Source organism: Megalops cyprinoides, chromosome 3 (assembly GCF_013368585.1).
Source record: "Megalops cyprinoides isolate fMegCyp1 chromosome 3, fMegCyp1.pri, whole genome shotgun sequence".
Taxonomy (NCBI): domain Eukaryota; kingdom Metazoa; phylum Chordata; class Actinopteri; order Elopiformes; family Megalopidae; genus Megalops; species Megalops cyprinoides.
The window spans coordinates 21,020,427-21,090,904 of NC_050585.1; the positions used below are offsets into that span (position 1 = coordinate 21,020,427).

At 45.0% G+C, this 70,478-nt stretch overlaps 6 protein-coding genes across 6 annotated transcripts; 2 read left to right on the plus strand and 4 right to left on the minus strand.

Annotated features, from left to right (window-relative positions):
• Window positions 1–529: 529 nt before the first annotated feature.
• Window positions 530–18,735, minus strand: LOC118775734 (transmembrane protein 151A). The gene is made up of 2 exons (XM_036525791.1): window positions 17,984–18,735; window positions 530–5,001 (listed from the first exon to the last, which is right to left on the minus strand). The coding sequence occupies exons 1-2, from the start codon at window positions 18,041–18,043 to the stop codon at window positions 3,268–3,270; spliced, it is 1,794 nt and encodes a 597-aa protein (XP_036381684.1). The 5' UTR covers window positions 18,044–18,735; the 3' UTR covers window positions 530–3,267.
• Window positions 18,736–21,821: 3,086 nt separating this feature from the next.
• On the minus strand, window positions 21,822–29,012 carry ovol1b (ovo-like zinc finger 1b). Its single transcript, XM_036523119.1, has 4 exons — window positions 28,350–29,012; window positions 23,809–24,035; window positions 23,233–23,491; window positions 21,822–22,579 (listed from the first exon to the last, which is right to left on the minus strand). The coding sequence occupies exons 1-4, from the start codon at window positions 28,447–28,449 to the stop codon at window positions 22,236–22,238; spliced, it is 930 nt and encodes a 309-aa protein (XP_036379012.1). The 5' UTR covers window positions 28,450–29,012; the 3' UTR covers window positions 21,822–22,235.
• Window positions 29,013–37,515: 8,503 nt separating this feature from the next.
• On the minus strand, window positions 37,516–45,900 carry LOC118775202 (cofilin-2-like). Its single transcript, XM_036524978.1, has 4 exons — window positions 45,804–45,900; window positions 39,719–40,029; window positions 39,134–39,210; window positions 37,516–38,551 (listed from the first exon to the last, which is right to left on the minus strand). Exons 1-4 carry the CDS (start codon window positions 45,804–45,806, stop codon window positions 38,439–38,441), a joined length of 504 nt encoding a protein of 167 aa, XP_036380871.1. The 5' UTR covers window positions 45,807–45,900; the 3' UTR covers window positions 37,516–38,438.
• A 6,272-nt stretch (window positions 45,901–52,172) lies between these two features.
• tmem223 (transmembrane protein 223) lies at window positions 52,173–54,266 on the plus strand. The gene is made up of 3 exons (XM_036524633.1): window positions 52,173–53,006; window positions 53,240–54,064; window positions 54,142–54,266. Exons 1-2 carry the CDS (start codon window positions 52,517–52,519, stop codon window positions 53,536–53,538), a joined length of 789 nt encoding a protein of 262 aa, XP_036380526.1. The 5' UTR covers window positions 52,173–52,516; the 3' UTR covers window positions 53,539–54,064; window positions 54,142–54,266.
• Window positions 54,267–54,384: 118 nt separating this feature from the next.
• LOC118774979 (protein YIF1A-like) lies at window positions 54,385–60,566 on the minus strand. Its single transcript, XM_036524632.1, has 8 exons — window positions 60,399–60,566; window positions 58,880–59,103; window positions 58,578–58,682; window positions 57,224–57,302; window positions 56,752–56,809; window positions 56,049–56,204; window positions 55,266–55,359; window positions 54,385–54,767 (listed from the first exon to the last, which is right to left on the minus strand). Exons 1-8 carry the CDS (start codon window positions 60,427–60,429, stop codon window positions 54,609–54,611), a joined length of 906 nt encoding a protein of 301 aa, XP_036380525.1. The 5' UTR covers window positions 60,430–60,566; the 3' UTR covers window positions 54,385–54,608.
• Window positions 60,567–64,075: 3,509 nt separating this feature from the next.
• Window positions 64,076–68,992, plus strand: fosl1b (FOS like 1, AP-1 transcription factor subunit b). The gene is made up of 4 exons (XM_036525356.1): window positions 64,076–64,224; window positions 65,592–65,921; window positions 67,808–67,915; window positions 68,418–68,992. The coding sequence occupies exons 1-4, from the start codon at window positions 64,099–64,101 to the stop codon at window positions 68,985–68,987; spliced, it is 1,134 nt and encodes a 377-aa protein (XP_036381249.1). The 5' UTR covers window positions 64,076–64,098; the 3' UTR covers window positions 68,988–68,992.
• Window positions 68,993–70,478: the final 1,486 nt, after the last annotated feature.

Here is a 70,478-nt window from a genome sequence, read left to right on the forward strand (position 1 = left end):
GCTGATTACAGTGGAGCAGGTCAGTTATGCGTGACCAGGAGCAAAGTGGGCAAAGTGAGAGGACACTTCCATGGTGTCGATATAACATTTCACACCTGATATTTACAGAAGCAGGCAAATTAAGTACCTTGAACAGAGGTTAAAATAGCAGTAGCCTGTCTGTGTATAAGGCTGGCAACCTCTGGGCGACTAGTCCTTATCATTACTGCTACAGCATAGTCCCGCCCATCATGACCAAGACCAATGAGATGGAAGCGATCCCTTTCAGGTTGTGTGTGCTGCTGCCTCTCTGCCCACCTCACACTGCAGAAACTTGGCAGAGCTCCAATCACGGCTCACACCTTGCTCCCAACCCCCGCCACAAGCAGACCTTCCTCTCTGCAACTTGCTAAACATTCAGCATCACATAAAACCCACATAAAGACACTTGCTGTTATATCAAGCAGTTTGAGTTTATTAGTATATTCATTATCATCATTCACATTTAAAGTAGTAGAAGGACTAGTAGTAGTAGTAGTAATAGCATTAGTAATTGTTTCAGTAACTGGTGTAGTTTTGAGCGTGTTGCTGAGCTTTCTTGAGTTTACCCAACCTGCCCCCCCTCCCTGACACACACACACACACACACACACACACACACACACACTCCTAACACACTCACCATAAGACGCACCACTGTGCTGTGCTAGTACATTCATTCAGTGCATTTACAGGTCTGTACACTTTAAGTATCACATTCACAGACTTCCCTGCTCTGCTTGCTTCTCTGTGTATTTGTGCTCAACCATGTGTCCATGTACACGTGTGTGTGCCCCTCTTATTTGCTTGAGGTTGAGCTTTTGTAGATGTGTGTGTGGGTGTGTTTGTGTATGTGTTTGCCTACTGTTATGTCTGCTCACGTCAGAATGTGTGCGTGATATGTTCAGCTTTGCTGGGATATGTGCTGGTACTTGTGTGTATGTATATGTGCCCGTATGTGTGTGTGTGTGTGGCTGTGTGTGTGCACACGCGCATGCGACTGTGCCCAAGTGCGTGCATGCGAGTGTGCGTGTACTGTATGTGTTCGCTTGTGTACATTGTGCATTAAACGTGTAAATGTGCTTTGTATGGGGGGCTCTGTGTCTCTAGAATGGACACACATGTGAAAGTAACATTCCCATAGAGGCAGCCACTCTGACAATAACAACAACCCACAGATATGCCAGAGATCAAAAAAGTATATACGACGATGCTGAACTGCATCTGAGAGCTAGAACCATCTCCCTCTCACTCACCAAAACACCATTGCTCTTACAAAAGGAGAACATTCCACAATTGATACACGTCGTGCCAACAACATCTGAATGCATTCAGCAGAGAGGTGTTTTTCTCATATGGTGTTTTGACCATTCAGATCCTACTGAATGTTTAATGTTTGTTATTGACTGGTTTTTGACCATTTCCTGCTTATTTTGGCTGGAACTGGAGGAAGCAGCAGTAGAACTGACTGCATCTCTGACTAAGTCCCATTCATTTCCACAGGCACTGATTAACTAATCATAAACTGATTCACTAACTGAGTCTCTGATTCACTTACTCATACAGCATTGTCCTTCTATGAATAAGGTGTAAATGAGTGAATGGGCATCTGCATTGTATGAGTGTGCACATGTTTGTGTGTGTGTGTGTGTGTGTGTGTGTGTGTGTGTACATATTTGGTGTACTTGATTGCACGTGTGGTTATGTGAGTTTGTGTGTGATTGTATGCGTGTGTATATGTGTGTTCTAGATTGCATATATGTGTATATGTATCTGTGTGCATGCATTTGATGTATTTGTGTGTGCATGTTGCCTGTGTACAGTACGTTATTGGTGAACACGATTATAACCTTTCCCCATAACGCAACATTCAGCAGTAAAGCAAGTGAAGAAACATAACCAGATACAAGACTACAAGATGGTGAGGCAAAGGAGAAACTAAAGCAGAAAGATGGAGAGATCGCTCAGCAGAAAGAGCAAGTGGTGACAGCTGATGTGCCAGACCAAACAGTCAGGGAGGGCCATCGTTCACCCCTCCTTTCCTTAACCCCCTCTTCTCCCAAACAGTCAAACAGGCTTTTTTTCCCTCCTCCTCTTTTTAGCAGACACCCTGGAGAGGGGACTTGCCCCTCTGTACAGATTCCTGTCCTGTCTCAGGGAGGCAGGGCCAGGACGGTTCATCTCTCATACAATCACACCCAACCCTGTCCGTCGCACAACCAAGAATCCAGAAAGGGACCGGCGCCATTTTCCCTTCCTGCAGAGCAGAGTGCACCATGGGTATTTTTATTTGTTTCAAATATATTTTCATATCAAATGTCCAAGTTGCCTTAGAGGGAGACATAAATGCTTGTATTTCCTGCCGATCGAATATAAGGGAGAGGTGGAGGAGAGACCCAATGTGGATCTCCGATTTGAAAAGGCCGTTTTTAAGGAGGTCCGGTCCGATCAGCAGCAGAGAGGTCCAGCACGCTCTGTAAAGCCCATCATCCTCAGCACTAAGCACTGAGATACAGACCTGGAGGATCCTAACTGCACCTCCTTCAATTCAAAATGTCTGCTATCTTATTAACTACATGGTTATATAATGAAGGACACATAGAACTCAAAGGCTGATGTTCTTCAGTTGTTATGTTGTAGTTGTGACTAAATGAAATCCAGCATATCATGAGCTTGAGGAGCTGCTGGTAGATCACATCCTTTTTTATTTTATAGATTGGACTTGATCTTTTGCTGTGACTCAGAATCAGAATCGTGAGTCGTGACTGAGATTTGTCCAGAGCAGACTGCTGGGACAGACAGCAGATCCCATTGGGAGAGAGGCAGAGTACATTCCAGTCCTGCGCCTGTGAACTGCTTAGATGATTATTTTTAACTGTGTCACTGTTCTCCAGGCAATATAGGTTACTCTCTGTTCCAGTGCTAAGAGATCTCTGGCTCCCAGATTCAAATGATTTTTCTACCTTCATGAGCAAGTGTAGAGTCTTTCTTATGCGTTGTTTGCTTGTTTTTCTTGCGTGGGGAGACATTTTTCAGTTTTTCCTGATGAGGGAAGGACACACAGAGAACAACCACTCCACTGCTTCTCTCTTCTCCTCCCATTTTAGGGAGACCAGTTACTTCCTGTACTTCCTGTGCCTCCTCCCTCTCACCTTTCTTTTCCATCCTCACACAGATCTCTGGGTTCCTTCTCTATTTTTTCCACCTCACTCTCTCTCTCTTTCCTCCCCCCTTTCTTTCGCTCTGTTCTCATCCGTCTCTCTCTGCACTGACTCCTCCCAGCCTCATGGGGGCGTCCTCTCCATGACAGCTCTCATCCCCATGTACGATCAGCACGGGGAAGAAGAGTGCGTCATGGTAGGCTGGAGGTCTGTCCCTCTCTCCATCCCTGTCCGCCCCCAGCCCCACCTCAAGGTCCTGCTCTGGCCCTCTCCTCCCTTCCTCTTCCTCATCATCATCATCCTCATCCCCCTGTCCCTCCAGCACGCCCCTGCTCTCCTCGTCCTGACGAGACCCCAAACCCAGGAACCCCCCAACGCCCCCGCCCCCACCCCCACCGCCACCCCCCTCATCCCACCTCCCACCGAGGGCTCCACCCACGCTCCAGGAGTGGAAGAGGCTGGCGTGCCTCCCCGTGTGCAGGCGGCCCAGCGAGAAGCCGCTGCGGCTCGGTGCCAGCCTGGCCCCGCCCCCGGCCACTGTCCCGCTGGGCAGGGCGCTGGCGCCCATCGCCACGTTGCCCCGCACCCGGCAGGGGAGCGAGGAGCTGCTGGTGGATCGGCGGCAACGCGGGCAGCTCTGCAGGAAGTAGCCTGAGTTGTGCATGGCGGCCGCCCCCGCCATGGCGGCCACGGTGCTCGCCACGGTGCCCCCCATGCCCCCTGCGGCGTGCGCAGACACCCCCGCCGAGCCCACGTCCATCAACAGGGCCTCCGAGTAGCTGGGCACCATCTGCTGGTTGCAGCGGATGTGCCACTCAAGCTCCGTCATGTCCACCGTGTTGACGCGCGAGATGAGCCGGAGACCCGGCCCGCCGTTCTCCGCCGGCCGGTAACCCCCTGCCGCCTCGCCGCCGTCGTTGTCCTCGCTGTCCTCGCTCTCGCCGAACAGCTTCTCCACGTGGTAGTGGACGTAGGCAGTGCGGTACTCGGACACCACGCGCAGTGGCCAGGACAGCAGCAGGGCGGACGCCAACCAGAAGACACGGCGGCGCGAGAACCAGGGCGGCCGGGCGGGGTCCGGGAAGGCCAGCATGTGCTCGCGGAAGTCCACATTCTTCAGGTGCATGCCCTCCCGCGCCTCCATGTAGTCGTCCAGGCCCTCGTTGTCGCTGAAGAAGCGGGCGCGCTGTGTGAGGTAGGCGGCCTCGGCGCGGGCGCTGGCAAAGCTGAAGCACTTGGTGAAGCGCAGACGGGTGGCCGGGTGCTCCAGCAGGCCCAGCAGCTCCTTGGAGACGTCCTTGACGCCGTGCCGCGTGTAGTCGAACTCGGAGCTGGACGCGTGCGTGTTGACGCGTTCGTGGTACACCTGCGTGGTGGTGTAGGCGTCGCCGTTGCGGTAGCGCGTCACCTGCCGCGTCCGCCGCACGTAGTGGTAGCTGATGGCCTTCCACCAGATGCAGGGCGTGGCCTGCTGGAGGCGCTGCACGCGCTCGTACACCTCGCTGATCTCCACGCGCGCCAGCGAGGCCGTCTTGGAGTAGCAGTGCCAGCACTCCACCAGGTAGACCACGTAGAGCATGGCCAGGAATGCCAGCGGGATGTAGACGTAGCCGCTGGAGCAGGGGCTGTCGTGGTAGAGCCGGGCGCGGTCGCCGTAGTACAGGGCGGGGCCGTGGTCGTCGGAGGCCATGACGGTGATGCGGCAGAGGGAGCACCAGGCCAGCGTGGCGAAGCAGCCCAGCATCAGCAGGGTCAGCAGCAGGCACTTCCAGTGCGAGTCCCTGCAGAGGGAGCCACTCAGAGACTGCTTCAGGGGCCGCTGCTGCGGGGCGGGGGGGAGGGGGAGGGAGAGGCGAGGAGGGGGAGGTGGGGGGTATGAGTGTGTGTACATGTGTTGGGGGGGAAGATGTGAATTGGGGGCGTGGGGTGAGAGTGAGGGGTGTGAGTGCGTGTGTGGGGGGAGGTAGGATGTAAGTTGGGGAGTGGGGGTGTGAGTGTGTGTGGTGGGGTAAGGATGTGTGTGGGGGAGGGTAGTATGAGTGTGTGCGTGCGTATGTGTGTGGGGTAGGATGTGGGGGGTCAGGGATGTCAGAGGGTGGAGATGGGGTACAGCGGTTGGGGAGGTGAAGGTGAAGGAGTGGTGGGGGCAGTGCGGGGGGGGTTGGAGAGTGGGGGCAGAGGTTGGTGGGAGGGGAATTGGAGAAGAGAAAGGTAGGATGGTGCGTAGGGAGGACGAGAGGAGAGAGTAGAAAGCAAGCAAGAGAGAGTGAGATGGATCAAGGGAGGAAAGTGTGTGTAATGGGTATGTGAATATGAGTGTGTGTGTGTGTGTGCCGGTCGATATGGGGCAGGAGGAGAGGAATGGAGAGGGACAGAGGGAGAAGCAGAGGAGACAAAGAGAGGGAAGGCGTTAACCTTGGACTGCTCTGCGGAACGAAAACTACAGCACCAGATCTCACGCACAATGCCACAATGACAAAAGAACACAATCACAGCCATCTAAATCACTGACGTACAGCGCACCGTATAGAACCCTGTAATCAAAAATGCAATCGAATCAAATCCTTCTGAGGTCATGAGAGGCGCCCCCTTCGTTTGTAACGCAGTAGGCTGTTCCCTGCTTGTCTCAAGGGGAAGGCAGTCATTTCCTGGTTGCGTGTAACCCAAACCGCGCCACTCCCCCCTCACTGAAAGGCACAGTTATAGCAGGGCAGGAGAAGATGCATCTCAGATCAGCCAGTGCTTTTTGCTCTCTGCTGCCTCCCCTCCTCTGGTGGCAGTTAGTGGTATTGCGGCCATATGGCATCTCTCTGAACTGATGCCAACCGACACCCAGAGAAAAGGCTTTCTCACACGGAGAGCAGCAGGATACTCACAGAAGCAGTGACAGAAAGAGTGAGAGCAGCATCTCTCTGCATCACACGCACGAAAGCAGTCACATGGCCTCTACCGCACACTTTCACACGCACACACACACACACACACACCTCGACACACACACACACACACACATACAGACACACACTAACACACACATACACACACATACACACAAATACACACTAACACACACACACACACACCTCGACACAAACACACACACCTCTACACAAACACACACTTTCACACACAGACACACACAGTCACACATGAACAGATCTCCACACACACAAATAGTCACACACACACACACTCACACATGAACAGATCTCCCCACGCACACACACACACCTCACAGCCAGGTCGTTGGCCTCAATGTGAGTGTTTGCATCAGTGAAAGGCAGATTTGCCCGAAATGTGCCAGGCTGAAGGCATGGAGGCAGAACCCCTCCTGGCGGGGGAGTGAGGGCGTAATCGCTCCTGAATGGGAAACATAGAGTGTACCTGGGGGGGGGCACATGGCCTGGCAGGGAGACGGGAAGTTAATTAGAGCCATTTCTCAATGCAACAGTTGCAGGCGTCTGTGTGTGCTTATCGTAATGAGCCAATGCTGGACTTCTACTTCCAATTAGCGATCAGACATTTCTGCACTTACACAGGAAATAGTGCAGAGAGGAGGAGGGCGGGTCTGACTGTAGCAATGTATTTTATACCTCACTTTATATACCTACTTATTTATGTTCAACTTGCATATACACATGCACATGCGTTTGTATGAATATATCTGTGTTTTGCATTGTACTACAGTTATACATAATTGGCTGCTTACATTTCATATTTCGCGTAACCGTGAAGCACCTTTGAACTGAACTGATGAAGTGAGCGAGAGAGACAGAGGATGGAGAGAAGAGAGGAGAAAAAAAGGGGGCGTAGGGAAAGAGGGAGTGAAGAAGAGAGAGAGGGAGGGAGAGACGGAAGGCATAATATGGAGCTGACTAGCAGGTAAAGAAATACTTTTCACAAGCTCTAATTCCATTGTTGCAATTCCACACAAACATTGCTTTCTAGAAGACACATGCATGTTTCTGTGGACAAACATGATTTGGATATGTAAAAGCAGTCTTCCATTTTGGATTCTGTGTTCTGAAATGCAGTCATGATTGCAATGTTCGGTGTAATAAAGTTGCTTTATTCAATATAAATCTGTTTAAAGTCAGTGCCCCTCCCACCCCCTCCACTTCATCAAAATGGGTTACATTATCACTGATCAATTATTCATCAAAAAGGCATTTGAAAAATGGCACCATGAAAACATCAAAGGGAGACAGAGAGAGAGAAAGTGTAGAGGGGAAATGAGAGAATGAGAAAAGGAGGGAGGGTGATGGAGAGCTGGAGGAAAGGAGACAGAGAGAGGAAGTGGAGAGGGAGAAAGGGAGAGACACAGGGAAGGAAGGAAAAAGAGAGCTGGAGAGAAAGAAAAGGAGGGAGAGTGATGAGAGAAGGGGAGGAAAGGAGACAGAGAGACAGTCCAGAGGGAGAAAGAGTGGAAAGGAGGAGAGAAGGACAAAAAGAGAAAGAAGAGAGAGAGGGAGAGAGAGAGAGGAAAAGCAGGTGGTGAGCGATAGGGAGAGTAAAGGAGACAGAGGGACTGTGGAAAGGGAGAGAGAGAGGAAAGGAGGGGGAGGGATTGGGGGGGGTGAAAAAGAGAGCGACTGGGTGTGTGTGTGGGGAACAGAGCCGGGAGAATAAACTCTGCTCAAAGGCACTGCCAGTGATGGATATCTCTTTTGTGAAAAACTCACTTTAGTATCTTCACGAGGATGCTCCTCTCAGACTTAAAAAAGCCTCTCTCCTCCTCCCTTCTGAAAGCTTCCTCTGGGAGAAGCAGACCCGCTGAAGCCACTGGCCTATTTGGGCAGGATGGGCCTGTCTGTAAATAGGTGCAGTGTGCAGTGCACGTCTGACATAAGCAGTGCTCTGCACATGTGTGGAGGAGCACATGAGAGCACGCAGCACCGTGCACATGAATAACAAATGCGTCTAAATATAAAGCACCTGCAGCCCTTCGGTGGCACTCACATAAAATCAATTATTTAGTTTCCTTCAGAGGAGGCGCTCTCAGACTGAGAGCATCCTGTGAGCTGGACTGTGAATGTGAGCTTGTATTGCCACAAACGTGCACGTGTGTGTGTGTATGTGTGTGTGTGTGTGTGTGTGTGTGTGTGTGTGTGTGTGTCTGCCCGTGTATGCGACTGTGAGTGTGTATGTCAGTGTGAGTATGAGTGCATGCATGTGCAAACGTGTGTGCGTGTGAGCACACGGGTGTCAGGGAGACAACCTGCATGTCTCATGAGGTTTGTACCAGCAAGCTAGCTACTCTCAAGAGAGACAGAGAGTGAGAGCAAATGATGGAGAGAGAGAGAGAGAGAGAGAGAGGGAGAGGCAGAGAGAGAGAGAGAGACGAGAGGAGAGAAAGAACAAGATGGTGAAAAAGAGACAAACTACCAAAAAAACACAGGGAAAACAGGCACAATTTCCATTCCATTCCATTCCATTCCAAAAATTCAAATCTTTGCAGTTCCAGGGAAATCTGGGCAGAGGAGAAATGATGGTCATAACTGGTGGCTCGACACATGGCCATCTCCACAACCTGATGCAACTCCCACACCAAAGCTGGCCTGCAAACATTCATTAATGACAGCCCACTCTGCTGCATGAGAACCACAGCGCTTAACAGGTCTCAGGGCAGATCCGTACCATAGCACAAAAGCACTGAACGGACTTCTATTCTGCCACAGCACAGAGAAGGAGAATTTGCATGAAGAAACGCTTCAGGAAATAAAATGAGGGAAAACAGACAAACCGCTCTTCTGTCTAATGGAAGAGCAAGAGTGATTCACGCAAGAGGCCGTTTGCAAGAGTTGTGTGTCTGTTTTCTCAGACAGTGTGGACATCACCAAGGGAACTGACAGATATCAAAGCCAGCTGAGCCATCAGATAGTACTGAATGCAGCGACAGCAACAAGACAACATCAGCCGCCATGGAGCGCGACTGCATGCTACTTTATTTCAGGGAATCATCATTCTAGAACCTTCTGTGTCCTTTCTTAAGTGTTCACAAACTTTATCTTTTCACACAACGAAATAATGAATTATTATATCATTATTATTACAATTATTGTATATTTTATTTCAGCCTAGGTTGAGGTCTTCTTGATGCTTTTTTTCTTTGGTTGTTGAAAATACATACTTTGTATTATCATGCAAATAAAGAATTGAACTGGGAAAGACAGAGACAAGTGAATGCAGACATGCTTAATTTGAGATCCTACAAAAATGGACAGATTTGTTTGCTAGATAAAGGAAAATGTCTCTATAAACTGCCTCTATCAAGACAGGAACAGTGACAGGAAAAACTTCAAGGAAGTCAATGTTTCAAGGAAAAGCAAGCTGAGAGGAATTAAAATAAACACAAAAAACAAGAAGCACTGGAGATAATTAAAAATAGATCAATGACTCAAAGTCATAGATAAAAAAAGGAAACAAAACCCTCAAGCAGGTACGCCAAGTCTTTAAAACCTAAGACTAGAAACTGAACATTGAAAACAGCTATTAAAATACCGTAAAGCTCCATTATATTCCTCTTTAGGCAAGTGACAATTAGCTTGACAGTTAAGAACTGATACATTGATCAATCTGAAAGGATAATCCCCACCCCCAAGAATGTAAAGAGGGCATTGAAACCCAACCTGCTGAGGGAAAACACAAGGACTCAGATTGCAGACCTTTCCAAAATAGGAGACGGGTGTGTCACCACAAACGTAATGCTCTAAACAAACCATACCAAAGCCTAGTATGCAACGCTATATAAAACTATACACACATTATGTATTAAAATGAGAGGAATCTGTTATGGGACACAGACAGTAATCAATAAAGAGGAGTTCAAACCAAATCTCTACTTGAAATGTGTACCACAATAGAATTATCACGTTTCAAATGAGAAAATCCAGTCTCAGTTCTGTCATTAAGACACAAAACATGAAGGATGGTTCGGCAAAGATGAAGAAAAACAGTTATCCACTTAAAAACATAGAAATCAACATGATTTATGTCTAAATTATGCAGAATCACTTGAGTCACACAACCACATGCTCAGAATGAAAAGAGAATGATTTTCACAAAAGACGACTGACACAAACATTGGAGTCTGTAGGTTCAAACAAATGAAAACTGGAATATTCTAAACAAACAACACCAAGAACAAACACACATCCGACATGGAGATATATGGAAAGACCATTTAGAAAGTCTTTATGAACAAATTTCACCAAAGAAACCAAGCTCATATTTGTGAAAACTAAACAGTTGAGCATTAACTATTCTGTCTGGCCTGCAGAATCCACACGAGTCTGCTATTTCTGGGCTGGAGCTAAAAGCAAGACTGTGAGGAACTCAATCCCAGGAAAGCCGGGGGGCCACACAGAATCCACAATGAGATGCACAAACACTGCAGCCATAAGCTACAGGAGGAGCTACATCTCCAATAAAATGCTTAAACTGAACAGTCAGTCATCAGCTTCATATTACCTTCTCAGATAAAAACCCCTTGAAGCTGGTGCAGGGGGGTAAAATATATGACATTCTAAAAACTTTATAAAAAAATAAAAGAAATAAGTGTTGAGTAAAATTTGGTGACAAAAGGATAAATTATTTCACTGAAGTGAGACAGGGCTGCAGTCCAGCATAACTCAACATTTATATAAATGAACTGGCAACAGTGTTGGAGCAATCTGCTGCACCAAGGCGCTCTCTGTTTGAGAAAGTAATTCTTGCCCCACACAGAGGACCTGGTTCTGCTGTCACCCAATGATCAAGGGCTTTAGCAGAGGTTGAATCTGCTCGAGGAGTACTGCTGGAACTGGGCCCTGTCAAAAACAAAAATTATGGTGTTTGAGTCGAGACTCAGACGTCAGGGGAACAAACACTGAATGAAATGGATGAGCTGAAAGAGAAAGCCCACAGGGAATTTTACGTCTCAGTCATTCAGCTGACTGCCCTCTGTGGCAGGGAGGTGTGGGGTCTGCTCACAGAGAAGGATTTTTCTGAATGGGAGAAACACCCGACAGAATCCCTGCATGCACAGCTCTGTAAAAATATCCCACAGGTTCTGAGGAAAATTATTTACAGTACACGTAGGACTGAATTAGTCCAATACCCACTTTTAACTGACATGAAATGTCAATCCCCATGTCTATCATTAATAAGACCAGAAATGCCAGTATTTGAGACTAGAACAGCGTCCCCTCGGCCGGCTGGCCCTGAGGCTCACTACACCAACATCTACTAACACCAAGCAGCCTCAGGACAGCACAATAACAAATACAATTTAAATCAAGCAAATTATAACGCACCAAAAAATAATTTATATCATTCATTGGAACACACAAATCAAAAAACAATGTAAATTACCATCCGATCCGAACATGGTAAAATCCACAAGCACAGGAAAACGCTGGTATAATACAGACTGAGTGAGTACAACCCGGCCATTGAGACACCAGCAGACATGACTATCCAGACAGGACAGGCTGTGCTTTGTTTCAAGAGGTGGAGACGTTGCACCTCCTGAGGAAATGAGGTAAGTACAGGGAGACAAGGATACTGTACCTCCCCAAAACAGGGGAGACCTGTCCTGAATCTGAGAAGCTCCCAGAGACTTCCCTTCATTTGTGGGGGGAGAGGGAATGTGTGGCCCCTGCTACAATCTGAGAGACAGTGGGTGATAAAAGAAATAAAATAAAGAGCTGTTAAACTCATGGCCCTTGGTTATTTTAATAAGATTTTATCCCTTTAAATCATTTATCTTTTTATTTCAATTTTATTAATATCTTATCATTCCGTTTGTTTGATGTTTTAGCCCATACTTTGGCAGCATAGGTATACACTTCTCATGGCAGTAAAGGCAAATGAATGTGAAATGGAAATTTAGGAAGAGACAGAGACAGAGAGAGAGGGAGAGGGAGAGAGAGAGAGAATGACATGGGTGTCCTCGCCAGTCTCTCCTGGTGCCCAGTCAGCATATCTCCTTCTCTGTGACACTGCGACAGTGATGAGTCCAGACACACTCTGACAGACCATGAACTAACTCATAACAATACACACACATCATGCACACACTCACTCATTCTAACCACATGCGCAAACATATTCACACACATATGTGTACACACACACGTACCACACAACACACATACTTACTCACAGATACACAACCACTCACTCTTGCTCACACACAAACATCATACACACACACACACACATATGCACACACACTTGCTAACCAGACTCACACACACGCATGTACACACACGCATGTGCACCTAAGCATGTACAAACACTCACTCTAACACATACATGCACACATACATATAAACACACACAAATACACATACACACATGCAAGCACCAGAAACTAATACACACATTCACAATCACTCTCTCTAACACACACACACATTTCAATAGTCCTGACAAGTGCTGAAGTCAGAGTGACAGAGGCTAAAAGACATGCAAGGCTTTGCACTTTGCAGAACAACAGGGAGAATGAAACATTAACTACAAGCAGCTCCTGCTGAAGGCACTGGTACCACAGAAAATACCTGAATACTACCATTACTAAAACTCAATAATGGAGTTCCTAAGCCTCTTTTTGACATCTCCCTATCTCTCTTGCTCTGTCTCTCTTTCTATTGATCAGACTGTAACAGAAGCTGTGAGATTAACAGGTAGGAATGACAGAGTGAATGAGAAGGAGAGTGTTTTTTAATCAAATGAAGAAATCCTGCATGATTGCTGATGAAAATTTTAATAATCAAATCTTGTAGTAATTTGCAACAACAGGTTTTCTCATTACATTCTACATGTTGATAAACTGAGATATGCCTTTTAATTTCTGCAGATGGTATAACTGTGGTTGTAAATGGGTAGCTTGTTTCAAAATACCTGCAAGAATGACTTCTACCCATGTGACATAAAAGGTGAGGCTGTTTCACGCCAGGTAAACTGTGCCCTTGTGCCAGGTAAACATGCAATCCCAACCAGTCTTACTTTATTTTAATGTGGGAGGGGGGAATGTGAACAAGGGATGGATACAAAGGCAGAAAAGAAACAGAGCAAGCAGAGAAAACAGAACACAGAGTGTGGGCAGAGAGAGAGAGAGAGAGAGAGAGAGAGAGAGAAGAAGGGGAGGGGGGATAAAAGTACCTCCCCAGGGATAGAATGCAGCTCGAAAACAACCGCCTCTCTTGCCCTCTCTCTTCCCGTCTTTCTCTCCTCCTCTCTTACATGGCTGCTTTCTGCATCTCTCCCTCTCTCTCCCTCTCTCCCCAGTTTTTCCTTTCCTCTCTCTCTCTCTCCCTCTTTCATCTGACAGACCGTGATCACTCCCTCTTTCATCCTCCTCTCTCAAGATCTTATTAAAGAATTGTCTGAAAAGCCCTAAAGGTAAACAAGACACAACTATAAAAGAAAGCACAACATTCAAATACTACAAGTTCTAGAAAAAATACATTGTTCTGCTACTCTTCTTCTGTTCTGATTTCACAGAAAGTCTTTCATCAGTCTTTTCCACGCTGTAGAGAGGCATGAATCTGTCCTTCTCTCTAAGGTTTGCTTTCACGGAGGCACTGCCAGGATGACATGTCAGATTCTGTTCCACTTTGCTGCAGAATCACTCATGATCTTCCACCTTTGGCTCACAACCCACCTGTTCAGACCAGGCCTATTTTCCCAGAACCAGTGCGCAACCGGCACCCTGTTAATGAGAGCACTGCAGCCCTTTTTCCCGGAGGGAGGTCTGACGCAGTGGAAGAGATCAGAGGGAGGCACTGTGTGCTGGTGTGATGTAAGGTTATATAGGTCTTATGGCTGCTGTTATGATTCCTTGTTAGACACGTCCTGTGCTACGTGATTAGGGATTACTTTATGAACACTTAAAACACTGTGATATGCTTGTATCAGATTAGCTGTGTGCTCATCCAAGAAGATCCTTTCTCACAATGTGTTACTTGCAATGTAGTACCCCTATAGTACTTATACAGTGCCTATGTCCTTGATCTTGCAGTACTTAGATGTCTTACCATGGTGGCCTTGAAAGTCACTCTGGATGACAGCCTCTGCCAAATGAGTGAATAAAAATGAATGAATTTGCTCAAAGCAGCCCTCTGCAGGGAAGAGGTGCTCCGGCCCTTTGAGGTAGTCAATATGGCTTTGCTTTACTCTCCTGCTCATGTTCCATGCTGGGCTGCAGCCCCTCTGACTCACAGCTCCAGCTTCAAAGCACTGGAGCAACCTGCCCTGAACCTGTGGGGCATCTGAAATAATCACATATATCTGCTGAATTCAGTGTGCCACCACCAGAAAATGCATGCACACACATATACACACACTCGTGCACACACACACACACACACACACACACAAAACCACACGCACACTGTCTCACACATGTGCGCACACGCACACACACAAACAGATGCACTCTCTCAAACATGCACAAAAACACACATAGCAAACATTCACATCAACCAAAAAGCCAATGAGTTGGCTTTTTGGATAAGCATTTTAGACTGTAACCCAAATATTTTCACGTAACATATTAATGTATGTGAATCCTACACTGTCCTTTTAATTGCTTGGCAGACATCCTACTCTAACAGGATTTACCAACCCTACATTTTAAATACTACACATCTGTACACAGCAGGACATTTACTGAAGAAGCTTAGGTCCTGGACCTTATGTTTATAAGGATCACTAAGGAATTAAAGGCACAACCTTTAGAGCTCAAAGCAATCTTCTTAATTGCGACTCCACACCATCAATTTTCATATTAACATTATTTTCCACTTACCCAGATAAGGGAATGCAATTTTCCTGTCCTTTTAAAGGCTGTATTTAATATAACTTACTCTCCAATTTGACTGAATCTGTACAATCCTACAATTTCACCTCTTCCCTTCAGAATCTGTAGGGAAAAACCCACAGCTAATTTTAGGGATGGATTCCCATGTATTGATTGAAGGAAAGCTGTTGATACAGCGATTCATTCCGTATGAAGGTGTCCATTTCCTCTGTGACAACGCAGATGAAGAAGGAAATATAATGTCTTCTGATAAAGCATATATATGTCCACAGCCAAAATATTTTCAGCTGATAGCTGCCACATGAGCAAAATGGATACAGTTTATTAGCAAAGGTAATTAACCGGTATGCCACCCTGCCTTGTGTCTTTGATGTCACTTGTCAAAACACCCCTGTCTGGGGAAGGTCTTTATTTAGCCCTCTACAACTTGCACATCTATTCAAAGTAAGGCATCTCATTGACTACCAGCCAAACGTTTTGACCCCATTGGGTTTTGAACTCATAAAGGTCACCCTATCAGAGGTCAGTAATGCCCTGAGGCAGAAACGTTGTGACACAGCAGGCCAAACTGAAAACAGGCAATCTGCTCCAGATTGAGAGGTAAATATCCTATTATAAATATCTGTCTGCTGGAGTCTGGTGTTGCCCGACTACTCGTAATTATAATAAAACATGGATGAGAAAAGCCAACATTAATGATAAAACATATAGATTTTTATGGGATTTTTAAAAATTGGCAGCTGTGCCTTACACATTTAGCTAACATGAGGTTTTCAAAACATCTTTTTACTGTTGTAAGGATTTAATTCTTCCATATAAAGCAACAGCTGATGGTCTTACAGCAACTTTCTGATATTAATCACTTAAAATAGTAACTAGAAAAAATGTTAAATACGTGGGCCAGTCCTGCTGTGGACGCTATAATAATGATGATGGGGGACGTTCTCTGGTTTTATTCAGGGTTTGGCCCAGCCATTGCCTCTGTGGTTCTCATTTGTAGGCAGACTCTTTCACTGTGATAATGGGTGACGTGAAAGGTGGATACTCTGTGATCAGTAAGCCATTCAGGGGAATTTAGCAAAAAGGCATTAAAATTGAAGGCATATGGATTGGCAAGGATTTACACAAGGATTTAATGAATAACATTCACTTAAACAGTTTGGTATTATTATGTTTTAGAAGGACTATCAGAAATGATAAATATTCAAAACTAAGTTCCTCTCAGCAAGGATGACATAAGGAAAGAACCAAAATCAGTCATTACAAGTTTAATTTAGATTTACAGGATAAACAAACATATTGTTAAATTAATTTCATATTTATTCAGCCATCTAAGTGATATGTTGGGTAGTTTCTGTACTGCGAAACAATTAAATGAAATGCATATAAAAATGTGAAAACAGCATGTTTGATTCAGAGTCAGAGCAGCAGAAAGGCTGGGAGTGCTAGCTGACCATAACATGGCTACTCCTATCAGAAGTGATGAACCATGAATATGAAATTACTCCATTTTATCACATACATATATAAGGACTGTTCAATGTCTACATTTGTATGATTTTTAATGTATGTCTAATGAAGTATGCATTTAATTAAGGGAAATGCGTTTAAGCCAGTTCTGAGAAGGACGTGAAGACCCACGCAAAGCTGAGAAAAAACTATGTTACTGCTCATAAATGACTATTAACATGACTGAATAAGCATGGGTTATCACATCTCTGGCATGTAATCATGTGCCGCGTGGTTTTGCAGGTGAGTGACCTGGGGCGATAGGAGAAGCCCTGCGCCAGCACGTGGACATGTTGTTGGGAGAATGAATGGGGGTTTGGTGACGTGCCTTCTTTGATCAGAGATCAAAACAGGGATTGGTTATTGGGAAAACCGGCCTTTGGGCTTTAATGTAATTACACTGAAGACATCGATTATCTGTAAAGCTTCCTTATCGATAGCATGATAAACGTCTGTTAACGGGTGTATCGAGATCCCGTTATTTTCCTTGTGTAGCCTAACATTCTATTACCCACAAGAGAATAGTTACAGAGTGGCAAGCACGTCAACAAAGCCCGGATAAACTAAACCGAAACAGGGGTATGCTTGGAGTGAAGGGCAGATGGTAGGACTCGGGGTGGGGGCATGGTGGAGAAGCGACTGAAAGAAGTCTTGTGCCAAAGACCAGAGGAGGGGGCGGATGAAAGATGGACGCAACTAAAAAAAAAAAAAAACTATCCGCGAGCCTGATCTTCGACTGCAATGCAGGCGCTTAAGGCTTCACGCACACAGTAGTAAAAAGAATGACAGAGGTAGAGATGAGAGCAAAGGTACTCCCAAAACAAAAAAGGTGACTCTGAACGAGCGATTCATTACACGAAACTGTTTGTAATCAATTATTCTCTGATTAGAACGGTAAGCTTTTGATACACACCGAGGACGGACTTGTTAACCGCGCTGTCGGATGTGCAGCACGTTTTCACCTGTCGCCCAGCACAGCTGCTCATCTTTAGTGTTAATTGCATCTTTTTAATTCGACAAACGTTCTTTCCTCGCGTCTTCGTCATGGCAACCAGGTTGGTCTCCTCTTTCTAGATTGATCGGCCCCTCCCCCTTTTTTCTCCTTTGTACGACCCTGATCTGTCAGAATCCTACAGAGATGGAAACTAAGCCAAAAAGGCGATTCCTTCGGGCGCACAAACGCATCCTGAAGGTCTGTGTACTACTCGTATAATACACCATTACACACTCACACGTGTCTTTTGCAAAATGCCTGGACATTTTGAGTACATACAGATATGCACTTATACTGTATTATACATTAACGTAGTAGCACGTGTAAACAGTGTCTCTCATAAGTTGTTATGAGGTGGGAATTGTGTAATAGCTCCCTGTTTATTTTTCGAACTCCAGTTTCCTTGCCCCCCCCCCCCCCCCCCCCCCCCCCAACACACACACACACACACACACACACATCTATCGCCTATTTACAAACACTCCGGAGTCTTACCTCTTCCCTCCCGCCCCCGCTCAGAGTTGGCGCCTCTCCGGTCACCGTCACCCCCTGCATTCTCTCTCTTGGCCCCCCCGGTCTGTCCGGATCACCCTCGTTAGCACCGCAGACCAGCCCAGAATGCACACAGCCCGGGGGCCCGGTGTCGGGACCTCCACGGGGTGTGTCTCAACCCATCCGCAACTGGTCCAGTTCTCCAACAGCAGCGGCGGTGACGAACAAGCATTATCCGAACCAAAATAACATCCGCCCTCTCTCCCCTCCTCCGCCGCCCTCAGAGTCCTTGTTCTTGTTCCCCGCGTTTCGCTTGGATCCCGCTTTCTTTTGTAAAACTGCCTTTAAGCCCCTGCTCTCGCACCTCGACGGTGATGTTTTCCAGATGCTTGCGGTGAAATGAAGCGCAGGTAGGGAGGACCGTGCGGACTAGCATCGATATACACACACTCTACAGCTAGGCAGAGCCGCGAGCAACGCGTTTGCGTGCGTGTGTGTGTGTGTGTGTGTGTGTAAGAGAGAGAGAGAGAGAGAGAGTGAGTGAGAGTCGCACTGGTTGATGATGGAGCGAGCGCGAGAGATGCGTTACGGTATATTAAGGTGGCGCTTTGATGTATTGCACACCCCCACAGCACAGCACTGGTTCTTTAGTGAAACCACAAAGAAGATTGTTTCGTCACTATGATTTTCCCCTCCACAGTAATCGGAGACGGTCCTCGCATTTTCCTCGCATCCTTCCCCTTCCCGTTCCCTCTGTCCGGAAGCAGGGCGACAGTCCTGCCCCCGCGTACACCTGCAAAATAGTCTTTGCCAACTGACGTCATAGTTACCTGAGCGAGCACGCACAGACACACTCGATGTCGCTTACACATACAAATCGCTTACTTTGTAAATGAAAACGGGCCAGGGAGTATGTGTACGTGTGCTTGCCTGCTTACGTGGGTATGCTGTGGGGCACGAGGTTGAGAGTCTGAAGACCGCATTGGTTTCATAGACCAGACTGTCTTAGACATTTTCATGTACAAACACAGCTTTCTCTGGCATACAGTGTGAAATGTCACAAATGCGTAATTGTAGCTGTTTATATCTTTATTAATCCAACTGAAATTGTGAACGTGGCTGGTGTGGGGATGATCAGTTGTCCTGACTGCTTTTTGGAGTGACACTCATAACCCATAGTCATATGGACACAAACCAGGATAATAAAACACTATCCAGGTGTCCAGGGCCAAACGTATGCAGGATGCAGACTGGCCCAGTAATAAAGGAGATGGTGTACCTGCACCCTATGGACAGTCATACAGGTAATAATTATTTACTACAGGGTGAAGAATTAGGAAAGTAGGTGAACCAACGCAGGATTATAGGAGAGCACAAAATCTAAAGCCTCACGTTTAGAATGGGCATTCCTTAGTCAACTCCACACAAATCAGTGCTGGTCTACAGCTTTCACACTACTCACAACATAACTGCATAAAGCAGCTATGGGAAGTCCACCAGAAACCCACCCAGGAAGGAAATGACAGTTATGTGAAAATCTCAGAAAGTATTAGGGGATTAGAGAAAGGTGTCAGGGGGTCTGAGAGGGCACTCATTACATTGAATAGGGAGTATGCTGAGCCAATGCAAATTTTCATAGGGAAACTGCAACAGACACACCATTCAAGGACAGATGGTTTCACACCGAGAACCGTGCAGCATTGCAGGAGGTAACAAAAGCAGCACCATAATCTCTCCTTGGGCAGACAGACGGCATACTAATTTTCCACAAAGTGGACAGTAAGTCAGACTGCATAAGAAGGTGATGCCTGTCACACAAAACACTGTCTGACAGAAAACTGCATCACTCTGTCATTTACAGGGACACTACATCAGAAGGGAGGAGGTAGCTAGGAGAGAGAGGGGGGGGGGGGGGTTATAAATAACACACGATTCGCCAAACAGTATCACATTTATTCAAATCCGAGGGGGTTCCGCCAAAATTTGTGGAAAAACAGTGCCACCACGTGGTGACAAGCGAGATGACAGCCTTTTATTTATTGTCGCTTTAATGTGCTGTAGCGTTGAACTGTGAGGGAGTTGAATTGCAGCTTGCACATTACGCTCTTACAGCGTTCCGTTGACCTTGCGGCAAGGCAGTGATCAGCAAAGCGGTGAGGACATTTCGTGTTGGTGGGGCCTGTTCTGCGTTGAGGTCCCACAGCACTGAAAAAGAACCTTTAGGACCTGGAAGCTGTAAGGCAGAAGAGTTTTACTGCAGGATTCCTCTGACAAGGCCCAACACAGCCCTGGAATCTGACCCAATACTGCTCTGGCATATGACCAATGCTCATCACACATACCAGATGCAGTTTAAAACACACACACACACAAACACCCAGACAGAGACACACACTTTTCACCCAGCCATACTGCATAAACTGTCATACAAACACATTGCATACCTTCAAAACACACATAGGAAAGCCCAGCAATATGCTTCATCCACATTGTGTACACACACATCCAAACATTCCTTCAGTAAATACACTGGAGTATATTATCTGCCAATAACCACTGTCTGATTTACTAACAGAAAGAAAGGGATCCATTCAATATTGAAACACACACACACACACACACACACACACACACACATATATATATATATATAAGTCAAAACACAAGGCACTGTGGAGTTCCAGATGATTTACTGATGTCTGATCTTGTGACAGCATCCCTTCTGTTCCCACCAAACAGAATAGCATTACAACTGAGTGTTCATGGTTTCATGGTTTCACAATGAATTTCATCACTAAACAGCAGTGTGGTTCAGTATATGGTAAAGCCTGAGTGTGCCGCAGTCTAAGTGCTGGAGTATGAGTCACACGACACATGCTGGAAAACATGCTTTACACACAGAAAGGCACACTGTATCTCAGTACAGAAAGGTGTTCAGTAGTTGCCTACAGGCAGAAAGGCAAACAATATCTCAGTACAGAAAGGTGTTCTGTAATTGCCTAAAGACAGAAAGGCACACTGTATCTCAGTACAGAAAGGCATTCAGTAGTTGCCCACAGAAAGAAAGGCACACTATATCTCTGTAAAGGAATATGTTCAGTAGTTGCCTACAGACAAAGGTGTTCAGTAGTTGCCTACAGGCAGAAAGGCACACTGTATTTGTGTTCAGTAGTCATGTTACATTTCATAGTTTTGCAGTCACCACAGCACCTGCCACAGTGTGACGGGCAAAAAAAAGAAAGGATTCACAACAAAATATAGCACAACATTCCAGTGTTGCTTAAAGTTAATGTCTCGCCTGATACATCAAATCCCTGTTTTATTTATAAAAAGGTAAGAAAGCACACTGCATAGACTGTTATTTACAAAATGCACCATTTCCACTAGTGTATAAAATATTTAAAAAAATAACCTACTCATTTTCAGGTAGCCAGTATAAATGAATACCCTGATAGATATTAGATAGATATATGGGTCTAAATAAATTCTCTCTATATATATATATGTGTGTGCGTATGTCTATAATACAAAACGTTACAATTTTCAGAATATATAAGGATTTTACTGTCTCATTTGTTTGTACAAAACTGAAAATATATGCTCAGAGTCACTCTTAGACCAAGACATTACAAATAAACAGCCTCATAACTCACTACCACATACAGCAGAGAAATACTCACAGTATTGTTAACGATCAATATCTGTGGGAATTTCTAAAAACGGCTCTCTGCCATCTATCTGCAAACACAGCACAGAATATGAAGCCTGTCCTGACTGGCCTAGCCTACGTCCCCTGCTCTCCCCCCAAAATCAAGACTCCTCCCACCCCAAGACGCCCCCCCCCCAATCAAATCCTGAAAACGGAGCGAGAAACTTAGGAGTCAAACCGTGAAAAAATATCCCTGGACCCTCAGTCTAGAAACCCCACGCCTGAGTCTAACATGTCTAAACAAATGGAGTAAACAAACGCCTGGGCTTTGCCAAGTGCACCGGTGAACATTCCAGCAGGTAACAATCTCTCTCCTCTCCAGTGCGCATGGTCTCTGTAACCTCCAGCACATCAGATCTGCTCATTTCATTACATGAGATCTTGCTATGATGCCTTTTGATGCTGTAAGGGCAGTGTTTCGCTGTTGAGGGAAGGTTATGAACATATTACTGTTGGTTGGCCTCTCTCAGGGTGTATTCTTCTGCCAGCAGGGGCAGAATTGAGTCTTTACACCTCTCTCCCCCTCCTCCTTCACTCCCTGCATCCTCAGGCCGATCCAGTGGTAGCATCGCTGTCGGGGCTACGTGGGGAATTGGGGGAGCTCCCCGCCTCCTGGCTAGGCCTGCCATCCTTGGCCCCGCTGGCCCCGGCCTTGCGCCCTGCCTTGGCCCGCAGCATGGCGCTGTGTGGGTGCTGGGCCTGCAGGTGGCGCAGCAGAGAGTCCTGGGTCTGGGCTGTCAGGCCGCAGTCCTCGCACACGTACAGCTTGGTGCGCCGCTCCTTGTAGGCGTACTGCTGGGTGACGCCATGGATCTTCTTCATGTGCGACTCCAGCGAGCAGCGCTGGGTGAAGGCCTTGTCACACAGACTGCACTTATAGGGGCGGACACCTGCAGAAGAGAGGCAGCCAGCAGGTCAGAGAGAGAGACAGCCAGCAGGTTAGGGAGAGGGAGAGACAGCCAGCAGGTTAGGGAGAGAGAGACAGCCAGCAGGTTAGAGAGAGAGAGACAGCCAGAAGGTTAGAGAGAGAGAGAGAGAGACAGCCAGCAGGTCAGAGAGAGAGACAGTCAGTGTAACGGGTATGGGTCGGCGAGCGAGCGAGTTTCGAACCGAGGTTCTCACTGCTCGCTGCCAACCCCTTACAGCCAACGTTGTTGCCAGTTGAGCTAAAGGCAAATTGCCGTTAGCCTGTCGGCAACAACGCTACTTAACCAGGTCTCTCGGAGGAGTGACATAGCCGCTGCAACCGCTCAGCTACCTGCTGCCCGCTACCTAAGGCTTTTTACGAGGGACTCACACGAGCTATTACTTCAGATCTGCTACACCAGCAAGTTAGAAAGAGAGAGAGAGAGAGACAGCCAGCAGGTTAGAGAGAGAGAGAGAGACAGCCAGCAGGTCAGAAAGAGAGGGACAGCCAGCAGGTAAGAGAGAGAAAGACAATCAGCAAGCAGGTCACAGAGAGAGACAGTCATCAGGTGAGAGAGACACGCAGCCACAAATGAGGAAGAGATAGGTGTGTGTGTGTGTAGGTGCGAGGCCCTACCTGTGTGTGTACGGACGTGTCTCTTGAGGTCAAAGGTGTCGTTGAAGCCCTTCCCGCAGTAGTTGCACAGGTGCCTCTTGGACTCGTTGTGACACTTGAGGTGGCGTTTCAGCATGCGCTGGTACTGGAAGCCTTTCTCACACACCTGGCACACGAACGCAGCAGGCGGCACACCTGGGGACACACCTGGAACAGCCGAGGCACTTTGGAGAGATGGCACACTGGGAGGCTCGTCAATGGGAGGGTCACCTGTGGTTACCTGGAAAAGGAATGGAGAGAGAGGAGAGGAATGAAAAACTGAGGGGGGCCAGGCAGATGAGACACTTGTTGGTTAAAAGTACAGATTGGTACTCATACATGTAAATGACTGTCAAATTCTTTCAAAATCTCGCGCGCACGCGCACGCGCACACTCACACACACACACACACACACACACACACACACACACACACCATGATGGTCCACTTCTCTCCACAGAGTCTCTGACATTCACTGACTCGAAGATCTCCTCCTCGTTCCCCCTCTCTCTCCTCTGCATTTTATTGCCCTCTCGGCTTCTCCTGCTGCATCTCACCTTAATTTTGGAGCGGACGTACGCGCCCCCCTGCACCCTCGCCCACTCGGCCGGTGCGGCACTCTGCTGCCCCTGCGCGGTGCAGGAGGGCAGCTCTGCCGCGTGCACGGGCGTGTCCTGGGCGCGGCTCTGCGTGTGCATGCCGTGCTCGTGCGTGGAGAGGCACAGAGCGGACTCCGCCAGGCTGGCTTCAGACTCCTCCACACACAGCGGGAATGGCAGGGAGACTGGGGGAAAGGGCAGAGGGATGTTTCCTCATTTATCTGCGTTAGATGGTGCCAAACATTTTCAGAACAACATCCTATCCAGATTAGCAGGTGGCTTACTGGAGCAACCCCATGAGGCCTACACAACACCCTGGACTTGGCCCTATGATGACCTCGTGACCTCCAAGGTCACTAGCAGTCCAGTGTGATTACCTGTGCCACAGGTACACTATTATGACCAGACGTTTGGCATGGTGTGATTCTCATTCAAGATTCTGTCTGAATGCTGAAGCCAAAAGTGTTAAGGTTTGGTAGCTGGTTATGAACATTCTTGAAGGAGCGTGGTCCCAAATAGAATCTCCATTACTAAATATAGCTAGCATTAGCCACTCAGACAGCACCAGAACATGATCCTCCTAGACAAGGAAGTACAGACGACGGAAGGAATGCAGGAGCCAAACATTAGTTTTTCATTGAGAGAAATGAAAGGACATCCATAAATATCGCACTTCATGCTCTTAGATTATTGGTTGTGCAGGGAAATAATGAACCCAGAGCGCTGTGATTGGACAGACCGGTGCAGGGAGAAGACTTCCTCCCTGCTCAGGGTGTGTCGTGCTCGACCGCTCCACAGCAGGTCAGAGTTCACACCATCACATGTGGCGTGGCACCACAATGCACTTAGCACACATATACCCAGAGAAGAGGGGTGAGGCTGTGTCAACAGAGAGAGAGACAGAGAGGGAGAGAAAGAATGACTGAGAGACAGAGAAAGAGAGGGAGAGAACCTTAAATCATATTTATATTTTCAACATAAAGGAAATACGTATTTCCTATATTTCGTTTATATGTTTATGCTTATGCATTATTTGTCCTGTTTTAGTAATCTTTTTTTAAAAATAATTGTTCTGATAATTTTGTCATATTTATCTCAGAATTGTTTTGACAATACTGTGCATCTGTGAGGTCATGCCATAAAGTTTTTTTTTTTGAAGTTTCACAGACAGCGAGGGAGAGAGAGAGTGAGGGGGGAGAATGAAAGAGAGGGAGGGAGGGAGAGAGAGGTGAGAGAGAGAAAGAGTGGGGAGATGGAGAGAGGAAGAGACAGGGAAGCTTGCATTCAGAGAGAGCCTAAGGGCAGGGCTGGGATAAGTATGTGTGTAGGTGTTCATATTTATTGCACTATGAGGTGTACAAGAATGCAGGTATGTGGTAGTGTAATGTGCGTGTGTGCGTCTGTGTGCATGTGTGTGTTGTGTAAGGTGTGTGCATGTGTGTGAGGGAGGTATGTAAGAGTGTGTGCTGTGCAAAGGTAGCTGTGTGTCTGTTGTACTGACATAACACACCCTGGTTCCTGTTTAACCTGTTGGACCAGCCCCAAGCATACAACACACAAACAAACTCTGTGAGATAGACACATGCTTATCTGCATTACACCTAGGTCTATGTATATGATCAAAAATTCACCCCTTATAGGGTCAACTGTATATCTAATACTCTTGTGTAATGTTAAATATATATCAAATACCTAACTCCTTCGTGATTGTTAACTAAAGTGTGCTTACAGGCGGTTAGCGTGCAGATACACACTGACTGTTTGTTGACTCTGCCCTCGGGTCAATCCGATAATTTGCAAATGAGCTCGCACCACGGGTAACGGTATTAGTGAGAACCAAGTCTCCTCCAGGCCATTGGAATGATTTGCCATCTCCACCCCTTCATATTATCTCGATGGACTATTTCTCTGTTCTCTACCACTCGCTTGATATAACACGACTTCATTTTAACTGGCTGTATTTTAAATACAGTTCGACAAAGGCGCGATTGGTCTCTGTAACGTGTCTGTTCTTGCGCGTTAGCGGGGCCTCTTGCAGAATGTTAGATGAGGGGCTGTGACTCAGGCGTGGCCCCTCGAGGCCACTTGACTAACGGTTCAAAGACATGTTTTAAAAAAATGAAGAATGCTGATACCACTATTTAGCCTGCTAGCCGGTCCGTTGTATTTAATGGGTTATTCGTGGATATCCAATTGACACATTCTGTGTAGCTGCTTAATTCATTCCAATTAATTTCCGATAAACAAATTCAAACAAAATCCATTCAAATTTTAAGACGTCAGCCTTGCCTGCAGCCTTAGCGTTGCCACATAGGCTATATGGTTCTAGGCTGTAGCATGTAAATAACGTTCTTTCAAGTAGCCTAATGTTGTAGTTTACAACTAATCTACGAAGAGAACAAATAAACGGTGCGAATGTTACTACGCCGCACCTGCTATTTTTCAGTTTAATCTTTTTTGTTTGCTTAGCCTACCCCTCCCAGAACCCACACCCTATCCTATTTCTCCCCACAACAGCCGCACAATGGCATTAGTAAAGTCGAGGTGTGTATGTTGGGGGTGGGGGTAGCAGAGATGACTGCATGGTGCAGAGTTTATGGAAGTAGGGGGTTACAGGTGGAAACGAATGCAGTGTCTGGTTAAAGCTAGTTGAGTTCCTCTCTCCTGAATCGGTTGTCAGGGGTTAAGAACGGTAAGGTCGGTAGAAAGGAGGAGAAGGAAGAGGTGCGAATGAGAGCCTTATACTTGAGAGAGGCGGGGACGGAGAGAGCTATAAAGCCAGGGAAAGGGAGATGGATGAAAGCCAAGGTATAGATAAAAAAAATGCGTGAGCGCGCGAACGGGCCCTGTCTTGTTTGCTAAGGGAAAGGATGGCCGCGCGTAGATCCGTTATTTCCCGCACCTACTGTAACGACATTAACCTGCCACCATGGCGCAAGTCAACTTGGCAACTAGCTGAAATAAATAAATCATTCAGTAATGTGCTTCGGCTGAGAGCCACTTTGGTCTCATCGGGAATTTTTATTTATTTTTTTTTTTTTTTTTGAAAGGCTTGAAAAGCTGAATGTATGCGGACAAATGGACAGGTAAACTAATGTCCTTTCCGCAAAGTATTTTTTTAAAATCAACCTTATTGTGCCCTAGTATTCTGCGGCTGCAATGAATGGATCGCCTTAGTTCACTTAGGCCTATTCCTTCGAGTGGGGAAAACAGCAATGGCATTAAGCACAATATTTCTCACTCCGTTTTCGTTTTTATAATAAGAATAAGAATGTGGATCAAAAGACCATCTAAAATCAATAAGCTATCTGTACAGGGACCTGAACACTTTATTTTCGTTAGGCTGTAATATGGTGCGAAACTGAGTTTCAGACCAGAGGATAAAATAATTTTATTTTTAAATGACACTAGGGAAGAATAGCACACACACGAAGACGGACATTAATGACGACTGTAAGTATATCAAGATGCTAACACGTGAGCAGCTTACATTGTGGTTGATGTCGAAACCGCTCAACGGTTAATAATTAGGTAAATCTATGTGAGGACCAGATAAAGTCGGTAAAGGTAAATGCTGGTCTAGTGGTATGCGGAGGGGGGTTGGGCGTCTATTGCCGTTAGGTGTTTTCTGTTCCCGGTTTGAAGTACCGCTAAGTTGCAAATGCGCAACATAGGCCACGTCTCAAATTTCCATTTGAACTGTTACATGCGTTACTTCACTTTGCACAAAATTAACAAGCTATGTACGGGAGGTAACCTATCTTCAAACTGATATATCTGTTATCTTGGGCTTTAAAACCACCTAACACATGGAAGGACTAAACATTTATTGTGAGATCACAGATCTTCTTCTTTGTCGGTCACTGACCTCTACCTTCCGTCGCCTTATACGAGAGCAGATCCATAGGTGTGTGTCTGTCATTTAGTCAAGCAATTCATAAATATTCCCTTAGAGAACAGATTGGCTTGTCACACGGGAAGATTTTCGTTCTCCGTCTTGAACACTGTGGCTCGAGCCACCAAGAGTGTGCTGTTGCAAACTGCTAAGCACTTTTCATGCGGTATAATAAAATCTAGCGGGTCTGAAGGTCAACACGAATAGTTTTCTCTTAGTTTTACACACAAACACACGGAGCCTTAAAATTGTGTTTTCTTTTTACAGACTAGTTTATTCCCTAATAAGCTTTAGTAGTTCCGAAAGACTTTAGTAAAAACAAAAGGTTGTAAAAACATTCCTTAATTTTCTTAGCATTCGAGATTCCGCTAACTATAACTGAATGAAGAAAAAAAATATATATACAAACCATTTGCTTAGCTGATGAAGGACTTAGATACGTAAGACACATCAATAATAAGGCTACTATGGTTACTGGTTTACATAACCGAGCCAACAAACTTTTGATCACCGCTATTTGTCTGGTTAATTGCAATGAAAGGTGTGCGACTGTTACTGCCTCTATTTAACTATAGAACAAAGAGTCATAATTTTAACAACTCACCTGGAATATAGATTTCCCCACGTTCATGGTCCGGGAGCTGACTCCAGTTTCGCCTGCCAGGTGAAATATTCGCCTTTTTCACAAGGAAGGCTCGAGGCATGGTCTGTTCTTTATTGCCTGTGCTCCGTTATAAATATCTTATTTGGTTTATGGGGTTATGTTTTCCCAATTTAGAGAGTATAGGCGAAAAGATTTCAGGAGCAAAATGAAGTATGCCCGCTCACGTTTCACAAAGCGTACCTAGATGGACAGTTATACACTTGGGTGGTTCGGTTTTTTCTTAATTCTCTTCGGATCACACGACAAAGTCTCTGCTTCACCTTGTGCGATATTGGGGAAAAAAACGCTGGGCCCCTTTCGTAAACTCCTTTTACTCTAATCTACAAACCTTCTCGCATTTCTCCCAAGTTCTTGCTTTTCCCCTCTCCCCCCGTTTCTTCGTTTCTTCTGCGTCCCCTTCTCCACGGACTCCTTTCCGCTTTGAGAAACGGGAGTGTCTCAGGTGAGATCCGGTGTGTCCCGACAGGTACGCCAAGGTAGTAACGGAGCAGATTAAATGCCGTCCGTTTTATTCGTTTGCAACCACACAGACGTACGCAACCAAACACAAACACCGCACAACACAGACAATTCAAAGGTTGTTCCTTGCGCAGGTACAGCATTTGAGCAGGAAACAGGTAAGACCGCGCATGCGTCTAGAAATAACGGTGACAACAAGCCCAACCAAGGCGAGTCTTTTCTAAGTTCTACCTGTCTGACCGGTTTTCTTTTTCCTTCACCATTCCGCTTCGAGGTGGGAACGTAGAGAGAGGGCGGAGAGGGAGCTGTGGTGAAATCAACAGCGTGGGGGTTGTGGAAGCGAGAAGTGTAAGAATTAAGGTAGTCTATACCGGGGTGGAAAGGTGTTGTCACAAACAGGTAACGCCTATGGTGGTTCCATCATGCGCCTACACTTCGTTATTGCTCCAGGAAGTGTGAAAACTGGACTGGCGGGAAATCTCCTGACAAATACATAACGTGCAGACCTAAGTCCACACAAAAGTAACACACCCGTAAACCTCTGGCGCTGTTATCAAACATATTGCACGGGCTGACACACACTCAGTCACGCATTGAACACTGCAGTGCAAGATCTTTCATACTTAATTCAAATAGTTTTTTCTTCTTTTTAGTCAATGGCATTGCTCTCGTAAATTGACAGTAGTGACATGACAGGTGTTTGAAGACTAAAGGTGTTAGAAGGAGGGCTGGGTGGAGACCAGGCCCAGCCAAGGAGAAAATATAGAGGGGTGCAATTGCAATCCACAGGGGGTGGGATGGCACAAAAAGTCATAAATACTATGTAGACGTGGGATATAAGGAGACAACTGGGGGTGCACTGAGGTCTGTCTGGGGGTGCAATGCACCCCAAAGCACCCCTATAGAACCTGGGGGAGACCCAATATATACAGTCATGCCATTATTCTGTGGTGCCAGGTTGCTGAATGAGGATCCCCTGCTCTCATTTCATTCACAGCTGCGGTGTCACCATCAGTCAACTCCGCCTCCTGAGGTGGACAGTTATGCTGGCTTCTTCCTTTGAAAGGAATCAGTTCTGCCCGGAGAGTTTAAAAGCGCTCAGATTGGATTTTGGCGCAGTTTAATTGTCTCCTCTTTACAGATGTTTCTTCACAGGACAGCACTGAATTCTTAATACCTGCCCTGTTTGCAAATCTGTAGCAGTTTCAGGGTGTGTCTGTGTTCAGCATGGGGTGTGGGGGTTTGAGCCGTGGGTGTGGGTGTATTTGAGGGTAATTAGTAAGACAACAGGTATTGTTTGTATGTGTGTGGGGGGTGGGGGCATAAACATGGAATAACTGGGGGACTCTGAGCCACAGGAGGAGCCAAAGTGAGGAAACCAGGAACCAATGCAGAAAACAAGTGAAGTGGATCAGTGATTTTGCAGGAACCTGGGCAATTGCTCCTTTCACCTGAGCAGTAGTGCATTTCCATGGTGTCTTATGCCATCACCATGCAGTGGAGTATCAGTGTAGCAGGGTCCATCTGGAGGGAGAAGATGAGATTTTCACATACTTTTTTGGCCAAAAAAAGGAAGACAGGAAAGGCAAGCACTGTCCAAATCTGAAACAGCAAAGCTTGAGGTTATACTGTGTGCATTCCTGTCTCCTCTGTATATCATACGCTGCTCTCTGAGGTCTCTATTGGTTTTTTTGTTTGCAGTGCTGCACAGTATGTAGTCATTTATCTGAAGTATTCTGGTGCTGTTTGCTAACAGAGTATTGCTTCTTTACCATTGTGGGGCATTTTTGTCCCAATAGATTTCAGAATGTTCTGATAGAAATGGAACTGCTGGATGACAGCAACACAAAGCACTGCTCGGGGGGTGAGAAAGGAGGGAGAGATATTCTAAACGAAACAGAGACTGAAATTGGAGGGGGATGAAGGGGAAGATGAAAAATAACAAAATGAGTGGGTTAAGATGGAGAATGGTATGAAGTAATGTGAGGCTGGGGGTCATTTTTAAACACTATATTCCAAAACAGTCACAGCTGTGTGCTTGTATCTTAGCACTGTTTATTAGTGTGACACAGGTTTCTCTCTAATCTGTACCTCTGCACTTGCCACTTGCCTTGATGGCCTTTATAGTGACACTGGGTGTGAGTATATATCAAATTATTTCCTTTAGGTTATCTTATTTAAGTGAAATAAATAAGATGTAGGAGTGGTTTTTGTGACCACAATGAGGAAAAGGAAAGGAGGGAGAGGGAGAAGGAGAGAGGGAGAAAGACGGTGGACATGTGGAGGGTAAAAAAGAGAAGGCGAGGAGTGAGCTACTTTGTTTGGGCCACCAGTGTGGATGGGGAAAAACATTCCCCCTTCTCTTTTGTCTACTCCTTTTCAACCCCCATATTTCACTTTTTTCAACAGCTCTCCTCTCTCTCTAAAGGATTGTTCTTATTTCTGCTCTCCCCCCAAACGCTTATTTCATTACGTCATTCCATACATCTGCTTATGTGATAATTTCATACTCTTGTTGTATTGCACAATGTGCAGCTGGTCTTGGTTTAATCCCATTGGCTGCATTTGCTTCTGTTGTGAGCGTATTCTGGTTATGAACACAATGTCACAGCAGTCCTGAGCGTATGCAGTAATCAGGAGTTGGCTGCACATGCCTGATATTGTAAATCCATCAGTGTGTTGTCTGCATCTATTTCAGTCTCTCCCTGTCTTATCTCAGGCCCTGTATGCAAATGCTGATGTTTTAAAGGACTGACAATGCTCACAGTGTGGCTGCAGTGCTAATCTAATCTCATTGGATCTGAGGGCAGCCATGGTGCACTCTGCTGTCTCCCACCTCGCCTCTATTCTCACACACACCCCCAGGCTGCAGCTACCAATGCACCTCGTTTCCCTTTGGTGTGTGTGTAGTATACAAAGTGACCGCCGGCGACGGGTCTGCAGTGCTGCGTTACTTTCAAAACCGATGTCAATCATCATAAACGTCCCCTTGTGAAGACTAAAAGCTGGTGGTCAGATCATGGAAGAGCAACAACAGGACACAGGCAGGGTTTTAGGATGGTGAAATCATAAGATTATTCCCAAATACATGTGCTCCTCTTATGATAATAAGTTGTGTTGAAGCGACACAGATGGTATAATGGGACTGGAGTGTTAAGGAATATGTTTCACAGCTGATGCGGCTATGTTGCTTAGTAAAAGAGGGGATGCCAGCTTTGAGGCGGCTGGAGATGACTGACAACTCAGTGGAAAAATTAGGAAGAAGGGCATCAAGGCAAAAGGTTGGAAATAATTTCATCGCATATGCTCTGGATGCCTATGGAAATGTACTTTATTAAAATTATTTCTGCATGATATCAGTGATCTTTGAAGTATGTGGATTGGTTGATTGGTTTAATTCAGGTGATTTAAAGATGTATGTACAAGACTTATGTGAGGAAAGCATTTTCAATAATTAAGCATAGTACTATGGAGCCATTCTGCTCTCATTTGTCTGTGTGGTACCCTAAAAAGAGGGCAAACTGTGTGGGCTGTAAAGATACGCATACAATTATATGTGTGTTCACAGTGTCCTGCTAAAACCTGATATGAGTGTCCTTCTTAATTAAGCAGGAGGTTGGTTAATGAGTTTCAAGACAAGCTCTTATCTAGACGTTGCTCTTGGGACCAGGGGGCCATGTTCTGGGACGAACTGGGTTCCAGTTCCTTCAGCGTGCTGTTTCTCACATCATAACCTGGAGGCTCGTGGGTAGAATCTCTCTCAACGCTCCAGTCCTCAGTTCTCTTTCGCATACATAGACTTTCATAGTACTGTATATTGTTCAGAATTGGAGAACTACTCATTCCCCCCTGAATACATGTATAATTGTGTAATGGAAAGTAAATTCAACTGCACAGTTTGCAATTTTCAAAGTACAAAGGTAAGGGAGTCAATTTCATTAAAATGTATTCTGGTAGGGGCACACGAAGCCCTGGACATAAAAACAAGTCATAAAAAATATAATAATAATAATAATTGGGAACCACTGCCTCAGATGAATTCAAAATGTTAATGCTCTTCTTTTAAAGTAGATCCAAAAGATGACAGCCTGATTGTACCCCCAGCTCAGCTCTGCAGATTTGAGCAGGGCTTTTCTCTCTCTGTCTTTCTCTCTTTTTTATCCTCTTTCCTTATCTCCCAGTATGTAATAGCAGTGTTTTATCAATGCAAATGGAAGCACAACCAGTGTAATTACTCATCACCCCTACTTATCTCGTTCCCCAAACTTACATCCATCTCTCAGACAAGACGTTAAACTGAGGTCTCGGCTCACTGTGGTTATTAAATACCCAGATGTGACTTATCACAAAAAGCAAAGGGTTCTCTGGTCCGTTGGCTATGTTCCCATCCTGGCTCTCTCAATCTGGTTTCTAATCATCCCCCCCACTTTAATTTGGCTTGATAAATCCATCCCGCTCAATCTCGGCTGGTGAGTGGTGAGCGTTCTGGAGCAAAATGGCTGCCCTGCATTACCCAGGCAACATGCTGGTGGCAGTCAAAGTGAATCAGGTCCCATCTCTGTAGAGCATTAATCCATGGAAGAAACCTTATCAATCGTAGTGTGTATTAATAGGAAGGACAGAGTGCATTATAATGACTTTTAAGTCTCAATCAAGCTTCTTTTTTCATCAGTAAACCTTTACTCCATTAATATAGACCTGGGCAGAATCACTATAAATCACTTAATCACAGATTTCTTTTTCTGATTGCTCATGTCTGAATTGATGTTCATTTAATTTTTTAGCTTATTTTTCTTGCCAATAGCCAGGAAATTTACTTTAATAATCACAGCATTAGGTGTGTGATATTTTTGGAATCACTATCACCATCTCGCCGCGATTGAAATAGATGTTTTCAAAGTGAGAGAGCTCCTTTGTGACAGAGGATAGGAGGATAGGATGGGGTCTTTGGTAGGACCAGAGGATTACAAGTTGTAGGACAACTTCAAGTCAACTTACATTTACATTTACATTTATTTATTTAGCAGACGCTTTTATCCAAAGCAACTTACAAAAGTGCATACAGCAAGTATAGCGACAGTACGGGGACAGGATGTGTACAGTTCCACAATGAGACAGTTCTCAGCTGAGAGCAAGGTCTGTTTGAGGACACAGTACTATTAGATTTGTACAATTACAGCCTATAGGGCAAGAGAACATGAATTGTTATTTATCTTCTGAAGGGTAAACATTTGTAAAAGCACAGTATGGAACAATTCCAGTCGAACATGGAGGGATATGCATTATCAATGAGAGTTTAGTGCTCCAGGACAGAAATTCAGCTAGTTTGAAATGAGGTCACAAAGTAACTGTACTGGTTCTATTACATTTGAAGACCTTCAATCACCTATATTGCCCTCTGGTGGACATGAACCTGTGCTCTTCCTCTGCGGCTCACTGCCTCTCCCCTGCTCCTTCCTACTCATTCAGGGCTTGTTGAAACAGGTGAAGATGTCAAAGAAAATGCAGTCAAAAATACCGTTAGGATATCCAGGGAGGGAGGGTGAGAGAAAGAAAGAAAAGAAAACTGTATGAGAACAGTTAGGAGGTGGGAAGGGATTTAAAAGGGAGAGGTGCTTTATTTGTTAACGTTATTGTGTTGCTGGTTCAACCACTGTGTAAATACTTTCAAAAGCAGCCAGACTTTGAAGGGAACAGTGAGGGAGGGAGGGAAAATGAAAATGTAAAAAATGGAGGTGGGGGAAAGGATTCACATGCACTGACTTGCCAGAGTGAGCCTGTCACTGAACATTACTCACACACACTCACGCTGTACACATGCTCAGATACACACACGTGCGCAAGTGCACACAATCACACACACACATGCTGTACACAGCCACAGATACACATTTTCACAAGCACACACAATCACACACGCACACTGTACAAACGCACAGATACACACACGTGCACAAGCACACACACACGCACACTGTACAAACACACAGATACACACGTGCACAAGCACACACAATCACACACACACATGCGTGTGCAGGCACACACAATCACACACACGCATGCTGTACACATGCTTCACAGATACACACACACACACACACACGTTCACATGCACATATTCAAATACGCACACACGGACAGACACATACACACACATTACACGCGCTATGTTTATGAAAAAAATTAATTGATCAACAGGTTGATTAATCCAATCCAAGTGCTAAAACCTGCACTGGTATTAATTTCTGTGTATCTGGATGTTCTAAACACATCTGATAGACGCATTTTAAAACTGGAAATTCAACAAAAAATAATTGGTTCACTGTGTGACCCACAATTCACCTGAGATAGGAGGGGCTTTTTGTGTTAAAACGTTTGACAGCCTCCACCCAACGTTCTGACATGTGACAATAGAGACATGAAAGGTGTTTTACTTATGTGCCGAAACCGTGGCGTTGGCCACCCCCGTGTTTTCCTGCAGGTTTTCCACTGGCCTTATCCAAAGCATGCTTTGCATGTAAATGATACCACAAACTAGCTATGTTAGCTCTGTATGAAAATCCCTGTTTGCAATGTAAACAGTAACCTCTGCTCTTAGCACTTGCATTTCCTTCACTCGTATCAATTGACCAGAATGCAGATTTCCGTTGTTGCTAAGAAACCCGTTGGCCTGTGATGCTGGACGTGGGTGATCTACTCATGGGAAAATCATTTTTTTCTCTGCATTTATTGTCGGAGAGCCAGCATTTCTCCTGTTGTGTTAATGATGGTGACAGTGAAGTTAGTTGCATATTGAATCTTTTTGCTGTGAATCTTTTGTTGTTGTTTCTTGCAGGGATATTTGATTTTACTGTAACACTACCCATTGATATAATTTGGTAACACACACGTATACAATCAACACTACACATTACATTATTACATTATTGGAATTTAGCAGTTTTTAAAAATCTTGAAAATGTCACACATACATGTTCAGGAAGTTTCACACTTCATAGCACTTAACTTTACTCATACTGTTACGCTACAGCAGTGATTCACAGCCTTGGTGTCCATTCCAACTGTGCTATCACTTAACTGAGCTTGACTGAGCTGCTAACTGAACATTGATCTCTGTCTGTATCAGTTATTGGCTGTAGGCACTTCTCTAACTGTTAGTTACACAGCACCTCCAGATGCCATCCCCTTCCAACGGCCTAGCTTCACTTTTCACTCTCCCACCAAGCAGTCTCTTTCACTGAAGTGTGGTGTGCTGCCACCCAGTGGAATAAATCTGGCATTGCATCGCAGCGTTGCAAACACAGGAAATGACATCACAGGAAAAAGCTCTGTTCCTTTCTCCACACTGCATTCTTGCAACACCTCCAGCTTTCACATTTTTGCTGCCCACATGATAACCACTACCTCAGCCAGCCACACCAGAGAGGAGGAACAAGAAAAGTATTTAGCAAACATGAGATTGGCATTGCTTCAAATCACTGCATTGCCAATAGTGCTTATGCTACACATCCAACCCAAACATGCCCAGCCCACAAAAATTAAAACTGCTGCATGCTTCATTGGCACACAAAATATATGGGAACTGAATAAAAATGCTAACCTAACCTATGCTAATAATATTAATGTATCTCACAGGTGTGTGGCATGAATCTGAGCTTCAGTCCAACACAATGTAACTGTATTTTTAAAATACTGAACTGTACCCAATTCCACACTCTGTTAAGTTCTGGTCTCCGCTCTTGCAGTTGGAAAGGTACTATCAGACTCAGTCCCTCATGTATTTTAAGGACAACAGTGATAATTCATGAATATAAAAAAAGTATTTGGTGGAAGGATCACTACAGTGCTTACATACGTGATGATGTAAGCTGCCAGCAATATCAGTACCTGAACCCTTAAATGGGATACAACATTTGCAAATACAAACGCAAGGAGTTGACAGGTCAGAAACAAAGGAAAGGGATAAATAAATCAGGACCTCTTACACATAAGTTACATGGGCAAAGGAACGTTAACTAAAATCTGGTTTCCTCCTAGCAGTTTACTTGGGTATCTAAGGCAAAATCTTCAAGAAGAAAATGAAATGTCAGTGTTAAAGCCTGTGTAGCTTCCAGAAGAAAGTGACAGGGGAGACTGGAGTCATTTTGAGTGGAAATCATGCAACGTGGTCAGTGTAGAATGCTGTCAGTTCAGACACCTCTCCTCATGAGATTTTATCAGCGAGAAATTCAAAGCTGTACAATCATTATGCTGCATTTCTTTACCGCTCCACCAGGTGGCACCTAAACCATAATAAACCAGTTCTGTACTAACAATTACATTACATTATTGGCATTTAACAGACGCTCTTATCCAGAGTGACTCACATAGGTTACAATTTTACATGTTATCCATTTATATAGCTGAATATTTATTGAGGCAATTATAGGTTCAGTACCTTGCCCAAGGGTACAGCAGCAGTGCCCCAGTGAGGAACTGAATTGGCAACTTTTCAGTTACAAGTCCTGCTGCTTACCACTATGCTCCACTGCTACCTAATAATCAACTACCTTTCCACAATTATGCACCATTGGACAGGTTTTTTCAGTGTTAAAATGTAGGCACTGTACACAACAGAGATGCACAAAAGACAGACAACAGGTGGTGAAGTTTAGTGCTTTTTTATTAGAGATAAGGAGACGAAACAAAACACCCATCATCCATCCAACTACTAACCCCCCCCACCCCACCCCACCCTGACTTTCTCTCACAGGCCATTCCATCTACGTCCCTCCCTCCCCATCCTAATGCCCTTCATTCCATCTCGTTAACTCAAATAACCACCTCAGTCTGTCCGGTCCTTCATTTGTAACTGTAAAAGGAATGCATTTGTTTGATCACCAACTTTTTTTTTGTTGAATGTCTTGGAAATGTTCAGAAATAATTAACTGGAATCATATCTTTAAAAGATTTGGAATTCAAGATTTTAACGGAACTTCAAAACAGGAAATGCAACTGAATTCAAAATGTCGCCCAAAAAGGAATTGCAATTGTGTAAATTGTTGCATTTTAATCTAATTTCAGCTACACACAAGTACTTAAGAACTATAAGTTTGGCAAAGAAATGTTATGTGATTACGTTTGAGTATCCAGCAATATTCAATTGTTTGCGAATTGTAAGGATCACTCATGTTCGCTCTCTCCTCCCTTCACTACCACAGAACCTCCATTCCTTCAAAGCACCAGAAACAACACCTGTTCTCAGTCCATCAAAGTTGTAATTTCTTATTTATACTTCATTTTTTATCTTCCTCATTTTTTGTCTCTTTTTTAATTACTTTTTGTGTTTTTTTGTTTTTGTTGTTCATTATTTGTCTGAATTGGAATGACAGCCTACGACAATGTGAAATTGTCAGACATTTGACCCCTTTCCCACCCCGTAAAATGATATCCCACCCTCTTTTCCCTCTATATCTTCCTCCCCCCCTCCCCTCCTACCCCTCCCCATATTGGAATGAACAACCAAACCCCCAATGGAATTTTGAATTCTGGTTTCCTACAGGCCTCAGGTGAAGCCTGGGACTAGATTTATACAGGGCTCCCTTCCAGGGTAACCACTGACTGGCCCCCCAGCTTCTCTGCCAGAGTGCGCCGGTCCTTGATGTCCTCCAAACCGTTCACTTGCCACTCGTGCTTGATACCTGAGATTAAGAAAAGGGCACAATATGCTCAATCCAATGTATAAATCTCATACAAACAACATCACAGCAACACAGAAGCTGCAACATTATCTGCAGTGAGTTATTCATGTAGCGGAAAATACCCAGATTGCTGTGCTGAGTACTGAAGAGTGAGAACCTACTATTATGTGTGATCATTTAAGGAGTCCCACTCTGCCCTAAAGGAAACTGTACACTAAACTATGCAGTAACGAACACTTGCTTCTAAGTCTGGAAAGGGTCACCCTATTTTGATTTGGCCTATGTCATTGTTCAGCCTCTGAGTGTTGCTTCCCCGTAACATGATTACCTTTCTGAGCCATGGTCCAATCACTATGGCTAAATTTTACCCTTCTCTGCTTCACTCCACCACTGCAGAGGCACTGACCCCCCCCCCAAACACCCTAAGCTATAGGTAGAGTTTGGGAAAGCAGCCACAAAAACAGCTTGATCATACAAGCATGTCCAGGAAACAGTTCTGATTGGACAGAAGACTGCCTCCTAAGCGGGCCGAACTCTTCCTCAGCTGTTCCCTCTACCCCGTCCTCTCCTCCAGCCCCTCACCTGTGAATTTCTTCTTGATGGCGTCCTTGGAGCTGGCGTAGATCATCTTACTCTTCAGGGGGGCGGACTCTGGAGCCCTAGGAGACAAACAGGGAGCAAGAGATGCTTGTTTTTTACTGTTTAAAGGCCTTTACTGTACAGGTGGAACAAAGAGCAGTAAATTAACAGAGGAGGGGAAAAAAACAGGAAAAACAAATAATTGAAAATAAAACATCAAAACAAAATAAAGGGAGGGAAAGAGAAGGAGAAAGAAAGAGGAAAGAAGTTAAAATGAATAATGGGGAGGGGCTTCAGTTACTGAGAAGAAATAAAAGTCATTGAGAGATGTCAGAAAATGAAAACTTTCCTCCTGAACTTTCACCTGTCCAGTTTCCCCACACAAATTTGTCACTTATAGCAAAATCTCCAAGTTAGAGACATTATGTCAGAACAGAACACTTCTCTCAGTTCCAATAAGTTCCACGTACTTTCTGCTCCCGATAACTGTCCTGGGGTCAGCTCAAACACACTCCTTTTAAGCACAAACAAGCGTAACACTGATCCAGGATCAGTGCTTTGGGGCGGATGGGGTCTCTCCCCACCTACCAGAAGATGAAGACCAGGTCCTCCTTCTTCATCTCCTTGGTCTCGTAGGTGGCGTCGTACAGGGCGTAGCGACAGTCGTCGGGCGGCAGCATCTTGACGAAGTGCAAGTAGGGGTCCTGGACGGTGGTGCCCACGTCGCCCTGCAGGATCTCCCGGCCCTCCTCCAGGATGATGTGCTTCTTGTCCTCGCTCAGGCAGAAGAGCACCGCCTTCTTCCTCTTCCTCTTCTCCTCCTCGCCCGCCTGCGCCTTCCGCACCTTCATCTCGTTGAAGACCTTGAGCACATCTTCCGTCACTGTCACCCCGGAGGCCTGCGCAGAGAGCAGGGGTGAGTCGAGCCCCCCCCAAGCGAGGACAAGCTAAAGGACAACATCTGCACCATCAATGGATCCTCTCTCTCCTTTTGCACGCGGGGGGCAAATCTGCCCCCAGCTGTCTCTAAAGCCTAGCAATACTGAGAAAAAGGAAGGAGGACTTGTACCCATCATTCAATCTCTCTCTGTCTGTTCAGTGAAGCCCTCATCTTCCAACGCCAGCATTCCTCTCAGCACATGGCACAGAGCTCAAGCCGACTTAAATCTTAAATCTTTCATCAGGTTAAGCAGGCCTTCTCTCCTCTACCTCAGTGCAGCTAAAGCCCTTTACCTTGACTATGAAGCTTGCATTTGTTTTTTGTTTTTTTTTTTAAAAGGAGAAAGAACTGACTTTATTTAAAAACCTCTTTGGTGAAATCCTAAACAGGGCTAAAATTGAACTCAGCAGACATGCTACTTATGAGCAGAGAACGCTAACACTTCCCCTAATCTGTGCAGACAATGAGGGGCACAATATCCTGTGCTGAGCGAGGTCTGCAAGGATGCAGCGGCAGTGTCCTCTGACGGACTCTCTGCTGGGGCCAGCCGCTGCGCTACAGTGGCGACATGGCCGCCGTGCTGCCTGGGGCGGACAGCGGCTCCGAGAACGCAGACAAGGCGGCCCTGTGTGAGCACCTCAGGTTCGCTGAGTCACGTTACTCCCATGAGCTGACCCAGGTCTTCTGATTCTCATTAGTTTACATCAGAGCAATTACACAGGGGAGGGGGAACAGGGCAGGGCCCTCGTGAGATATGTACCTCCAACACTCACTGCCCTTCTGCCCAGGAACTGCAACTACTGCGTCTAGCGCAGAGGCTGGGTTAGGGCACTAGAGGCTAGAGCACTAATGTTAACCTGAGGACAGGAGTGTGATATAGGTTTGGTTAGCAGTGAGTGAAGAGATTAGGGCATCAAAGTCAACCAAAAGGCAACCAAAGGGCAAGGTCTTTCCACTTTTTTTTTTCACAGTACTTCAGCCCAGTATCGAAGCTGGTGGCTGGGACTACTTTACGTCTTTTCTCCCTCCACACAGAAAATAGAACCACTTAACCTTCAAGGGGGCTTGAGAGCAGGCAATCCTCTGCAGAGGTCTACAGTAAGCAGTGGCCATACGCAAATGTTCCAGCAAATTTTTACGATTCCAACCTGGGATGAGCACAACTTCTAGCCAGCTAATCTCAGGGTGAATCAAAGACAGTGCACCATTTCACACGCACACTGGTGGGGTCCAGCTCTGGGAGTAAGACACACTATAAACAAGACTCTCAATGGAAACAGGAACTGGACCCATGCCAACTTAAGTCCTGCTTAGTCTGGCCTGGTTCTGGTTCCAACGGTGGGAAAAGTGGCTACTGTAGGATAGAGGTCAGGGCACTAGGTTTCGGTGTCCTGCTGGGTGGCACGGACATATCTGCTGCTGCTTTGAGGGTGGGTTGGCCAGCTGAATTTGCCTACATTGCTCCTGTAAGACCCGAAAAACAAAAGCAGGCCTCAGAATGTGTCAGCTGTACTGAAGCCAAAGTTGTAAGGAGTGCAACTTGCCCTGAATGAGCAAATAAGTTAATGTGATTTCTGTCCTCGTCCCCCTGAGTCACATTCCTTAGCCTATCTAAACCACCAGGGCAGGGCAGAAATGCACATCACCCTGGCCAACCACACCTGAAATATTTACAAAGATCTGTAGGCATGGGATGGGCTGATGATGTTTTCTGTGCTACTGCAATAAAAAAAAAATACTCCAGTACACAATAAAAAAGTGCAAACAAGAAAAAGGGTGGAACTGCCTCTCTGGTACTCTTTTTTTCCCCTAGACTCTCCTTGCATGTGGAGCTTGGATTCTTGCACAGAGTTATGATGTCAAGTACCATAGCCTGCCAACAAATAAGTAGTTCAGTTCGTAAAATTTGGAATGCTCAACAGATGCGTGGAAATTGAGAAAGTGGAAATTTATGGATTAAACAGAACGAGAGAGAGACACAGAATATAGATCAGAGAGATCATGACTTCATTCAGGCAGCTAACCAGAGGGGCAAAGACTTCTTGACCAAATTGCTGTAAATTGATTTAAATATCCTTCACAAAGCCACTTGTATCGTTTGTAATTAAACGTACACTAATAAAAAATAAGGGGTTATCACTCACACTCACAGACACACACAGTCTTTTTACTTTTTCATCAAATGAGAGAAAGTATCGCTCAGTAGTACTGACGGGAGTGAGTGGGGTGAGGTATCTTCCCTCGTGCCAATCGAAGGCAGGAAGCAGGGCCATGCTGCGGGGACAGGCGGCCGGTCTGCGGTAGCAGGAGTGCAGAGGGGAAGGGAGTGGAACGTGATGTTTGCCGTGGGGGCGTGCGTGCGTGCGCGCGCGCGAAATGGACACCTCTGAAAAACCAAGCGCGGTGTCCAGCGCTGTGTTACAGAAGGCAGCGTATGGCTGAGTGCACACAACAGAAGTCTGTTTCATCGCAAACTGCTGTTCTTCGTTCGCCGCACCTTCACTCAAGCACAAAGCCTGTGCCAGTTTTAGCTTTGGATGGTGTTGCAGCGCGCAAGGTGCTAAAAGGTGCCCCGTCACACAATAAAAACGCACAAAAACTCGCCGGCCAAAACTTGTGTTCCAACTTGACAGCTACTGCAGGCACACCACAAACAGCACATCTGTAGACTTCTTTGAAAGACTGAGTTCCAGAAAAAAAGGCCACCTGGCACAATAACCTATAGATAGTGACATCGGTGTGCACACACAACCAACTGGTTGCAGGCCCCAGTTAACAGCAGCCGTTGCTTTTGAAGACCTACTTACTTTGTCATCTGGACAGGCGAGTGGACAACAATGATTAGTGACATGCTCATGGCCATGTAAGGTAAAGATCAGTCATCTGCACAGCACCTGACCAAAGCGATGCCCCTCCCCAAGAACCTGGACAGTCAGATCAACTCACGAAACACACTAAACCTGTCGCAGAAAATTCACACTTTCCAGAAAGGCCGGGGATTTCTGAATCACAGTTCTCAGTAGGACCTGCGGAACACGACAACCATACCATATGATATCTACGTGCACACGGCCAGATATTCGTGTTACCCACCTCTAATACATTATTTGTGTGGTATAGTGTGCTGGTTGAGTAAACCACTCCACTAACTGATACTAGTCATCGAATTGCCAATCACAGATGCATCACGGTGGCCGTTTCTAAGTCTGACGTTAGGACACGATAAAACCGCGTATCGGGCGTGCAAGTCGAATTTTCTTGTTAGTGTCCACAGCTTGCGTTGTCACTGGGTAAACAGACGCTGGATGCTCCCAATTTGACACCAACCAATTTCTGGCTAATTAGCCCGCAGACCGTTTAAAATTTCACTGCAACGCAGATTCCTGGGAAAGAAAAACGGCTAAGCGCGACGCCTGATTCAAAAGGCAGCTAAGATGGCCAATTATTAAAGTTGAGTGTTGGGGCAGCCAGTGGGAAGCAGGAGAAAGGCCGCGATCGCTAACACTTCACTTCCTTATTGCGTGGATATGGTAGCTGGTTAGCGTTAGGTACCTGGAGAATATACTGCCAACCAGCTAACTCGATAGAAATTTAAAATGGTGGGTGTCACTGGCCTGAAGAAGCCATCTCGGCCAACATTTTTGCTGTCTAATCTGCTAGCTTTCTGCTAATAGTCCATCAATGTTACACACGACCATGTCAAATGCATATAATCCAAAGGCATTTCAACGACGTGCTTCGTCTGAATGAATACCAACCACACCCAACCGCACCAAAAGTCGCCGGCTAGCAGCCGTGTGAATGACCAGCGACGAGTCCCTATTCTCCGGAACTGGTTTCCATTCATAGACTCGCATACATACAAGCTAGCCGGCTAATAAACTAGGCCAGCGGTGAAACCAAATCGGTTGGCATCCAGAATTATTTTCCTTCTTCCGAATGTAACCATCTCGCTTGGTAAGGTTAGAATTTGAAAGGAAACAGCCACAATTCAAAACTGCAATCAAAACGAACTGGCACAGCAAAAGCGGCTGCCTGCTTGTGTGCTAGCAAGCAAGCCGACGGGGCAAATGTAGGTTGTCTAAGGCACTGGACAAAAGAAAAGATGTAGCTAGCTAGCAAGTAGTCCAAGAAAGGAAAAAAACGCGACTTCTAAAAATGCTTTAATCAATGCTTCTTTAATAAGCCCCAATTTTCATGGCTAACTAAAATCAAGAAATGCTCTCTAAAATATGGATTGTTGACGCTCTATGCATTAGTTTCTTAGCGAGCTGGCTCCTGGCCACAGTGATTTAACTGGATGCGTATGAATTGCGGATAAATCATAAACGGACACCGTTCATGACTAAAGCACAAACGCGCCATTTTACTATGAATAAATAATGGTTGCTTGTTAGCTACTAGCTAGATGCTGCATTAGCTGGATAGCTTGATGGCTAGTGAAGCCTGGGTGTCTCAAGCACATGCGGTCCCTCTTTCCTTGCGAAACAGCCAGATAGTAAACGTAGCCAGTATACGGTAGATAGCAGGAACCAGGAAGGAAATGAGTAAAAACGTAGCTAACGCTGACCAGCTCATTAGTTAACTAACTAGCCTTTACATGCACTAAATAACTGTAGCTGGTGTACCCCCCCCCCCCCCTCCCCTCCCCCCGACAAGTCACCTAGCTGCTTAGCGCATACTCATACAACATAAAGCAAAAGGCAATGAAATAACACAATTTAGACTACATTTGCCGTGCTTGGCTAGCCAGCTAATGCTAGCATCATTTTTTTTTGCGTCCAGAAAGCTGGCTAGGTAGGCTAGCTCCTGAGGACAGATTAGGGTGGGGCCGAATGCACAAGACATTCGACCATGCGCTATAACGTTACATCCGCAAGAAGGACATCTGCACAAAACATCGTCACCGTAAAAACATCTTTATAGGCTGTAACATTAACTAGCTGGCCAGCTAACGCTGAGAATGCGACACCTGCTAAAACGAACAATGCAACGTTAACAGCTAGCTGTCAACCAATGCAGATGACAAAGGAGCCAATCTGTTTCGACTCAGCGTTACAGCCAGCTAATGCTAAAATTGACCAAGCTGAGTCAAGACGGTATTCCGCAACTTCTGATGGCTAGGCTCGCAAGGAAAAAGATGGGAGGGGTAGCCAGCTACAGGGCTAACAGGACAGAAAGCATCAACTGTCCGTTTGTACTCAGCTAGCAAACTTAGCTCGCTAAAATGAGCGGCTAACCAGCTAGCTGACGCTAAGAGGCCTAGTTCTCAGAAAGAATGAGAGAGGAAATGGCGCCAGTTGTTTTTTTCTAGCATTTTTTTCCTCCCTGAATGCCGACATTACCGTTAGCTAGTGAGCTCGCTACCTTCATTACCCGATAAAGGGAGGGGATAGAAACGCACTTAAATTGCATCATTCTTGAAAAGGGGAACCAGGGGTAGCTAGCTACATTGATGGCATTGACCCCACGTAAAAAAAAACTTAATCATTAAAAACGGCGTACTGTGAGGTGCTGATTTTAATTTTCATCAAATTAATAGCGACGCTAGCTTCTTAGCCGGCTGCAGCTACCTAGTTACATTGTATCAAAGACACATTTTACAATAAATACATTCAACATATATACACACAGCTATCAAACATTTATAGTCTCCAACATACAGATAATGGTTCATCTGTAAAATGGTAGTTAGCTATGTGTATAGGCTTTTCTCTTCGAATATAGACGTACCATGGTAGTATCTCGCTGTGTCGGCTTCTGAATCGGAATTGAATGAACAGCGATGCAGTCTCGTTCTCGCACGCACACTGACACACACGGACGCGCGCCTAACGACAACGGCGGCTGCGAGCACCCGGAAAAAAGGGCAGGAGCTTGCATCAAATGCGGATTATGGGAACTGAAGTTTTATTTTATTTTTTTTTTTGTATGTCGTTATTGTCCGTCGGTTTCAGCCTGAATTGTTTTTGTTCATAATATGTGTGCTTTGACTGAGCTGTTAGTTGGTAACCAATCTGGAATGAATATTTCTTTATCCATTCAATTTTTTGAGGTTATTCTTGTTAGTATGGATAACCATAAAGGACTTTCAAACTTTATGAAAACAGTAATACATATAAATATTCAGTTACTGCATAGTACTTAAAATTTTATAGACCCCACAACAATCGATTGATATTATTCAGATGCCCCCATCAAAACTTTGTTCACCACACATTGAAGGCAAGGAGGAGACTTTTAGTTCTTAACAGTAGGCAACACTATATGACAGCCAGGAATTAAATTTGGGTGGTCCACCACAAAGGCAAGCAGCCACATAGCTGAAAGAATCCACAAATGCTTAACAAGTCAGGACACACTGCTCACACAAGGCAAGCATCTTTCATAGCCTCTGTTAACTCCACTGCACCAATTACATGCTGTCCTTCCACTGATAACCTCTTCCACATCCCACGTCTCACACCACTATAAGATTCCAGCTGGTGATCCCATTTACAGGTCTACATAGCTAAGACTGGGCTCTTAAGGAGCAAGTAGTGGAGAAAGGGGTAATTCCAGTCCCTTGGGAGTGGAGTGCTGCAGGTTTCAGAAAATTGGCCTGTTAATTAGTGGCAGCGTAACACCTGGAATCAAAAAAAAAAACTTAAATTATGCATTTTCATAATATGACACAGCAGGCCTTGCGGCTCTCCAGGACCAGTATTGCCAAACTCTGCAGAAGACATATGATGCAAGCACCTTAGCCATAAGTGATTGTCCAGTCATACAGGGCATTATAGATACACGACAGAGTTTCTATTGTGCCCATTAAGAAAATTGTGGTTATTTCAAAACTGCACTGACATAGCATGTTCATGGCAAGACTGTCAACAGCAGGAATGGACTGTGTGTGTATGTGAGAGAGAGAGAGAGAGAGAGAGAGAGAGAGAGAGAGAGAGAGAGAGAGAGAGAGAGAGAGAGAGAGAGATGGTGACCCACACTTTGCTCATTATAAAGTTGATCTTTCACACATGGATGCCTCCTAATCACACAGGAGGTTACCATTATTTACTTGTGTCTTGTGAGTAAATGTAATATGCACACAAAACAAAGAGACACAGTCTTTTGCTCCAAGAGACTCACTTATAATTAATCTTAAAATCAAACAAGAGGACTGAATTTCAAGATAAAATGTGAGCAACAATTTGATTAAGTCTAAAATTGTTAAAGGTGATTAAACAATAAATGGATAAGCAGCAGCTTTGCATATGGGTGGGCGGCTGGCTATATTTTAAATGCTATACCCTTGTGTCGTGGTCTTTGTAGATTGCGAAATACCTGCATTTCACCTGTGTACATTCAACCTTAGAACAAATTGCTCAGTTTGAACGGAACAACAGCCAGAAGTATCTCCAGAGCTCTAGCACCACTGATGTCTTGCCCAGGGTCTGGCAGAGAATTGCAAAGAGTAGTGTATGAAAGAGGGAATTTCCAGTCAAATCTCATCAAACCAGAAAGTCACAGTGGAAGTTGGGGCTCTTGGGGAGACAGAGGTAAATATTGATTATTGTGGCAGTTGATTGACAAAATAAAGGGTATAAAAGCCTTCGACATTCAAGAATGTCCATACGGTGAGCACACAGACTGTGTGAATTACTGTGAAACACCCTGAAGCCAGCTTTTACGTGTACTCTTCACGGCTCACTTACTGATTGACTTTGCTGGAAGTTAGGGGTACGTTCGATGTAAGCAGTTTTAGCTCGCTAGTTCGAAAACATTCTTTTCTAAGCGCAGTCCCATCGCCAAAACACTGGGGCTTGAATGTGCAAGCGAGCACGAGGGTGTATTTTTTGTATTGGAAGAACTAGCTGTCCGTCATTATAATCCTAAATATTTAGTCAATACCGCTGCAGTGTCTCCTCACGTGGATACACCCCACAATCTCTCCGCAATACCGCATTTTTTTCGAACGAGCACATTGTGCGTTACAGTCCGTCGCTGTTCCTATGCGAATGTCATCTACATCATCACCCTCTCGCTCTCTCTCTCTCTCTCTCTCTCTCTCTCTCTCTCCCTGTAAGGTTAGTTGAACTCGTTTCCAAATAAGGAAGCGAATGCTGGCGGCGGTGCACGCGCCTCACCCCACCTCGCGCACACCAGGCGGCTCGCGACGCCGAGCGCCATATAAGGTAATAAGGGCCCTGCGCTCAAAATTCAACGCCAGAAGGAAGAAAGAGAGGGAGCATTGTACAGCCGAAAAAAAAGGAATGAGACACGGCGAGGAGGAGGGGAACAGGGATTAGTGACAGAGGGAAAGGGAGAGACAAAAGAGAACGAAAGAAGGCGGGGTAAAGGGCAACGTATGCAGACAATGTATGACAGAGGGTGCAGTTTCAGTCAAAGATGAGCTGGCACTTTTGTGATCGCATTCATCCATTCGATACGATTGAATGTTTTTTTTCCACGATAATTTATTCATTTCAGTTGTGTGTGCTGGCTTTACTGGATTTGCTACAGCATATCTTACGAACTATAGCACGATAGATCGCTGAAGGATGGATAGATGATCATGTTTTCAACACAGACACATATCTCCTCGATACTACCCGGAGATTACATACTTAGCAACACGAACACAGGAAGATCGAATCACGCAGCGTTTATGCACACAAAGCCTAGACTAAAGGTTACGTGGAACAGTGATGTTTATTTTAGACAAAATGCTGCTCCCTAGTGTGTGGAGAGAGAACAGACACCATGCAGTTTTTTTATGAGATATGTTAGACGCAATTTAACCTCTCTTTAGGCATCAATCGTAATATCAGTATGTAACAAAAGATGTATATTGACCAAATTTGAGCTCCTTGGTAACAAGAATTTGGTTGGTTTTTGGCCAAAACTGAATCCGTACAATGCCTTTACAACATTAAGATTAAAATTAAAATATAACAATATTACATTTTTTTCAGCATGAAATATAACCCAGTATGTCATTTCTTATGTATTTTGTTCCTGTCTAATTAGGTATATGAATGAATATGGAGGACGCAATGTGTATTTATTTATCAGGTCACTTTTTGTGTTGATGTTGTGATAATATTTTACCTTGTCACCAGGACACTTGCTTTCATAGATGTCCATCTGTGTTAGAGTGTGTTAGACTCTAAATACAAACATGCTTGTGCACACACATGTATAATTTGTTAGCCTTTCTTGCTTCAGAGCTGCTGGCTTGCACTGTGGTCAGAGAGAGCAAGACACGGCTGATCTGTACAGCAAGTGTGGATGAACAAATCAGGGAGGGCAGGGGTGGTGTAGATGCTATGCCCTTAAACACAGTCCCTGGATGCTGGTGTGTACAGTGGCTTCAGAGGCTTTTTGCACACACACTGATGAGCCAAAACATTATGACCACCTGCCTAATATGCTGTTGGTCCTCCGTGTGCCACCAAAACAGCGCTGACCCGCCGAGGCATGGACTCTACAAGACCCCTGAAGGTGTCTTGTGGTATCTGGCACCAAAACAATAGCAGCAGATCCTTCAAGTCCTGTAAGTTGCAAGGTGGAGCCGCTGTGGATCGGACTTGTCGGTCCAGCAGGGCAACACCTTGAACACTTCATCATGTTCCTCAAACCATTCCTGAACAGTGTGCAGTGCATTATCCTGCTGAAAGAGGCCACTGCCATCAGGGAATACCATTGTCATGAAGGGGTGTACCTGGTCTGCAGTGATGTTTAGGTAGGTGGCACGTGTCAAATTGACATCCACATGAATGGCCGGACCCAGGGTTTCCCAGCAGAACATTTCCCAGAGCATCACACTACCTCCACTGGCTTGTCGTCTTCCCACAGTGCATCCTGCTGCCATCAGTTCCCTGGGTAAATGGCGCACACGTACACGGCCATCCATATTGATCTAAAAGAAAATCGGACCAGGTGACCTTCTTCCACTGCTCCAAGGTCCACTTCTGATGCTTGTGTGCCCATTGTCGGTGCTTTTGATGGTGGATGGGGTCATCATGGGCACTCTGACCAGTCTGCAGCTACGCAGCCCCATACACAGCAGGGTGCGATACACTGTGTGTTGACACATTCTTCCCGTAGCCATCATTAAAATTTTCTGTGACTTGTGCCACAGTAGACCTTGTGTCAGTTCGGACTAGATGGGATAGCCTTCATTGCCCTTGCACATTGATGAGCCTTGGGCGCCCAACACCCTGTCACCGGATTGTGGTTTGTCCCTCCTCGGACCACTGTCGGTAGGTACTCACCACTGCTGACCAGGAGCACCCCACAAGCCTTGCTGTTTCAGAGATGCTCTGACCCAGTCATCTAGCCATAACAATTTGGCCCTTGTCAAAGTCACTCAGGTCTTTACTCCTGCCCATTTCTCCTGCATTCAACACGTTGACTATGAGAACTGATTGTTCGCTTACACATCTAATCTACCCAGACCATGACATGTGCCCTTGTTTGGAGATGATCAACGTTATTCGCTTCACCTGTGAGTGGTCATGATGTTTTGGCTCATCAGTGTATATATGTAATCTGAAATGTATTAAATGTACAATTTTGTCTCTACAACTTGATTGGAGTCCACTGTATGTGACAAATGTGGAAGAGATCCTTGCCCACGTTAACCTCCAATATCATTACCAGTGAAGCTAAAGGTAATTTGCTGCTAGCTCCACAGGCAATGACACTAGCTAACCAATTCTCAGCAAGTGACGTCACCACTGAAACTGCTCTGTTACCAGCTTTATGTAGGACTCACACAAGCAACTAATTGCAGCTCTGCTGCATGTAGACAGGCAGGTATCTGTAGCATTGAGTCAAGGATGGCGGGTCGTCCCTCTCGGTAGCTGCAGATATGTGTTTGGAGTCACAAACAATGTGGCATTACCTCATACAGGACCACTTGCAGACACATCCGTCTCACCCAGCTGCTGCCCTGATACCAGTGACCTAAATTTCTCTGGCACTGAGACGAGAGCTCCTTTCAACACAGGTGTGTCATGCCCTGGGCAGTAACATTTCCTCCGCTGAATGCTTTGCAAACACAGATACCAGCACAGGTGAGCTTCAGTAGGTATTATGACACATAGGTTAGGCAGGGCTGGGGGGTAGTTGGGGGCAGGGAAGGCACTGCTGCACAGAGAGAGGCCGGGAGAAAGAGCCGAGCAGGGTGTGCGGCACACAGAGAGAGTTGAGTCTGCTTTACAGAACACAAAGCCTCTTTGACTTCTGTCCCCAAAGGCAGCAGCCATTAGGTTTTGCATTACTCTGTAAAGTTTTAAAAAAAGAAGGAAAGGAAACCAGTGGAGTTTTATCCAATTTATCGACTTGAATATCACATTAGGCCACAGATGGCTAGCAGCAAAGTGCAGCGCTAGGGAGCAGGGGCTTGCAACACAAAGGTCGCTGGTTTGATTTCCAGATGGGACACTGCTGTTGTATCCTTGGGAAAGGTACTTAACCTGAGTTGCTTTAGTAAATATCCAGCTGCACGAGTAAATGATTTAAAATTTAAAAAAACAAAAAAAAAGTTATACAAGTTGCTCTGGATTAGAGAATCTGCAAGAGCAAATTGAATGTAGGTACAACGCAATCAGGGCACTGTTCAGTGAAAAGTGTTGAGTCTGAGACACAGATGCTACATGACACATGTTTGAATGCGGTCAGTTGTGTTTTCTATGCACCGTTTTTCTTGGAATGTTAGTAGACTCACTTCTGGATAAGAAAGTCTACTGACAAAAGTGACAAAATGTACATGTACATAACATTGTCCTAACTTGCACTATATTGTACACTACCCTACATGACTGAGTCTCCCATTGGTACCCAAAGGAGATCAAAAACACTCTTGAAGTAAGAAAAGGTGACTTCTGAGGTCACAGCTTTTGCCACTGCATCAGTTTTCTCAAATTTTCACAATACTGTTCACATTTTTATCTGACAGCCTTTCACAATTTTAACTGACAGTCTGTGGACTGTTACAGGGATCTCTGTACTCTAAGAAAGTTGTAACATGTACTGTCTAAGATGGGGTGACAGCTGTATTTGTCATAATGTGCTCTTTGTATGTATTATTTATTTTTGCCAGTGTGTGACTTGGCTCTTGAGCTAGAGCAGACACCACCCTGATAGCTGGACTCATAGAAAAAACAGGAAATTGGAACATGCTGAACAGCAAATGACTCACGCCGTCACTCACTCGAAACAGCATGCCTTAGAAACAAGGCGAACACGTATTCCTCCGTTATGGACCGCGAAGGCTTCTGTAAATTGACCAAACATGGCGCATGCCTGTATGGTAAGTTGAGGTCTTGCTCAACGGAGTCAATCAGCCTTATTTTGCTGTATGAAGAAAAAAACAGGATGTATTAGTGGGTTATATAAAATGAAATAAATGAGAAGAGATTAGCTGGGTTTTAGAACAAAGGAGAAAACGCAAACGAAACAAAATGTGGGTTCAGTATTTGCTATCCGGTGGCAATGGCTGTCCTTGTTTTGTAACCAGGCGCTGTATGCAGTTTCTTTTCCGACATCGCGTGTCAAATGCAGATTTTTTCCATTCAAAAACGTTCAGTATTGGAGTTCTGAATTCATCTACCCGCCTGCAAGCCAACACACTCAAGCGGCGCCTTCACACCACGAGCCTACATTGGAACGCGACTCCCATCCGTTTCCACGTCACGTCCACTGCGGTGGCTAAAGACGTGATCCTGTTCGAGCACGACCGAACAAGGTTCTTTCGGCTGCTATCACTGTTCTGTGCGGGTCAGCTCCTCTTCTGGACCTACCTGGCCCACTTCGCGTTCACCAGTCTCCGGGACACGCGGAGTGCTAAGTCACGGGAGGACACTGCAATTGCAGGGGGGCTTTTCGGTGTAGAGGCGAATTTAGGCTCTAATTCGTGGAGATACGGATTCACCGTTGCTTGCCTGGCTGTGGGTGAGTCCGTTTCTAATTATGTACTGTTCTCCACTCTTAGTGAGGCTAACCAGACAGTGGTCTTGATATTGGTGATCTTACTAGTAGTCAGTTAAACCTGTGCCCAACCCTTGTCCCTCAGTGCACTCATGTACTGCAGTGTAAAATGCCTGTCAACGAGTGTTTATATTCAGTGTTCTGTGCTTGACGTTTACCCTTCTCTCTCTCTCTAATGCGCACAAACACACAAACAGGTGGAGCAATTGTGGGCCTTGGGGTTGTCTTCTGCTGTCGCTCTGTCAGCCAGGTGATCTTGCACAAAGGTGGTGGAGCGGTCACCGTGGCGACGCAGTCACCCCTGGGATTGGACAAGGCCAGACGCCTGACCGTGCCTCTAGCCCAAGTGGCCTGTTATGCCCACAGACAGGAGTCTCCCTCTTTCATTCCTCTCCGGGTCAAAGGTCATAGGTTATACTTCCTGCTCGATAAGGAGGGGACTCTGAACAATCCCAAACTGTTTGATATTACTGTAGGTGCATACAGGCCACTCTGAGTGTGTGTATGTGTTAGTCCTCCATTTGTCATATCCTCATTGTGTTCAGTTTTTGTAACTTGTAGATAAGTCTTGGCAGAGTGCAAAGTGTAAATCAGATGTCAAAGCTGTGTACGGCTCTTCTTAGATAAATGGAACAAGTTATTTAAACCCACACAAGTTGAAAAGACATTTTGTGATGGAACTTTACAGCAAAATTCAGTAAGAAAATTAAAGCGAGAAAATAAGTTTCAAAGCCGTTTATTTTATAAAAAAAACCTCACCAGACCTTTCTTGCAAAGACAGAAACCGGGAGAGACAGCAGTGCTGAGTACTATCAGTCAGTTGGTATTTCTCTGCTACACTGATTATTAGTGTCCTCTGTACTTCTCTTCATCTACACATGTTCTACACACTTAAATGTGTACTGGGCTCTTTGGTAAGGCGTCCGGTTGAGAACACTGTCAGTGTATGGAAGACAAAATGGCTTTCCCCAGACATCTTCCACTAGGAATGATTTGTGGTAAACAAACAGAAGCATCTGGAGGTGGTGGGGGGGGGGGGGGGGGGGAGTGGGGGCAAGATTTATAAAGCATAGATTACCTAGGCCCTGCAGGATTCCAGTCCTCAAGTAGCATTCTGAGTAAGCTGTGGGAGGAAGGTAGAAACAGCTACCTGGGTACTGCAGTCCTCCTGTGTAGAATAAATACCTGCATCCCCCCACAAAGAACTCCTGCTTGCTTACCATGGATTAGTCCCAGTCTTGTGGAGTAAGCAGGTTTGTCTTTCCCTATTTGATTTTTCCAAGGTGCAGGCACAGTTCTCACCTTGTATAAATACCTGCGGAGGAGCAGAGGCCCTTACTCTGTTGTATTGCCAAAACATCAGTGCCACTTTCACAGATTGTATTTGTCAATAAATGAGTGTCTCAGTGAGTCAGTTGCAGGTCACTCAATGGTCCAAACCCAACAGCTGCATTAACTTCACATCCAGCAATATGCCCCTATTAACCTCTTTCAGCCAAGCAGACGCTAACAGCACCATTACTGTCGTTCCTGGGTCTGTAGTTTGTCAGTACCATGTGGCTCAGGTCACTTGACCAGGTGAGAGGTCAACCAGTAGATGATGATTGGCTGAAAGGCAGCGGTTGCCACGGTGATGTACAGGCGGAGCTGTGGCTTGGCACTGGCCCCAGGACCCATGGCATCTGAGGAGAGCGAGGAGAGAATCTTCATCCGGAGGGAGCGGACCTGAGAGGGTAAAAACAACACAAACGCATTCACGTTGTACTGACGCTGTACAAGTCTGATCTGTTGTAGCAGTAGGCAGCCCTGATCCTGGAGTGGCAGCAGATGCTTTTGGGTTTTGTTCCACCTGATGTCTTAATCATGTAATTGGTTTATTCCACTAAAGTAATGCAGGTGATTAAGTCCTGGACATGCTCCACTTTTCACCAAATACACATGCTTAGCTGCAATCATTTTGCATGGTAGTGAATCCAATTATGTGATTTGATTATTTATTCTTGCACAAGGACAAAATGGAGAGAGTGGGCAAAACAATGCACTGCAAAGCTTTTTTCTTTGACTGACTCATTTGTGCAAGTCTGAGTACTCAACTAAATGAGTTAAGCCTGTGTTCAGAAAAACACTAGAATATAAGCTACACATGTGAGTGCTAAGCCACAAGCTGGGCAATTACAGTACAGTGGTACAACAGTTTCCATGCAATACCATGCTATTACTTACAAGGAAGTACATAAGGGCACAGGAGGAGTAGGCCAAAACCAGGAAATACCCATCACTACCAAACATCAGGCCACCCAGCATCGTGAGGACCATCCTAACAGAGAGAAAATGGCATGATGGGAAATGAAGTTCTGTCACTGAACACTGTGCCTAATATTTTATTTAACATTTATTTGCTTATCAGACTTGCTTGGTGTGTAGACCTGGATATTTAAGTATGGTTCAATTTCATATTTGTGAGTGCAGGTATTGCTTTTCACAGAAGAGCCCAATTTGAAATTATTTTTTGGCCTACTCTTTGGTAATCAATGTCTCTTTCCAAAAACCAGAACGCATTTCACATCTGAATAAAGAGGACAGTATCAAACTACCTCACTGAGTCTGCTGGGAACTGGAGGCAGAGAGCAGCAACACTGAAGGCATCACTGTCTCTCACATGCAATGTTACCAAGTAATAACTTCCCTATAAAATATAAATGGATTGAATGTTCTGAAACAGCCACCTAAACACGCTTTGACAATCTCATATTGAGATAAACTGTACTGTGAGATAGACCTGGATACTTGGGGCTATAAAGCCAGTTCCTTATCCTCTGTTTTGTGAAGGCTGGTGATACAGGGGATATGAGTACACACAGCTAAAGTGACAAAGTGACTAAATATGGCTATAATATATCTGTGAGAATGCATCACAGCTGGACGGGACCTATAACACAAGATTCAGCAGGTAAGACCGACAAAGAGAGACACAGAGAGGCAGAATCACCATTTCCAGCTCCTCACCCCACATATTTGTATCCGCTGTAGGCGAGGAGGTCAAAGGTCGAGAGGTCAGAGTGCACAGTGAGCAGGTACAGGGAGAGTGTCAGAGCTATGACCTCAATGATGACCCAGGCCAGGGCTGTGCTAGCACATAACCCCAGAACCTCTGGGCTGAACCTGGAGAGAGACATTATCAGGGCCTTATTATGCACATAGTACATAAATATTTGTCAGTGTTATAAGTACTGTTTACCATCTTTAAATCATTACACTACAAGCATTTAATAGATGCTCCTATCCAGAGTGACTTCCAGCACGAGAGAACAGAAGAGTATTCATCCACGTTACATGAGCAACAGTTCCAGGCCTGGTTAACTCCCAGAGTTGAATCACTTTTCAATAATTGACCTCATCCTAAGAGATTTATCAATCCCCTGTTCTATTCATCAGTAGAGAGGATGAGTGACAGATATCTAACTGTGCCAGCAGGTATTGTAAAGCAGTATAACTTGGATTAAACAAATCGCCTCAGCGCACACAGAGTAACAGATTTTTCCCTTTAATGCCAGTGACACTGAACAATAAGGAATCATGGGCAATCACAGGCAAACACCCCTCCCACATAACTGGTTCTGGTTTTTCTGAGTGCTCTGAGTTTGGTCATTAGAGTAACCGCCTGTAGGCCGTGGTGACCGTGACCATGTGCTGAGCAGGGGAACTGTACCTCCTCTGGATGCCCAGGGCCATGCCTGTCAGCAGAATGTAGGTGAGGAACCCCATTACTGCAAGCAAAGGAGACACAAACAGAGGACCTTAGCTCAATGCGATCATCTGCCTAAATGACAGAGAAGAGAGATGTGCTCTTGATGTGTTATTTTTGGCTGCCACGGGTTTTGTGTCCTCAAAAGAATGAGGAATTATTTCTGCAATATTTTGCTGTATGCTACTTTCAAGTGTCCTACTAGGCCTGATCCCACTCCTTGGCTTTAATTGTTAATGTAAGATGTGCTCTGTGAAGCGCTCAGTTAAAATTCTCCCATAATGAGCTCTACATCAGATCAAACCATGGAGTGAGATCCACAGGGCTGTGCATTGAATGCACGCTTTAAAAGGAACAGAGAGAGCACTGAGAAACCAGTCACGCCTACGATTCTGATTCAGTATGTCTCATGGGCCTGAGCTGGAGCTGGACTCACAGGGGATGTAGAGGTCGGGCGCATTGACGTCATGACGGGGTGTCAGTGGGCTGTCTCTGTGGTAACGCACCTCCCAGTCCTAATGATGTCAACACACAAGAAGCCAATGGTGAAGCACAGACAACACACACACACAGAGCTATTGCAACAAATCGCCATTCTTAATATTGTCAATGAAACGTTAAGGGCAAACATAAGACTATCTAAGACTATTTTCCAGCAATATTTAGATACCTGTGAAACTGGGCAACCTGGAAGATACCCACTGCAGTGAACACCAATGCTAACAACTCTGGGTCAGGACAAATTAACAAATTAACAAATTACATTTGTTAGCCACATCAGCAAAATGATATTGTCAAACCTCACAATACATGACTTCAATCTAGTGACATAGCAAGAAACTTTTTCCACTGTAAATTTTTAAAGAGAACATCTGCAGGGGATAGTTTCCATGACTTTTCAAAGACAGTAGAAAATTTGTCAACTTCCCGTGACCTTCCCAAATAAAAATATTTTAGAGGATTTTCAAGGACCTTGGAAACTCTGTGTCAAGTGCAGAAACCTGTTTTGTCTCAGTCACACTGACTAATTCAGAACAATCTGAGCAGAAGGACTGCAAGGCCTGTGGAAAAGTCACCCAGTCAGCTGTTCACTTGTAGTGCCCAACTGCAAGCCACACCAGGACTGTGGATCTTACATTTATGTCTGTCAGTACTTCTGCACAATGTCCTGTATTCTGTATGTTTGTATTCTGTCTGTCTTCCTGTCTGTCAGTGTGGGTGTGTCTTTTTTGTGCATTTGCTTTTGTTTTTGCTTTCAGCCCATCGCCCCACCTCCTGTCCCGCCTATCTGCCCTGCTGCCACACCCACCACCTGAAGCCCATCCTGCACACCTGTTCCCTGTTTACTCATCACCAGTCTGTGTATATATACCCCTCTATCTGCTCTGTTTCTCTGCCAGTTTGTCACAGTGTATTTGTTTGTTTTGTTCCTGCCTGTTTATTTTCTGCTTGCTCTGGTTTTTGGATTTCTGGTTTTGACTCAGACTGTTTTGTTACTTTGGTTTTGGATTGTTCTCAGATAAACACCTGGTTTGTCAACCTGGTCTGCGCCTGGGTCCTTCTCTCTGAAAGCCTGACATCTGTCTACCTCTTAACAACAGACAAGGCCCATCAAACCATCCACATGTTTAACTTAGCAAGAAGTAATCTGCAGAAATGTTTGTGTGTAAGAAAGTGATGCACAGATGAACTAGTCCTCACTGAGCTATGTAACAAACCTCAATGATTGGCAACTTCTGCATCACCTGCGGAAGTGCTGGTCTACGGGACACCGGTTCAGATCAAATCACCTGATGTGTGTAGGGGAACAGGAGGAGCAGCAGTTTCTTCATGACATACTTGGTGTCCACCGCAAAGAAATACTTCAGCTTGTTCACTGACATGAACCTGCTAATCTGAGAGGGCGACAAAGTGAAGATGGATTAAAGCACGTTAATAAACAAAGGCAGCCAATCATACCTTTTATCTTAAATCTCTCTTCTTTGTAGACCAAGCATTCCCTTTTGAAAATGCACTTTCCCCTTCCTCCCCAAACTCCTCCACTCCACTCATCCAAGCTGCACTCCTCCTATCCCATCCCTCTATCCCTCACCTCCTTGTTGACCATATCCTTGCCCTGGAAGGCCAGGGATGAGCCGTACATCATAGCTGCGTTGGCCACAGGGTCCCGGAACAGGTTATTCACCCCTCCCCCACTCCCTGCTCCTCCACTTGTGTAGTACCCTTGCCCGCCCATGGGGGGCGCTGAGGAGCTGGTGTCCTCAAAGAGTAAGGGGTCACCAGCAGGGTGCGCAGTGCGGGCTCTGGGCTTCGCTGCTGGAGAGGGCAACAGGGTGGGGCAGTTAAAGCTCGGGATAGAATAAATGAGTACAGGAGACCCTCACTATTTGTGGGGGTCTGTTCTTTAGATTCCGATGAATGGGGTAGTTCATGGACACTGCATTAAACAAATAGTAAACCAAATGAGCAAAGGGGATTTGATCCAGACTCAAAGAACACCAGAGAGTGTTATAGTTTGCATGGTAATCTGTTGCCAGGGAAAAGACAGTGAAGCTGGATAAGAGGGTACTGCCTGTTGCCAATACTCAAAACAACAAATCACAGATCTGCCAGTCAGGGGAGGTCCTCCTGCACAATCAGTGTACAGCTGGGGATAGGAACACAGACCCCCTGATCAGTGAGTCTTACAGGTTCAACTACCAGACATGGCATAACCACTCTAACTGAAAAGAAAGGAAGTTCATCTGAATTCCCCAGGATATAAGGGGTTTTATAAATAGGTGTCAGACACAATACAATATTCAACATGTTCTTCATTATTTAGTGATGGCAGAATGAGGCTTTGTGAACCCTAAAATTGGTTACACCATCATGTAACTGTGACTCAGATTTTTGTATTTTGCTGTGGAGAGCAAAGTATTTTAATTCAATGAAGTCAATGATTTACATTTTAGTACACCATAGCTCCGAGCTTTCTGATGTTCATGAAGCCTCACTTTCATCACTGCTCACTCCTCTCTCCCAGGATCAATGCACTGACTAGGAATAACAGCAACTACGAAGACTATCAAATGATTACATCGCAATGGTGGACGTCACTTTTACAATGTGTACCGCCATACACTGTCTTACAGTATTTACTGTATTTTATTTGTAGAATCCAATGAACATTTGTTCCGGGTCCCTGACGACTCGCACATTCCATGACTTCCATGTATATTTAATTATCACATGTTCTGTATTGCACTGCGTTACATCAGCAGTGACTGTTTTTAGATATTTATGCTGAATGGCAATACAGCATGAAAACACTACAGTAATGTGTTGAATAGCTGCAAAAAGGACACGGCGAATTGGTAAATTATTGAGTGGAATGTGAGGAATGCCGTGAAATAGGCTAGCACCTCGAGCGGATTATATCGCGTGCTATAGAGGTTTCCAAGGCGATGATAACGCCTGAGAGCAGTTGATCAAAGTGCGTAAACGTACACCCATACGGACACATGCATGCACAAACATCAGCTAACGAACGATATGCTATTGAAATTCAGCACTCTAAGCACGGCTTGCCAATTTGCTCACCAGCGGTTTTTACGGATTTCCATACTTACTTGCACGGTATCCGTGATGTTGAACGTCCATCACTGAATAATAACAGCCACCAACTTGACTTTTAAAAGTAATTAAAAAGTTATTTTGATACGCTGAGCTAGTATTAAGCCTCAATATGTATCATTTTCTATTCAAATTCAATATAATAAATAACTCGGTGACGTTAAACGCAGCCTTAAAGCCACGAAGACCCCCTACTCCTCTCTTGTATGATAGAGCAGTTTTTGCCAGCGTGGCCGGTCTCCTGGATTGCATTGGTCAAAAAGTAGCTAGTATTCATTCAGTACAAGACGGTGATTGGCTGGAATGGAGTTCGGTCCTCCTTGTCGACGTTTCGCAGTGTTTTGACGAAGAAAGTTTGTTTGGTGTATTTGTCTGCACACTTGTGCTTGACACCGCATCAGCCTTACGATTCTTCGCATAACAGTGAATGTATAGGTAACAGGATTATAGGTTGGGTAATACTGATAGTGAGTCTGTTATAGGATGTAGCGCCCATAGCATTTAATTTTCTGTTTATTTTTTTTCTCAGGGATTTGCGTAACACAGACAACTCTGTGTCCCCACAACTAAGGCGCGCACATAAACTATCGAAACGTAGTCTGTCGTGATATAATACTGGAGTCATGGACTGTGAAATCTTTGTAATGAAGTTTTTTGTCCCTGCTGACTTAGTCATTGTATGTGCGTTTGACTAATCTAATGGAATTAAAAAAAAAAGAATACGCTAACTAAGCGTTCCCAGTGTACACTGATTAATTTAAGTAGACCAAAACCTCAGGAGCTGACAGACAAACTGAATTACTCAACGACTCATATTCCACACTCCACAGAATTCGTCGTTTAGCAGGCTGTGCACGTTTCTTCCCTGTGTGTCATTTCCTTAGTCTCCAACGAGCCCGCGAAATCAACCTGACGCCAGTGAACATGCACTTCAAGGACTATTGAAGATTTACAGGTTAAAGACCCAAATAATTTGCTGTGTTTCACGTGCGTGTACTTTGAGGAGAAATGAGATTTAGGGGTGCGGTTCCGCAGTACGCGAGGTCCCACCATTAGAGCAGCGTAACCTACCAAAGGGCTAGAGGGGTACTTAATACCAAACCATTTACGTGAGCACCTCTCCCACTTCCTGTTTGCCTCTATTAGCGGGGAGATTGACAAATAAAAGCTTTCGACAGTGAAATGCTCGGGACCACGCGCAGTATGAAGGGCGCGTTGAAGGATAGGAATGATCACTTTTCTGGGGAGGCAAAAAGGAGGAAGTAGCGCGGGAAGGGACATGAACGTGACGCATCGAAGAGAAATGCCAGACCAAAGGGGAATTCACCCTACTTTTACTCTCGCTGCCGAACATGACTCATCCCATTTCATTAACGCGGCACACACGTTTAATTTATGCACGCATTCCTGCGTTTATTCCCATTCTGCTATGATCTTGTTAGCCGGCACCTCCAGCTCCAACACCAGACTTTAGCTACGCTTATAGTAAAAATAATAATAATAATAAACAATAACGAGCGACGCATTCTTAAATTTTAAAACAATAACATTTTACTTATTCCCCACAAGATCTTCTGCTGATATGATTCATATTTGCACCCAGGGAAAAGAGGTGCAAACAAACAATCAGCCGTAGCCTCCGATTTTCGGTCTGAAGTAGCGCCTCAGTGACTAACTGTGTCGGGAATTGACTCTGTTTATAGACTCGATAATTACAGACAGCTGTCTCTAACCTCTTTCTGCCCCTGTCCCGCCAAACTTAATCCCGCTGCAGCGTTGCAAAAGAAGTTAAACTGTCGTATCAGTAACCTCTGAACTGGACGAATAGTCATATTTTTCTGCCGATTTGACCGTGGGTTCTTTCAATTCAGTGTTTCAAATTCAGCTTTTACATGCCATTCTCAGGGTTGTCGCACTGGAAGTTTGGACAGTCTCACTTATGTTAATGTAATATCTGGCATTGTTTAAATTTTTTTACTGAGAGCCGCTAAACACACAAATATTGTTGTTGTTGTTGACTGGTATGATTCATTATGATCGTAGACGATCATTAACGAGAAAAATACCTGGAATGTATGTACTTATTTATATCATTGTTTAAAAGAGTAAAAAGGCAACCGTTTCACACACCCTCCCTACTTCATAAATAGGAACACGGCAAAGACTCTGTAGCTACGGGAACGCTGTGGCGCTTTATGAAATAATAAAGAATAGCCAGTAAACTTCATTCCTTACGCATCGAGTCACTCCCTCTTCTGCCATCCCGTCACATCAGGATATGATTGATGTGGCCAGGAGAAAGCGTGCCCAGATTTTAGTACATCCGGACCGGCTCCCGTGGTTTAACTTTGCGGTCAGCTACCTCTTAGCTTTTGCTATTCAGTGAAACCATATTCGAGAATCATCGTTACAATCACCCACTCTTAAAATGATTAATATGGAAACACTACTTTAAGTAATTGGCAATCATCAGTAACTGCACACATAGACACGGGTAACCTATTAATGTTTGATGGACCTGACCGTTGCAAGTTATACATGCCTCAAAACAAACGTAACATTTTTTGCTCTCTGTATAGCCTAGGTAAAAAAATCTTACCCTTCATGACCCTAGGACGACGTAAAGAAAGAAAAAGATAATCTGAATTTCGCCAAGCCTCACCGTTTTGTTATTTTTGTCATTTTAACACAGATATTTTCTTGTACAAGAGCATTATACGAACCACCTGCTGATTTCGATAACATTGTCTTTAAAGTGAACAGAATGACATCATTCATTTACCGGCTCAGTTGCGAATGGGTTTTTTTTGCCCATTACTTAGTCATGAGCACGTGCGACGTGTTCCTGTGGTAAGAGTAACGATGGCCTCTTATGATTTTCCACGCTGATGCTTTATGTTCTCTGCCTGCGTATTTGTACGTGTCTCATATCGCTAGTGATGTGGAAAAAGTGTAGCTTGTACTATGCGTTTGGAACAATCACCTCTCTGGACTCTCGGCGGGGGAAGCAGTGAAATGCATGAAGGATTGGGTGTTGATTCTGCTTTTCTTCTTTGAAACACCCAGGGGATAAAAAGCTACGGAAATAAAACTGACACCTGTATGAAGACACAGGTGAGGCGAGGAAGGAACAAGACTGAAGAGAGGTACAGAGTGGATTCAAAATGAAACGTGCTTTCGAATAATGTCAAAGCAGGAATCCCGGGGAAAGAAGTGGGCGGAAACTCGCTATACATGGTCATGTACGTCACGCTCAAGCAACGTTCCCTCCAAGACTGTACCATTCTTATATTTTTGAGGGGTATTCATTCTATCAGTTTCGGTCAAGATATATTGTTTCAGGTCATTCCTGTCTCATTCTGATTAATATATGCGTAGACTTCACTTTCTAATCTAACTGTTGGTTGTTCTTTATCCTTTTTTTGTGGAAAGGCGAAGCACTGTGTTGAGTGTTGGTTCTTAATTTACCCGGTTGAAACGGTGTAAAATGGACTCGACTCCCTAGCTCTCACAAAAAGGGGTTTCCTCACTTTGAATGTGTCAGATTCACGTTGCGGGTATCCTGTAGAAGTGCGATCTGAATTACCATAGTTCACGTAATCATTTAGATTTAATTTCCATATTTGTCTGCCGGATTATTTTCAGAATATCCTCTGTTTCAAAACTTCCTATTTGTGGAATTTGGTGTATGAAGCAATGTACCGGAACTATGACAACTTCGGTGGAGGGAGCGATCAGTCCTCCAATACTGGTTCTCCAAGAGTTACTGGACCAAACTCTGGAATGCTAGATTCGGGTGACACACCTACACAACAGCAAGAGGTTTGGAATATGTTTTAATTTCTGCATATCTTATTTAATTCAAGAACAGTTTGATTTGTGTTTTTAAAGGTTTGGCTGGAGTAGCATGCGTTTTGAAGTGGATAAATATAGCTACAATTCATAAAGATATATAATTGTTACTGGTACAAACGTTCGTCTGAGATGAATAGTAAATATAAGGAATCTACGTATTATCTTCATGGAACTGCCTGAAAAATACGAATATGCTAGTTTTGAGTTGCTCTGGACACCTGACCCTAATTCTTATTATAACGGACTCCGATTGGAACGGTTCCATTTCACTTTAACGGTCAATTGAATCAGTTTCATTTCGATAAAGATGGTTTGGGAATACTGATCTCATGACATACAATCACTACGTGACTATATAGCTGTTATATGTTTTGTGCCACAGATCGTTTGGTCTATTGACACTAGAAAATGAAAACAACTACAACTTTATTATTACTATTACTGCTACTAGCCCTAGTAACCATGATACGAAAAATTCGATTCGGCCTATTGGCTGCAGCAGTAGTATCTTCCATGTGTGTACATATGTGCCCTGTTCTGGAAAAACTTGATAAGTCTCTTAAAGTTGATTGTGTAAAACTACAAGACAAATACAGGCTGCTACAAACTTCTTAAGCACTGAGTGTTACACACCTGGTGTACCTGCACCAGCTGGTGTAGGGTACGGATCCACCCCTTCAACCAGCCACAGAAACACCTGGGCAGGTGTGACAGATGTGTGGGACAGTCAGTGATGTCATTTTTTACACCAAGGCATCATCTGTCTATGTTGATAACTTTTGGCATGCATCAGATGGTAATGGGTGGTAATGTAACTAACAGCAGCACGGTGGTTGCAGTGACAGCAGTAATAGCAGAATATTAATATCAGTAGCAGTGCTCATTTTCATGTGTGTTTATGTCCAGCTGTGTGTGGCTTTGTTTATAACCAAGCAAACAGATTTGGCAATGTACAGTAGGCTGTGACATGAACAGGATTTACAGAGTGCTGCGTGCTTTAAACACATGACATTACAGGCATTGGGATAATAACCAGCAGAATATCAATCTGTGTGTCTGAAGGTGAAAGAATCTGGAAAACAGTGTTTTTGATGCAAAATAACATTATTTTCATCCCACACACAGAGCCATTTCTCATATCTATGTGTTCCACCTCCACATCAGTCTCTATAAATATCTAACCTCTGCATCCTTTGCCCTCTTCTTCTCTCCATCTTCTCTCTCTTCTGCATTTTCTGCTTCTCCCCATCCCTCCATCTCAACCTCCTTTTCCATTCCCTCTCTCTCTTCCTCTTCCCTCTCCCTCATTCCTCCTCTCACTCTCCGTTTCTCAGCCTCCCCCTCTCTCACACCCCTCCCCCCCTCTCCCTCACCCCGTTCCTCTCCACCATCCTGCTGCCATGTCCTCCCAGCAGAAGTTCCCATTGGCCGGGCCTGCTCAGTTTGTTCCCAGCCTCAATGCCATCACCTCCAACCAGGATCTCCAGTGGCTTGTACAGCCATCTCTCTGGGCCCAGCCGGGTCCCTCTGGGAGCCCCCTGCCCCCTTTCCTGAACCCTCCAGGACCACGCTGCTTGACGCCTGCCCAATCTGCTCACCCAGGGCCAGCGGTAAGGGGTGGTACGGCACTAGGGGGCACAACGAGAAGGCGACCGGATGAACACGTATGTAACTAGACTGTGTGATGTTCAATGGAAAATAGCAGGTGGAACATGTGTGCTGTTAGAGCGCATGTGGTTGTGTATAAAACAACCATAACAATAAATGTGTAGCTGGACTGGACTAGATTTAGTGTAATGTGGACCAGTGTAAATCAGCTGGAAGGATATGCATGTTGCTTGGCTGTGTGTGATTGAGGGTTTTTCTTTTTGACTTTGTTTTGTGAGAGTAAAACAATGGCTCTTGTGAAAAAAGTACACCTTTGCAAAAAACCTTTTTGACACCTTTAAGGAGATGGACAGGAATAAAAAAAAGATACAGAACAGACCCAGTTCCGACAAAGACTGTTGAGTCATTGAAGTGTGTGTGTAACATCCTGTTGTATGACTGAACGTGACAGACAGTAGGACACATGTTTACAAACCTGTAAGTGACTCGTAGCTGATGGAAAAACCCAGGGCTGATAACTGTCATGTAACTGAACTGTGTGTTTGTGGGTTTTACTGTCTCATTGTGTTAAACTGTTTAGTTTTTTGTGATGGAAAACTGAAAACGTATGAATGTGTCAGGAAATGCTAACAGCGTGAATCCTAATAGTGTGTCCATGTATGCAGTATGTGTGTGTATGTGTCTATGAATGTGTGAAGATTATGTGAAGGAATTATTGTGTGAATATGTAAGGGAAGGAGTGAGTGAGTGTGTGTGAATGACATTAAAATATATATCAGTTATTTATATCTATATAATAAATTTTATCAATTGAAACTACCTCCAGAGCTGATACTCTAACAAAAAGAGTTTGCTGAAATGAACAGTCATTTTCTAACAATATCCCTTCACCAGCATATCCTGCTATCAGGTCTACATCAAGTTCAAATGTCAATATTCAGTACTTATCAAAAGGCCACACTGATTCCTCTCACCTTGGTGATGAATACAGCTGGAGGGGCGCAGAAGAAAAATGCTATGGCCACCGTTTAATGAGCAGAAATCCCTGAGAGGGATCTAAACCACAGAGAACGTGATAACTTTGGATGGATGCAATGATTTTTAGGTTTTAAGAGCAAGGGGTGAAAAATGACGGGACAGGAAATCGGAAGCCATGTGACTCACCAGGGTGGGTCATATGACTCGTACCTGAGTCACATCGGGGGTCTGAGAGTGAGTCACTCTCGCAGCATAAAGCGCGGGAGAAGAGAGGGAGAAAACGGGGGCGTGGGAGTAGATTGCAACTGGGGCAAGGACTTTTGAAAGGGCTTCTAAAGGGGTTCAAAGACAAATCGATGTGTTTGCGTGAGAGCGAGTTTGTTTTTCAGACTGCGGTGATAAACGCTTTCCACTAGATGGCAGTGCTGTGACAAATTACACAGTGCTTGCGTCTGTATGCACTTGTCTGTGCTTGTATGTTTACGTGTATTGAGGCATGCCTGTGCCCAACGTGAAATCGCTCCTTCAGTCGTCTCTCTTTTATCTATTTAATGTCGATGCCCTATTAAGAAGTCTCCATTTATTTCATCATAAGTTTTTTTCAAATGGGACCCAGGGACTGAAACGTTCATCTCACTGGCCATAGAATTAACCTGCCGCGATAAACTCATGTCTTTCATGTGGTAACTGTATTAACATTTTCGCTATTTTCCAGCAGTTTCTCGGCCACCTTTTCCCAGGGTCAGAGAATAACGTTTCATTTTTTCCAAATTTGCCTTTGTTTTCAGCTTTTTTCCCCTTCATTTCCTCTGTAAAATCCACTATGCTATATGCACAGCTGTTTGTGACGATATTAATATTTTTGAAAATTTTGTGTAAAGTGTAATAATTAGTATTTCTTTTCACTACCTGCCCCCATGAACCCCCCCCCCCCCCCCCCCCCCCCCCCCTTCTCTCCCTTAAGCTGACACCAGAGGAACTGGAGAGGAGGAGGATACGGAGGGAACGAAACAAGATGGCTGCTGCTAAGTGCCGTAACCGCCGCCGCGTGCTAACGGACACCCTGCAGAATGTGAGCTCAGTCTCTTAAGCAATGAACAACCTCACACAGCCAATAGACACAGCCACCTGCTGCCAGCTCTCGCAGGGTGTAGAACATAACACTTGACTGATGGGGGCGTTATCCCATAGAGTGTTTAACTTACTCAGTGAGACACCGAAGACGGAGTAACTCACTAACAACCCCAAGATGGGTACACAGAGGCAATCACAATGGTAAACCTGACCTGGAGTTTAGGTCTCTGGTGCAGGAAATGACTGTATGTTTACGTGATTGATTGTATCCCTTTTCCACAGGAACCAGGCCGGCTCATTATACCCCCTTTCCACTGTAGAGCTGGATTCAGGCTGGCTCATTATATCACTCTCCCACTGTAGATCCGGCTCCAGCTCTGCAGAGTAAAATGTGCCCAGACCTCAGGGGTTTGTTCCATCTCCTGTGGCTGACAGCCTGAAGTGTAAAGTAAGCAGTGAAACACATGGACTGACACCCTGTTCTCTGCCTGCTCCCCCAGGAGACCGACCGCCTGGAGAGTGATAAAGCCCAGCTACAGAAGGAGATCGCCGGGCTGGAGAAGGAGAAGGAGAAGTTGGAGCTGGTTCTGGAGGCCCACAAGCCCATCTGCAAGATCCACAGCTCTGACTCCGACTCCGACCACAGTTCTGCGAGGCCCACCACAGGGCGCATCAAAACCGAACCAGAGGATCACGAGCTCCCTGGTCCTTCGTGCAGCAGCCGCCGCACCAGGCCTGAAAAAGCAAAGCCAAAAATGACCCTGCCAACCCCTGTCACCCCCTCCCCTGTGTCCTCTGCTCCTCCTTCTCCCCCTGAGCCTGAATCTCTGCACACCCCTACCCTCATCTCCACCCCTTCTCTCACCCCCTTCACCGCTAGCCTGGTTTTCACCTATCCATCTGCCTCCCTGGACACTAACACCGCACCCCTCTCCCAACCCCACTCCTCTTCTACAGCCCAGTCTTCACAGACGAGCCAGCCTTGTGGAGTTGCCCATCGCCGTAGCAGCAGTAGCGGGGACCAATCGTCTGATCACTCTCTCAACTCCCCCACCCTCCTTACCCTCTGATTGGCTGCCAGCTCAACACTGTGAGACAAGAGAACACTCCAAGAGTTCCACTCTTATTGGCCTAAAGGCATGGAGTGTCATAATCAGTGTCAAATAGAAAAGTTGATGAAGCTGATGAAAAGCTACTGAAAACATTATGATGATGATAACGTTAACAGGGCATTCATGTCAAGATCTATGATTTGATATGTTACATACCATGTATGAAACATTACATTGATGGGTGAAAGCAATGTTTCCACTAGGTCCCCAGTGTCCTGGCCAAATTCTGACCATCAAATCATCCTATGGTTTAATTCGCTTAAAAAATCCTACCCTCTCCACCTCCACTAATGTATGGTGAGTGTGCTGATTTTTTCACCCAGGTGAGGGCCCACACAGTTTGAGGCTGAGGTCATTGACCCATCCCCTATCCCACTACGAAGTCCACTGAGTTCCGTGAAAGGCACTATATTAATGCAGTCGATCATTACTCATTATTATCACAGAAAGAACAGCTGGTCCAGGTCCCACTCAGAATTGCTGATGATGAGACTGTGACTGAGACAGCTTGGAGCCGTTGCTGTAAGTCAGAGGGAAAGTGGAAGTGATTCACAGGAGCTGAGCACTTCAGAACAAAGCATACATCTGTGCTCTGCAAGTGCAAAGACAGCTCTCTGCATATAAGGCCCTGCTTCCTGCCAGTGGCTTAATTCTGGTTACCTCACCTGCAGTGTGGAGGGGGAATTGGCTCTGGGCTGTCTGACATCAGGGTAATGTTTCATACATATCTCAGAGACTTTGTCTTTCATTGTTGTAGGGAGCCTGAGGAAGGTTGAACCAGAAGGAAAGTTTGCAGCCATGCAAATGTTCTGAGTATGTTTTGTGAATGAAACTAAAAGATTGGCAGGTACTGTTGCACCCTCATCGTCTGGCTTTTTGTATCTGATGTTGGGAATTTTCGCTCCAGCACCTAAACAGAAATGTTGTGCAACAGAACAAGCTTTATCTATATTACAAAACATCAATGTTAATTTTTATTACACTGAAGTGCCAGTTTAATTATGAATGTAATACAGATAATGTATTTTCTCATTAAGCTGAACCTTTGCCTATGATTTGTACTGGTACTACATTTATTCATGTGACATCTGGATGTAAGGATTACAATGTCAATATGATGTATTCAAAAGGATCTATAAAACTGAAAGCAATGCATTTATGTCTGGAGTTCTATAAATGTTAAGTTGACTGAAAAAGAGAATTTGACTGGGAGTCACTGATGCAGTTTAGACTTCATTTGCTGCCTATTCCAAAGCTCAAAGCTATGACTCTCACTCAGCCAGAATGGATAGTATTTATTAGAGTAATATCACGTAAAGTGGAAATGTCAACAGGTACAGAGGTGTACTGAAACACATTTAATCAAGGACAGAGCCTTCTTCCTTGGTTGAACATATAAGTAACATCATAACAATTTTTATTACTTTGTGTGCTTGCATGTGTGTATGA

What these genes read in the sequence shown, in the direction of transcription:
- LOC118775734 (XM_036525791.1), bottom strand. Translation starts at nt 18,043, where the DNA reads ATGCAGGGGGTGACGGTGACCGGAGAGGCGCCAACTCTGAGCGGGGGC. An exon ending in GCGGGGGCGGGAGGGAAGAG is followed by an intron (nt 5,002 to 17,983) that starts GTAAGACTCCGG and finishes CCCGCCCCGCAG; the next exon opens with CAGCGGCCCCTGAAGCAGTC.
- ovol1b (XM_036523119.1), bottom strand. Translation starts at nt 28,449, where the DNA reads ATGCCTCGAGCCTTCCTTGTGAAAAAGGCGAATATTTCACCTGGCAGG. An exon ending in TGGGGAAATCTATATTCCAG is followed by an intron (nt 24,036 to 28,349) that starts GTGAGTTGTTAA and finishes CCTTTCCCCCAG; the next exon opens with TCTCCCTGCCATTCCCGCTG. An exon ending in ACGTCCGCTCCAAAATTAAG is followed by an intron (nt 23,492 to 23,808) that starts GTGAGATGCAGC and finishes TTCCTTTTCCAG; the next exon opens with GTAACCACAGGTGACCCTCC.
- LOC118775202 (XM_036524978.1), bottom strand. An exon ending in GACCTGGTCTTCATCTTCTG is followed by an intron (nt 39,211 to 39,718) that starts GTAGGTGGGGAG and finishes TTTGTCTCCTAG; the next exon opens with GGCTCCAGAGTCCGCCCCCC. An exon ending in CATCAAGAAGAAATTCACAG is followed by an intron (nt 38,552 to 39,133) that starts GTGAGGGGCTGG and finishes TCTTAATCTCAG; the next exon opens with GTATCAAGCACGAGTGGCAA.
- tmem223 (XM_036524633.1), top strand. Translation starts at nt 52,517, where the DNA reads ATGTGGGTTCAGTATTTGCTATCCGGTGGCAATGGCTGTCCTTGTTTT. An exon ending in CGTTGCTTGCCTGGCTGTGG is followed by an intron (nt 53,007 to 53,239) that starts GTGAGTCCGTTT and finishes ACACACAAACAG; the next exon opens with GTGGAGCAATTGTGGGCCTT.
- LOC118774979 (XM_036524632.1), bottom strand. Translation starts at nt 60,429, where the DNA reads ATGGACGTTCAACATCACGGATACCGTGCAA. An exon ending in ACATCACGGATACCGTGCAA is followed by an intron (nt 59,104 to 60,398) that starts GTAAGTATGGAA and finishes TGCCCTCTCCAG; the next exon opens with CAGCGAAGCCCAGAGCCCGC. An exon ending in AGCGGATACAAATATGTGGG is followed by an intron (nt 55,360 to 56,048) that starts GTGAGGAGCTGG and finishes TCTCTCTGTTAG; the next exon opens with GATGGTCCTCACGATGCTGG.
- fosl1b (XM_036525356.1), top strand. Translation starts at nt 64,099, where the DNA reads ATGTACCGGAACTATGACAACTTCGGTGGAGGGAGCGATCAGTCCTCC. An exon ending in CACCTACACAACAGCAAGAG is followed by an intron (nt 64,225 to 65,591) that starts GTTTGGAATATG and finishes TCCGTTTCTCAG; the next exon opens with CCTCCCCCTCTCTCACACCC. An exon ending in GAAGGCGACCGGATGAACAC is followed by an intron (nt 65,922 to 67,807) that starts GTATGTAACTAG and finishes CTCTCCCTTAAG; the next exon opens with CTGACACCAGAGGAACTGGA.